We start from the raw sequence: 72,089 nt of genomic DNA on the forward strand, positions 1-72,089 counted from the left end.
TACCTATGATAAAGTTTCATTTACAAATTAGGCACAGTGAAAGATAAAAACAATAATAATATAATTAAACAGTTAGAACAATATACTGTCATAAAAGTTATGTGAATGTGACCTCTCTCTCCAAATAGCTTACTGTACGTTACTGTCCTCACCCTCCTCGTGATGACAGCAAACAATGCGACGCCCCACGTGAGATGGAGTGAGGTGGAGACGCTGGACCAAGTGGGGGTTCAAGGCCTGGCGGGGACAGAGCGGGACCGCACGAGACCTCATCATGCGACTCGGGGGGCACACAATTTAAAACCTATGAGTTGTCTGTCCCTAGAATTCCCTAGAATTCCCCACTCAGTGCCTTTGGAGCACAGTGGACCGTGGGTAACTGGAACAGTGGAAGCCGAACTAGATGAGCTGAATCTGGATCTTTTTTAGCAAGCATGGAGAAAGGACACGAACGGGTACCGAGTGAGCCATTAACATCGACTGCCTCGGTAATGGGGAAAAACCAGAAGATGGCTGGCGTTTTCTTCACACACTGGCAGTTGTTTTATTGTTACGAAAACAGATACTGCTTGTGTAGCTTGAAAGAAAAGTTCAATCAATGGTAGTGGAAATAAAAACAACAAAACAGAAGCCATGGACAATATGGCCTCGGGGTCAAACATCTATTGACAGTCAGAATGTTATACTGCCCAGAGTGACTGCCTCTTAGCAAAACTCCTGAACACCACTACACTAAGAAATCCACTTCTTTTCTATGCCTGGAGGGTGTGATAAATAAAAACAACAAACCTCTGCGATCGAGCTTGGTGCACGGCACTCCCACTCCATCTCCATCCTGTCCCTGAACTGGTATTAACACAGCTTTAGAAGATGTAGGGAATGATGTGTCATGCCCAAAAGGTTAGTGAGGGAATGAGGAAAAATTTCTATGAAAAATATTTAATTTCAGTCTAGCATCAAAGCTCAAACATAACATATTTGCCATGTAGTAATGCATAACGAATTTACCCTAAAACTTATCAGGTTAAAACAACAATAAGCATTTATAATCTCACCTGGTTGCTGTGGGCCAGGGCCCTGGGTGTGGCTGTACTGGGTCATTCCTGTTCAGAGTCTCTTATGAGGTCAAGGTGTTGGCCTGGGCTCATCTGAAGGCTTGACCAGGGTGGGAAGATCTGTTTCCATGTTGTCTGACTCACTGGCTGGTGAGTTAAGCTGGTGGTTAGTGAAAGGCCTCACTTTACCCCACGTGTGCCTCTGCGTAGGGCTGGGTAGTGGCCTCCGGACATGGCAGTTGAAGTCCCCCAGAGCATGTGATCCAAGAAGAAGAGCAACAAGAAGGCCAAAATAAATGTCTTTTATGACTAAGTTTCAGAAGCCACATGCCGTCATTTTTGTATGTCCTAGGTCATTAGAATCAAGTCGCTGAGTATCTGCTACCCTCTAGGGGAGCAGAGTCAACTCTGCCTTTTGAAAGGAGGAATATCAGAAAATGTGCAGACGTAAATTATAATCCCCGCCTACACTGCCACTCTGTTGTTTTCTAGCTTCCAGTATTTAAAAAAATTTCAGATACATTGAAGGCATTCTTTTTCTCCAGAGGTTTATGGATTTTTTTCTTAATAGCTTTTCTTTAGTTTTATGAGATTTTGGTGATCCCTTTTCTGTACTTAACTTCTGTTTGTACAGGCCAGACACCATGTGCTTTTGTAAAGATCTTTCCCTTTCTCTTTCCCCCCAAATTATAGGTTGATCAGTATAACCATCTCAAAAGTCTGTTGGGACTAATTCCATTGTGACCTACATTCCTGTTCACATCAGTCAGCATACTATTAATAATAGCTGACACTTAAACAGCACTTACTCTCAACAAGGCACAGTTTGAAAGTCTCCCCACATAGTCACATCAAGCACACTGAGTCCTCATGCGTGGCTCTACTTTCATTCAGCCTGACTTGCTCCCCACACCTTCAACTCCCCATCGGGAACCCACGGACCATTGATACTGACGGGGAGAGGTCCTTGTCCCCACCTGTTGCTCGTGGGAGTGGAATTCCTGCAATAGCCAGAGAAGAGGCATATTCTGAGACACACACGGGGGAACGAGTGATTTTTATTTGCGTGGGATTAAATCCCTGAGTTTCCAAGGTTCCATTTCCCTTAGTCCAGTCAGAGAAGACGTGTAGCTGGGGTTTTAGTAGGTAAAATCAGAGCCAGTGTCCGGAGTTTCCTTTCACGTTGGAGCGTCAGGCTGGCTTCGCTTGTGTTTCCTGCTGCCGTTCATGAGTCCATTACGTGTGGCGTCTGCATGGCCATGGGCCACAAGAGCAACTACAAGAGAGCCAAGAGCCACACAGGGAGCGAACTCCTCTCTTTAGGGGATTATGTATTCCCACATTTTCTTGGGCTTGCAGTGGGCAAGCCCATTCTGACAACGATCTCTGTTCCCAGGAGTGACTGACAGACACCTTCCCTATCACCCCAACTTCACTGCACATGCACATCTCCCCTTTGTTGGACCCCTTCCCCCAGGTACCTGTGGGAAACGGGCCAGTGGTTCCTTGGGGAATGTGAAATTGCAGCTTCCCGGTGAAGTTGCCCAAATGACATGCCTATAATATCTGGCCTTCCCTTAGCTCATTTTCTATTATTAATAACTAGCTAATTACAAGGGTAACACCATCACTGGCAAAAACCCCAGTATCCTAAATCTCATCTCTTGAATGTTCCCTTTATCTTCTTGCTCACACTGAAATCTGGCTCTCCCTGGAGGGCAGAGCTGCTTTTGTAACTCTACCCTATAGCAAACATTTTCTCTCCTGCTTCCTCTGTATAACTGGGCTTGGGAATGGCATATCCTTTTTTCCTTCCAGGTCATCTTCCCTCCTTCTCCCTTAAAAACCTTTTAGCTTTGAAGCTCCCGATATCAGAATCCACTGCCTGGACCCTTCTTTCTTGTAGTCATTTGTAGATGCCCCTGGTTACTCCCTTTCATTTCTCAAATATTTTAAACTCTGGATTATTATCACTCTCTATAATGCCACTGTCATAATTCTTACCGATTTTGATAACCATATAGTCTATCCTTTCAAAACTCTGGCTCCTAGGTTTTTGTCTTAGCCTTCAGTGATTTTTGTTCTCACCTTGATCTCCTATTTCTACAGCCTTACACTTCCATTCTATGCTTATACACTAGATATTTCTATTATCAGTAACTGTATCCCATCTGTAATCTATAAAACGACCACTGCCTCCCTTTCCAGCTCTCCCTCCAGTACCTAAGGGAACACATCTTCAGTTCACATAAAACTTTGGTTCTGTGATGTTGTAATTTATAATAAGAAATATATATTTGGCCTTTGGCCTTTTCTTGGTATAGAACTCCCCATATCTTTGGAATTTCCTGTGGTGAGAACAATAAAGTTGTCTTTTGTTATGTTACTGAAGCGACTTTTGGAAAGCACCAAAAAATGGGGATTGGTTGTCAGGGAAGCCAACCCGGGCTGGAGATTGAGTTGAACCACCATTGGGTAATGAGTTAACTAATCATGCCTATGTAGTGAAACCTCCATAAAAAAACCAAAAATATTGGGTTCAGAAAGCTTCTGGGTTGGTGAATACCTGGGGGTGCAAGGAGAGGGGCACCCTTAGAGAGCGCATGGAAGCTCCACGCCCTTTCCCCATACCTTGCTCTATGCATCTGTTCCATCTGGCTGTTCCTGAGTTATTTTCTTTTCTAATAAACTGGTAATCTAGTAAATTAAAATTTTCTCTGAATTCTGTGAACCATTTTAACAAATTAATTGACCCAAGAAGGGGGTCATTGGAGCCTCTGACCTATAGATGGGTGGTCAGAGAGACAGGTGACAGCCTAGACTTGCAGTTGGCATTTGAAGTGTAGGGCAACCTTGTGCGACTGAACCACCAACCTGTGGAATCTGATGCTATCTCCAGGTAGATAGTGTCAGAACTGAGTGAATTTGTAGGACACTCAGCTGATGTTGAAGAAGTGCTTGGTGATGTGGTAAAAAAACACAAAAAAAGGTAACTGGAAGCAGAAGTATAAGTTCACTGATCATAACACTGTTCCCTACTCCCCTCCATTCTTAACTCCGCTCCTTACCCCGCTTAGCTTTCTTGGTCGCAGATTATAATCACTAGCTTGCACAGTCTCAACTTTCTTGTTTTACTCTTTCTTCACTGAACTCACCTGGAAAGCTTTCAAATTTAGTTAAATGCAACTTTCAGATTACTTTACGTCAGACTACTTTACACACAGCAAAACTGATCGGAGAAGCTCTGCCCTGTGTTTATGAGCCTCTGTGGGCTAAAGTACTGCTAGGCAACCTCACCACATTTCCATAGTCCAGACATGCTTGCACATTACAATCTCTTGGGCAAGTTTTTAAAAAATCTTGATGTCAGGCCAAGCCCACAGACCAATTAAATCACAGTTTCAAGGGGTGGACAGAGGTATGAGTTTGTTTGTTTTTAAACTCCACAGGTGACTCCAATGTACAGCCAAGTCTGAGGACCACTGCCCGAGTCTATTTTCTTTTCTGTTCTTTGAGGTGACTCCATTTTACCCACACTGGCTTCTTTGCTTTTCCTCCAACATGTCCCCGAGCACAGTTCTTCCACAAAGTCTATGAAATAATTTTCTCTATCTTCTAGAATGCTCTTTCCCCAGGAAGCATGCTTTGCTTCCTCATTGTTTCAAAATTTGCTGCAAATATCTGTTAGTAATGCCTTTCTAAACTATCCCATATAAAATAGGAACCCCCCTCACCTTAGCACTTCCTATCTCCCTTGCCTTACTTTGTTTCCCTCCTAAGCATTTATTACCATCTAACATAGTATGCATTTATTTGCTAATTATTTATTGTCTGTCTCCATCTGCTAAACAAAATAGCAGGGACTTTGTGCATTTTACTCACTTGTTCATAACAAAATATGCATGGCAAATTTATATTGCTAATAGAATCATAGATGCTCAATAAATATTTTCTAAAAGGCTAGGCAGCAGAAACTTCTCAGGACTTTATTGTGTTTAGGCAACTGTTATTTTATGTAATAAATGCATTTTCTAAACCTGACCAAAGAGACTGGCAGCTCTCCAGTGGGACTTCAGTCCGGTGGCCAGGATCTTGGATGTTCTGGAGCCAGTTCCTATGTATTGAGGCCTGTTGGGATGATGGGGAGAGAGTAGCAGGAGCAGCAATAAAGGCAAATAGGACATTTTACACAATCTGCAGGACTGTGTTTTCAGCAACCAGGAGAGAATCAGCAGAACCAACTTTTAATTAAGCTGAGGCCCAGAGAGACTCAGCTGGTGATCCGAGAGCGCCAGTGCTTGCCACGGTAACACACAGAGATGACAGGCTGCTCCGGGGGCGTTTGAGGAGGAGAGCGAGCTAGAAGAGGTTGGGGTGGCAGTGATTACGAGGGTAAAAGCTCAGCTTGGCATGAGTGGTTAGGGTGTCAGTGGGTTTTCTTTACTAATTTGGGGACTAGGAAGTATGGATTACACATGTGTTCTTAGACTTGGAAGATCTAAAGAAAAAAGAATTTACAGACTGATAGCAGATCACATTTTTTAAAGTATGGACAGATCATGTAGAGTTCAATTTTTTCCCCCTGTTAAATATAATGAATAATTCATTACAAGAGATTAAAAGATGTATCTTTGGTCAATATTGTTCAAACTTTGCTCAAATTACCCTGTATTTTGAATAATAGACCTTTCTTAAGCATAGATTCTATACATGCAACATGGGCTTAAATCAATTCACCTATCTCTAGGATAATAAATGTCACATTTCTTTATTTTGTTATAAATCAAATTGTTTGTTATCAAATTCCCACTCATCGTAGCCAATGAAAAGTTGCGTTGTCAGTTCCTTTCCCATCACTGGGACTCAGGTCTTCTGCAGTTCAGGAAAATGTGAACAGGTTAGATGGTGGACAGTGACGAAAAGCTTTCATCCTATAGCTGGGAGTCAATTTGAAGTTGCTCTCTTTCTAGGCCAGCATGGCCATGGGGAACCCTATTGGTAGAAATTATAATACTAAAATATTTCATTTAGTCATGATAAAAAAAAATTTTTAAGTATGACTCACCAAGAAAACCCCCAGGAAGAAATGTTCCTGCTGAGTCACATCATTTGTATTTTCAACATATAGAGCTGGTTGTTTCTCTTCTTTGTAAGGGAAATGAGAAGAGGTGGAACCTCTACAATTCAGCAAACTTTAAGAGCACAAAATACTGAAAGAGCTGGGAATTTAAATGTATGGAGGCTGTGTTTCAGGTTCTATTAGTTAAGAAGAAACAAGATGCTTACTGAGATAGTTGCAGGTTCTTCTGGAGCCATTTGTCACAAATTCCTTCTAGAATATTCTTTCATTAAATACCTAAATTCTATAGAAGTTATGTAAATTCCCCTCAGATGTAACCATCACCCGGGAGCATATAGAACATATATGTTGTTCATTTTATGTATTTAATGCATTACACATTTTATATTATAGAAAACTAAATTTTTCATCAAAACTGAAAATGGACTAATCAGCTGTATGCTAATCTGACTCATTGCTCTGGAAATCATACAGGTTATTCCTTTTTAGTGAAAGAAGAGGAGGGGAAGAAAACCCTTTGTCCCATCACCTGTGCTTTCTCCTCTTAGCAAACAACAAATAAAGAATGCCCTTAGGTATTCAAATGTCAAAATGATATGAAAGCGGTTCTTTTTGGAGACTTTAGTCCCCATGGGTGTTCATACAACTGTTTTCCCTCTGAATTCTGTTTCTGGGATGCTGTTTATGAGGAGCACACAGATTTCCATAACACCAAGCTCTTTCAATCCGCCAAATCCCCTTCCCTTTCTGGAAATTACAGTGCCTGGGAGCTGTGCTACGTGCTCTCCCTTGAAGCCACAGTGTCCATCTGTTCCCATTTGAGGACCAACTGTCCTAGTTTCCTGAGTGGGCTCCATTTTAGAAATGCAAAGACTTCTGGTTCTGAAACTTATGCAAAAAGTACTGTTTTCTTTTATCCTGCATCAAGGAGCTTCCAGAGTAAGGAACATCTTACTGTTTCTTTTTGGGGGTGACTGGGGTGGTGGAAGAACAGATAGTATATATGTTGGTGTTGATCAGGAAGGAAAAAAGACGCTTTATTTTTTCCCTGATAAAGCCATAGCAGGTAAAAGAAAAACATACACTCATTAATCCTTTAAAATAATTTTAAAAAAACACTTTAGAATAATAATTACTTTTTATTAGCCTGGACCTCAAAAGCTCAATTCCAACACAGGCTCACAAGTTGTGAGCTCCTTAAGGCCAAATGCCTTCTCCTAGGCTCTGTATCCTCAACAGGTGCCTCCCACCTGGCACTTAATGGGCATTAAATGAAGGCCGAATGACCAAAACAGAATCAAGGGACTACTTACCCCTAGCCTTTTCATGTGGACATTGTGGTTGAAATATCCAAGACTGTCATAATTTATTCTTATCACTCTTTAATTTCTTTCCATTCTTTATAGTTATCTATACTTTTAATCACTGTATTAGTTTCCTGCTATAACAAATTACAGGCATATCTGGAAATATTGCAGTCCCAGACCACTGCAATAAAGTGCGTATGACAATAAAGTGAGTCATAATCTTTTTGCTGGTGAAGGGTCTTGCCTTTAATGTGTAAAAAAAAAAAAAAAAAGCAACATCTGAGAAGCCCAGTAAAGTGAAGCCCAATAAAATGAGGTGTGCCTGGACAACAAACTTGGTGACTTAAAAAAAACTTAATTTTATTCTTTCACAGTTCTGGAGGCTGGAAGTATGAACTCAAGGCACTCACAGAGTTGGCCCCTTCCATGCCTCTCTGCTGGCTTCGAATGGTGTAGAGGCTGCTGGCAATTCCCAGTGTTTGTTGGCTTGTAGCCCTGTCACTACGATCGCTGGCTTCGCCTTTGCATCAGCTTCTCTGTATGTCGTCTGTCATGTTCTCTTCTTACAAGGTCACTGTCATTGGACTTGAAGCCCACCCTAATCAAGGATGATCTCCTCTCAAGATCCTTAACTTAATTACATCTGCAAAGACTTGTTTCAAATAGTGTCACATATGCTAGTGAGGATATAGAGAAAAGGGAGCCCTCGCGCACTGCTGGTGGGAATGCAGACTGGTGCAGCCACTGTGGAAACCAGGATGAAGGTTCCTCAAAAAATTGAAAGTGGAGCTGCCTTTTAACCCAGTGACCCCACTTCTGGGGATATATACTAAGAATCCCAAAACATCAATCAAAAAGAAATGTATACACAATGTCTGTAGATTATTTTACATTTTGAAAATGAAATGTATTTTAATAAACACTGCTTTTATAATTATTTAGAGTGTGTGTATATTTTTGGGACACTCTATATATGCAGCCCCATGTTCACAGCAGCGCAATTTACAATAGCTAAGATCTGGAAACAGCCCAAGTGTCCATCAACAGATGAGTGGCTAAAAAAGCTGTGGGACATTCACACCATGGAGTACTATGCGGCTGTAAAAAATAAGCTTTTATCCTTTGAGACAGCTTGGATGGACCTGGAGAGTATTCTGCTAATTGAAATAAGCCAGTCAGAGAAAGACAAGTATCACATGATCTCACTCATATGTGAAAGCCAATGAACAAAACAAACTGAGGAACAAAATAGAACCAGAGGACAGACTGACAGGGGCAGAGGGGAGAGGGAGGGGGGGCTGGAGGAAAGAAGGTTGAAGAGATTAGCCAAAGAACATACAGGCATAGCCCACAGACACCGGCAACGGTGTCGTGGTGGCCAGAGGGGCGTGGGAGGTGGTGGCTGGGTGGAGGTGGGTAAAGGCAGAGGGGGGTGGGCATCTGTAATAGTGTCAACAATAAATAAAACAAAAAAGAAATGTAATGAGGGAGGGAGAGGTTCCAGGTGGGCGTATCTTCAGGGGACACCAATCAACCTACTACAGTCATCTTGGCCTTTTCTGTTTTGTGCCGTCTCTCTCCCGAATTTAATGCATGAACTTTCCTATGCTCACGGTCTCTGGATCTAAGCAGATGTCTCCAGGATACACTAGCTCTTCATCATCAACCAGCAGCCGGGAACGTGGACTTTAATTTCGAATTTTTCAACCAATACCTGACAAGGTAATTTTAAATAAATTTAACTATTTTGAATATTATTTCTATGTTGGTTACACATATAGACATCAATTAGGCCTAGCTTAAGGGAAGGGAAAAAAATACTAGAAGTTATAGCAACGTCCCCTAAAGCTCAAGACATGATTACAGCCAGGCCGTAGGGAGAAATTAGATTACGGAATTAAAGTTTTAGCACTTTCTCAATTTTTGTCCTGATTTCTCTCTGAGATCTATGTAATTCTTTCCCGTTTTTAATTTTTATTTTTTTTACCGGATGGCTGTTTTTCCTTACAAAAGCTCTCAAATTCAATGTTCCTCCACCGCAGGACCCCTCCGCCGCCTCTCCCTGGCCGCCTCTCCCTGGCCCGGGCCCCCAGGACTTGGTTTGCGGGCGGAGGCGGGGCTGCGGCCCAGGAGAGCACCACGAGCCGCCTCCCCCCCGTCCTGCTCTGTCCCCGGCCACGAATGGCAACAGCAGGAAGCAGGACATCAGGCGACATTCTCCAGATCTTGACCGTCACCGACCAGCGAGGCACAAACCAAGAAACGTGCCCCAAACTGTCAACAGAATGAAACCCGCGCTCTTCGGCCTCCTGTGTGAGATCAAAGAGAAAATGTTCTGGGGGGACCCCCGACGGACGACCCCCAGAGTTTGTGTTTGATTTTGGAGCCTTTATTAGCTGGCCAGCGGCTACAGTTGCGGTGTCTCACCCATGTGAGAGCCGAATGGCAGCCCCGACCCTCAGTTCTTCTCCCTTTATGCTCAGTGACCACAAAGGCATTGCAGTAAAGGGGTTTCCAATAATTTGTCAGGCTGTCAGCTTTTGGTACAGGAAACAAGGGGGGACCTTTAGCAACACAAAAGGAACGATTTAAACACAATGTCTTACAGTGAGTAATGGGGTTATGTTGGCCGGAGCGTGACTGGTTTGTTCTTTCTGTGGGAACTCAGGGGAGCAGTGGTTATTGGGCTGGCTTGTGGGGCCTTGTCCTGTACAGTAGGGGTCTTGCTCTACCTTTACTGTTAGTTCCTTAGGTATATTCTTCTGGCCACGGTGGCCAGAACAAAAACAGGTCTCGGCATCAGGAGCGCAGGATCCCCAGCCAAGGAGGCTGGACAATACGATTTTGGCGCTTTCTCAATTTTTGTCTGGGGCTTCAGGTCCAGAGAAAGGCGGGAGATCCCGGCAGCAGCTGCAGGCTTGGCAGCCCCGGGAGGTTCTGCAGATGACTCTAAACACTCAGATTACAGAGCCACACTGACCCAGATCAGACCAGTCTATCTCACAGACCGCAGAGAGACCAACAGGCACTAATGAATTCACCGGCGTGAGGAACCTTCTCCCGGAGCAGAGGAGAACAAGCCCTGTTTCCCCACAGCGGTCGAAAGAAGGGTGGTCACCGTCCATCGAAACTTCAGTCCCATTCAGGGGCAGCTCAAATAGAGCCCTTGTGAAGCAGTTGTGATTTTAAGATCAAGATTCCTTGATGCCAGACGAAAAAGGCATAACTTCAGCAACAGGCCACAGAAATCCCGAATGAGTATTTTTACTCACACCTCAGTGAAGAAGCCAAAGAGGCGCTGGCCGGGAGGCGCAGCGTCACAGTGTCACAGCCCTGTGAGGAGCAGGCATCGTCGCCCCATCTCGTACATCAGGAAAGGAGGACATTAGATGACGTGACTTGACCAAGGTATCCAACTGGTTCCACAACTAACAAATCAGGTACGAGAAGAATGTCAGCAAGTTTCAGGAAGAAGCCAACTTCTAGCTGCAAAGGCACCCGTGGCCGCCGTGACCGCCGTGGCCGCCGTGGCCGCCGTGACAGCAATGACAGCCGTGGCCGCCGTGACAGCAATGACAGCCGTGACAGCAATGACAGCCGTGACAGCCGTGGCCGCCGTGACAGCAATGACAGCCGTGGCCGCCGTGACAGCAATGACAGCCGTGACAGCAATGACAGCCGTGGCCGCCGTGACAGCCGTGGCCGCCGTGACAGCAATGACAGCCGTGACAGCAATGACAGCCGTGACAGCCGTGGCCGCCGTGACAGCAATGACAGCCGTGGCAGCCGTGGCAGCCGTGGCAGCCGTGACAGACAGCCGCACTCACAGTGGCCGCAGCTGTGCAGAACCGCCAGACCAATTTGCCAAATTCTGTTTTTTTCTGGCTCTTTTCCTCCCAAATTCTGGGGACATGCTCCTGAACATGCAGAGGCTGAAGGGGGATTCTTACCAGAGGTCCCGAGTTAGAGCCAAGGCGCAGTCGCAGGTGGATACCCTCTGTCGTGTCACCGATCAGAGGCGAGGCCGCAGATGGCCGGGGAGGAAATCCACTGTACAGTCCACATAATTTCAATGCTAATGGGGGCTGGCAGGACACAGCCCCAGCGCCTGTGACTTCTCCAGAAGGCCCAGGGAGCGCACCCTGATGTCTCTAACTCATCTCTGCAGCACTTTCCCTGAGCCGACATCCTTGACAAGCGCAGAGAGCAATGGGAGGAAAAGCAAAGCGCTTTTGTAGCCGACTATCTAGGGCTTTCCTGTAAAACCCTGTCTTGTTAGAGAACTTGGTAATCTGTCTTTTAAGGAATCATAATCATTTGTATTTATACTTAAAAACACACAATGTTATAAAAGCACTTTAACCAATTAGGCCAAGATTTAACATTGTTGACAGTCCTGTGGCTATTTTATAATTTATTATCAATATTTTACATTAATGGTTTCACTCACAGTTGCCAATTACTTGTCCTTAAGGATACAAAAGTACAAAATATGCTAAACCTCAATCATTAAAGCAGATGCAAAGATTCACCTCACCTAAATGGAACTTGCATATTTCCATCGCAGAATTTGTCTTTCTTTCATATCCTTAATGGAAATGGAATAAAGGAGCTGTGTCGCCATCTCTGTTAAAAAAAATTAATGTTATAATTCCATCTACATGGACAGCTTCATTTCATTTCCCCCCACTACTTCTTGTCTCTTTCTCCTATTTCTGCTACACATTTTTTCTCTGCAATCTCTATTTTTGTCCCAATTCTAGATTCTTAATTAAGAAAATAAAAGTAACCCAGTTGGGCTACTTCCTGACTCAGCCAGCCTTGACCAGAGTTGGGGTCATATTACATAAAAAAATGGATTTTGAGGAACAGACCATATAGATTGGGGATAAAGGCAGTTACACTGAAGAGTTTGGAGTTTGGTAGATCTTCCAAAATGTGTACCACACTTCTAGTCTATAAAATGGTGTTTGTATTTCCTGCTCTGCTCACTTCACAAAGCTTTTTAAGGATCAGAGTAGACATTGCACTTACAAACACGTTGCAGATTGTATATTGTTACACACTTGAAGGGATTGCTTTAAAGTTTATAGTGCTTTATCTAGGTTCTGGACAAGTAGCAGACCTGACATTTTTAAAAATGGGCGATAGAAAATAACTCATCCAGTTGTGAAGTAAATGAGATTTCCTAAGAGTTTATAACCACGGCTTCCAAAGTTTTATGATTTCCCAATGGCAGAAAATTATAACTTCAGAAATATGGACAAAGTTGTGTAGGAGAGAGGAAGAAACTGGAGCTGTATTTTTAAGTGGGTAACGTTTGTAAAGTGGAGACAGCCTTTCAAAATTATCCAGACAAAATGGCAAGAGTACTAATATAATTTAAATTCTGATACACTTAGACATAGAATAAGCTGGACTTTATGTAATATTGATTTCTCAATTACTTATTATATGGTTATTTGTATTCTGACAGATCATGAAAAGCAGTGTAAACACCTGATAACAGAAGAAACAATCAGCCTTACAGTAAAACTAAAGACCTTTTTAAGTTTCTTGGGCATCTCTGATTCAGTGTTTATGTTGGAGAGAGAAGAGGGGGCAGAAGCAGGTATCATGTCTTTCAACAGGTGGATCAAACAGGTAAGATATGTTTTGTCAAGAAGGTTGTCAGTGGGATTACTGTACCCCTCTCTCATTTCCAGTGGGGCTGGAGCAGCAGCAATAACATCTATTTCCTCTGGCTTTGGTGCATGCCTGCACCAGGAAAAGCTAACAGTTCAGGATTGGGCACAGGGGAAAGACTAGAGCGAGCTCCTTGAGTCATTTTACTCTGGGCCTTAGGAAGACAGGTTCTTACACTTAAAATCATCTATCTGTCCTTCATTTTCCTATTTCATTAAGAAAAGAACAGTTTGTCAAACTCCTGCAGTAGACCTGATAAAAAAGCCCCGGAGGTCATCCTAAGATTTTAAATTAGACTGGCTGAACGACATTGTAGACAGGACATGTGAACCAGCCCAGGTCATCAAAGACACTGCATTTTATTTGGGGACAAGTATGCATTTCCCTACAGTGTCATCTGTGAAAAACATGCCTGTGTAACAATCTAAAAGAACATGATCTATTATAAATTTTTAATATGCCCTGTTAAGAATAGATAGCAAGACACAGCTGGTCAAAGAACTGGCATCCTGGATATCTTTCTATTATCACTATTAAAGAGGTATTTGAGTTAAGAGGCACATAAGCAGGTGCTCACTAAGTGATGAATTAATGAACACTTCACTGAACGTGTCCTTTTGAAATGTGACACTGAGATCCATCTGTGTTATTTTATAAAGCATCAACTGTTTCAGATTTATACTCTGTGAAAGTGGCAGTGTTTCCTGGAGGCAGAAATGTATAATTTTTTCTTGGCAGCTGAGAACACCACTATACTGCTTCTCTTTAGTTAGAGATGGAGAAGTTAGTGTTGGCCATGGAAGCAGACAGAAGGAAACAGGCAAAGGAAAGAAGACTAAAAATATAAAGAGATTTTTGAGTTAAGAGAAGAGGTTTAGAGGAATCCATGTCAAAATGCCTTAATATTCTTGGTAATGTAGAATACAAGGTCATTAGCTAAAAATGAAATGAACAGGGCTAAGTTGATTTGGAAAATTTACTGTGGTGAAAGTGAGGGAAGCCAAAAACAGTCTCATTTTCTCAATTTATTTGGGTCTGTACCCACATGGTATCTTCTCACAGAAGCCTTAAGAACCCAGTCCATTAATAATAATACTTTTTATTATTCACAATCACTTGTCCAAATTATATAATTAGATATTACATTATAAATGTATATATGTATATATATTATATATATATATAAATGTTCAATTACAATTAACATCTAATATTATTTTTATATTGGTTTCAGATGTATAACATAGCAGCCAGGCAATTATATAAATAACAAAGTAATACAGCTGGTTAATTGTAGTAGTACCCACCTGTGAAGCCATACAGTTCTAGACTTTTGTTTTGATTATTAATTCAATTTTGTTAGTAGTTATCAGTCTGTTCAGACTTTCTGTTTCTTATTCATTCAATGTTGGAAGATTGTATGTTTCTAGGAATTTACCCATTTCTTTCAGGTTGACCAGTTTGTTGCACATTTATTGGCATATAGTATTTTCTTATAATTTTTTGTATTTCTGTGGTGTCAATTGTCCCTCTCCTTCTTGGTTTTTCTGATTGCATTTATTTGGTTCCTCTCTTTTTTTCTTAATTAGTCTAGATAAACATTTATCAACTTTGTTTATCATTTCAAACAACCAGCTTTTGGTTTCCTTGATTTTTTGGTATTTTTATGATTCTATTTCATTTATTTTCGCTCTGATCTTTATTATTTATTTTCTTTTACTCCCTTTGGGTTTAGTGTTCTTTTTCTAGTTATTTTAGGTATGAAGTTAAATTATTTATTTGAAATTTTTCTTGTTTTATGAGGTAGGCTTGTATTGCTATGAATTTCCCTCTTAGGACTGCTTTTGATGTGTTCTGTACATTTTTGGTTGTGTTTTCATTTTCATTTGTCTCAAGGTATCTTGACTTCTTTCTTGATTTTATTGTCAATCCATTCATTGTTTAGTGGCATGTTATTTAGACTCTGTGTTTGTGTGTTTTTAATTTTTTTCTTCTTGTAATTGATTTCTAGTTTCATACCAGTGTGGTCAGAAATGATGCTTGATATGACTTCTATCTTATTAAACTTGCTGAGCCTTGTTTTGTGACCTAGTGTGGTCTATCCTAGAAAATATTCCATGTGTTTTTCAAAAAAATATATGTTCTGCTGCTTTTGGGTGAAATGTCCTAAAAATATCAATTAAATTCATCTGGTCTGGTGTGTTATTTAAGGCTACTATTTTGTTGTTGATTTTCTGTCTGGAAATTCTATTCATTGATGTGAATGGGATATTAAGGTCCCTTACAATGACTGTATTACTATTGATCACTCTATGTTTATCAATATTTGTTCTATATTTTTAGGTGCTCCTATGTTGGTGCATAAATGTTTACAAGGGTTATATCTTATTGTTGGATTGATCTCTTCATCATTATTTAATGTCCTTTTTTGTCTCTTATCATAGACTTTGTTGAAAAGTCTATTTTATCTTATATAAGAATTTTTAACAAGCTCTTTTTGTTCCAATTTGCCTGGAATATCTTTTTTCCATCCCTTTACTTTCTGTCTGTGTGTGTCTTTAACCTGAAGGGGGTCTCTGGTAAATATCGTATGTATAGGCCTTGTTTTCTCATCCATTCAGCTACACTATGTCTTTTGATTGAAAAGTTTAATCCATTTACAATTAAAGTGATTATTGATAGGTGCATAGTAATTGACATTTTATTATTCATATTTTTGTTCCTTTCTTTTTCTTCTTAAAGAAGTCCCTCTAACATATTTTTGTAATATTTGTATAGTGGTGATAAACTCATTTAGCTTTTTCTTGTCTGGGAATTTATTTATCTTTCCTTCAATTTTAAATGATAGCCTTGCTAGGTAGAGTAGTCTTGGTTGTATGTTCTTGGTTTTCATCACTTTCTGTTGAGAAATCAGCTGATAGTTTTATGGGAGCTTCCTTTTAGGTAACTAATCGTTTTTCTCTTGCTACTTTTAATATTTCCTCTTTTTCTTTAACCTTTTGTATTTTAATTTTGACGTGTCTTGGTGTGGGCCTCTTTGGGCTCATCCCTTTTATTTATTTTTATTGATTGATTGATTGATTTTAGAGAGAGAAAGGGAGAGCGTGCAGCAGATTAGATGAAGAATAGATGAAGCAGATAATTGAAATAGTGATTTGTAAAACTAGGTAGCAGAAAACACCAAATTGAAACAACAACAACAACAAATTCTTTTAAATAAGATAGTTTAAGCTTCCTCTGGGACAACATCAAGCATAAAAATATTCACATCATAGGAGTACAGAATGATGAGAGAGAACAAGGGATTGAAAACCAATTTGAAGAAATAATGACTGAAAAATTCCCTAACCTAGTGAAGGAAATAGACATACATTAAAAAAAAACCAAATCCATAGCCCAGCCGGGTGTGGCTCAGCAGTTGAGCATCGACCTAGGATCCTGGAGATCGGGGTTTGATTCCTGGTCAGGGCACATGCCCGGGTTGTGGGCTCAATCCCCAGTCAGGGGTGTGCAGGAGGCAGCCGATCAATGACTCTCTCATCATTGATGTTTCTATCTCTCTCCCTCTCCTTTCCTCTCTCTGAAATCAATAAAGATATATTTAAAAACAAAACAAAACAACCACAGAGAGTTCTAAAGGGGATGAACAGACCTGGATAGCTAGCTCAAGTTTGTGGGTTAGATCTCCTGTCAGGGCACATATGAGAAACAACCAATGAATACACAAATAAGTGGAACAACAAAGCGATTTCCCTCTCCACACACACACACACACACCATGGGAGAGGGATTCACACCAGCAGGGTCTGGTGCCTGCCGAGAATACACTTTTAGTGTGCCACTTGTGGAGCTAATTAGGTGGTATTCTGCTGTGGTGTGAAACCAGCCATTGATATGTTGGTGCTGGGGTCTCTTGGGAGGATCTGGTGCAGGACAATATTCAATGCTGCCTGTGATGGGCCCAGGGCTACCTGTTAGGAACTACGAAGTGGATCATGGTTGCTAACTGCCTATGTTGCGCCTGGATGCATGTGAGAGAGGCCTTGCTGTGAACCTAAGCCATCTGCCACTCATATTGTGCCTGGGGAGGTTCAGGAAAAGGCGCACACAGAACCCACAGGATAAGTATTCCTTGAGTACTGGGCTCAGGTGACAAGGAAGACTGAGCACCTCAGCCCACGGGACACCTACTACATAGGTTGACTGCTGTCTGCCTGTAAGGTTCAGCTGCTGAAAAGATTCTCAAGTGGTACACGAGCTGTGTGTTGCAGGGTCTCAGGGAGTCACCGGGGCAGAATGAGTGGTGTTTACCAGGTTAATGCCGATTCAGATTTGGTGTCAGTATTGAGTATGAGGCCATTCAGCCAAATTCTCAGGGTGCACCATGGTTAGCCACCACCTGCCTGGCACCTGAGCACCTTTTTGGTGGGGCAGGGTCTCAGGGAGTTGTAAGGGTGGAGCTAGTGGAGTTCACCAGGCTAATTCAAATTCAGATCTGGTCATGTTGAGGAGGGCTCAAGTTCTAGAATCAGCCATTTATCTAAGGATTTTTAGTTCCTTTTATTAGAGAATGGTATTAGAAACCAAGATCTGGGCTTCTGTAGTCCATTACCACATAGATCATCCTGGCCTTTTCCTCTTGCTTGTCTGTAATTTCCCACCCTAATGATGAAAAACCTGGTTTCCGCCATCTGCCATCCATTTTCAATTGTTCAGTTCCAGTATACTTTTACAGCACTCTAAGAATTTTTCGTCTGATCCCCTGTGGGAAACAATTATAAAAATGAGAAGACTGCTAATATGTAATCCCTCTTGTCATTAGTCTTACAGAGTCCATGTATTTATTTCCCAAGTTACTTAGGTCAACACCTTTCCTTACTCCCTTAAGTGAGGTTGTTGTGTACAATTGTGATACAGTTAACTTCTTTTGCCTCAGCAAGCATTTCATCTTAATCTCCTAAATTATTTTTCTTTTATTTTCATACATTAAGATTTACTCTACTGCAGAGTTCTACAAATGCATAGTGTCATGTGTCCACCATTATGGTATCACACGGAATAGTTTCACTGCCCTAAAACCTTTCCTGTGCTTCATCTATTCAACCTTTCCTTCTCAAACCCCTGGCAACCACTGATCTATTTACAGTCTATACAGTTTTGCCTTTTCCAGGATGTCATATAAATGGAACCATACAGTATAGAGCCATTTCAGACTGGGTTCTATCATTTAGCAATATACATAGCAATAACTGTTTTCTATTCATTGCATTTGATTTTTGTTTCTTTATTTCCCTTTTTTTGGTGTATTCTATTATTTCAATTGAGCATTTTACATTAGCCAATTTTGTCTCTTTGTGGCAGGGTAGAAAGAAGCTAGGGTAATTCCTGGGCGAGTGGAATGGGGAAACTGAGACAAGAAAATTAAACAATGTCAGTTTGGGCAGCTTGCAGCCAGCTTGTGAATCACAAGACCTTACCTTCCCTAACCACGGACACTTGAGAACAAATGGTTTATACCTCTCCTCCCTAACTAGAAAATACACAGCTTAAATCACCCTGGCCTGGGAAAATAGAGAACAAAGACCTAATTAATGCCACTTGTGCCAGCTAAACCCAAGGACAGGTGAAGCTGGGGAACAAATAACAAAAACCCCATTAAAGCCAGACAGACCTAAAATAAAAGTAAAACAGTACAACACCTCAAAACACTTATGCAAAACTCCCCTATACTCTCATTTTGATACATCAGCATAGTTAAATGCATCTGGAAAGCTGATGAATATTCTACTGAACCCTCAGGACGAAGACTCATTGGACTCGCTCTAGAGCATGCCCAGGCCCCTTACGGGGCAGGAACTTTTTACTGCAGCCAGAGGAGCCGTGGGCAGCGGCAGCTCAACCCGGCTCACCCCCGATCCCGTCTCCAAGGTCCCCCTTTTCTCTGACTCTCCAGTGAGCTAAAGCAGCCCTGCCTTGGCTCACTTCTTTTCTGTAACATTTCTAGAGCGCCAAAGCGGAGCACTGCCTAGGCTCTCCCCTGTTGTTTCCTCTATCCTAATTTCTTCCTTTGTTTCTCTGTCCCTAGCATTAATAAATACACTCTCAAACCTATCTGGACTACTGTTGTGAAATCTTTTCTACACAAAATCAAGGACCCACACACTACAGGCCAGCCGGAGTCAAACCTGCCACTGTGGCCCCTGTCTGCTAACATCTTCTCTTAACATACCAATTTTTCTTCTTAAAAATTTTTTATACCCTGAGGTTTGTAACATACCTTTTAAACAGAACTAAGGCCACTTTTCAGTAACACTGCATTGTTCACATGTAGCGCAAACATCAAGAGCATTTCCAATTCCTCCCTCTGTCCCTTGCAACATTGCTGTCATTCATTTCACTAGCCAAGTACTTTGCTACTATTTTGCTTTAAGTAGTTATCTGTTGGATCAATTAAGAATAAAAAATAAAATATTTTATTTTAGGTATATGTAGCTATTCTCCACTCTCTTTATATTGAATTTTTCCTTTATGTTGACATACAATTTTTCTTCTTTATGAAGAACTTCTTTTAACATTTCTTAAAAGGCAGGGTCTTTGGCAATGAGTTCCATCAGTTTTTGTTTGTCTCAGAAAATATTTCTCTTTCACTTTTGAGGAATACTTTTGCTCTATATAGATTTTTAGGTGAATGCATTTTTTGAACACTTCAAATATTTCACTCCACTTTTTTCTGTCTTGTGTCAACGTAAGAAACATTCAAACCTGTGAAGAATTTTTGTGAGTTTATTTGAGCCAAACTGTCGACAATTGCCAGGAAGCAAAATCTCAACAGATTGAGATAATTCTCTGGAGAATGGCAGTTTTGCACCTTGTTTTATATATCACAATCTAAGGGGGAGAGGTAAGTGGGTTACATGAAATCCACTGATGATAGATTAGGGAGGAGGGAGAAAGCAAAGGGGGAAACCTCTGGGATTGGATAAAAATTAAAATGATACACACACACTTCTTTTACTTAGATGGATGCAGGATAGTTAACAGTCAACAATTAATTCAATAACAATGAAGGGATCTGTGGTCTCTGCAGAGCAGTGCCTGTGTTTTGAGGGATCCAGAAAAAGGAAAATTACTTTGACATTCCAATGATATGTTATCGTAGATGCAAAAAGACAAGAGACAGGCTCAGTTAAGGTAAAGATTGACCTTTGTCAGGGAAGATACCAGCCTAGGACATGATTAACCACCAAAAACTGCTTTTAGTTAAAAAATTTTAATTTCAGACCATCCTTTGTGGTTATTTTAGGTCTCTGGCTTTGCAAGACCACCTGTACGGTGGCCTTCCCTGAGCGTCAGGTTAGCAGGTGACCCCTCTTCGTCCACACTTGCATGGTTTCAACAAGAAAGCTCCAGGACCTCTTAGCCTTCTTCCTTTACAGGCGAGGTGCTTACTTTCCCTCTGGATTTCTTTAAGATTTTTTCTTTGCCCTTGCTTTTCTGCAGTCAGAATATAACATGCCTGAGTGTTTTATTTTTGTTGTTTTTGTGTGGGGTGTTATTTATCATGCTTGGTGTTCTCTAAGATTCCTGGATCTGTGGTCTGATGCCCATCACTAGTTTTATAAAGTCTTCAGTCAACATTAGTTCAAATATATCTTCTGCTCTATGTTTGTCTTTCTTTTCTTTCTGTTATATTCCAATTACACATATGCTATGTCTTTTGTGTTTTGTATCTTTCTCAGTTGTGTGTGTGTTTTTTAAATGTCTTTTCTTTATATGTTCTGCTTGTGTTTCAGTTTGGGAAGTTTTTCTATTCACAGATTTCCAAGCCCCCAAATTCCTTCTTTGGTGGTAAGTTTAATGATATTAGCACATGGAAGGTATTCTTCATTTTTGTTATTTTTTTATTTGTAGCACTTATTTTTTATTCTTTCTTAGAATTTCTCTCTGCTTACATTACCCATCTGTGTTTGTATGTTGTCTACTTTTTGCTTTACAGCCCCTAACATGTATTTTAAATCCTCACAGTTATTTAAAATTCTCTGACTGATAATTCTAACACCTCTGACCTGCGTGAATCTGGTTCTGATGCTTGGTTTCTCTTTTCAGATTGTGTTTTCCTTTCCTTTCAGCTTGACCTGGATTTTTTTGTTGTTGTTGTTAAAAGCCAGACGTGTCGTATAGAATAATAGGAAGTGATATAGATAGGCCTTTAATATTGTAATGTGAGGATTAATGTTAATCTGGCAAGAGACTTCGAATTCCTCTAATGTCCTTGTTTTTGTTTCTCCTCATAGAGCCTGTGTCTTCCAGGCCTCTCGGCTCTAATCTTCTGATATTACACTGCAGCCTTGTTGGTAGAGTGGTAAAGTGTGGGGGGAGAGGGAACTCAAGTATCTTCCTATTAAATCTCAGTCTTTTAGTGGGCCCGTGCCTCAGGGCCATGACCTTCACCTGTGTTTCTCCGGTAGCAGAGTTATTTTCCCCAGGTTCCCACACCCTTGCCTGCCTGCAGAATTCACTACCTACTTCACTCATGTCCTGACCTCTGTTCACTCTTTTTTCCTCCCTTAGTTGAGACAGGAAGGCTGGAGGTGATTGGAGAGGAGAAATTTCCTTCTCCAAAATGAGAGAAAACTCTGACAAAGCAGTTCTCCTGAAATGTAGGTCTTTGTCATGGAGAAGAATCTGAGTATATTTCACAAAGACTACTCTTCCCTTCCCCCTGCGGAGCCATGAGGGCATCATTCTTGAATCATCACTATGAGAATCTGGTCAAGTTCATGGAGGTAAGACCCATGAAAATGTGGGGCTTTCCTAAGACTGAAAACCCCAAAAGTTGCTCACTCTGAAGTCAGTCCAGATTCAGACTCCAGCAATTTATTAAAATTACTATTTAAATATCCCAATCTATGGCTTTAGTGGCTCTTGCTCCAGGTAAGTGGATCTCAGCTGTATCTCTCTGGATGAACTGATCTCTTCAGATATTCCGGCGGCAGTTGGACCTGCAACCTCAGTTCTCTGGTGGTCCAAGACGAGTTGTTGACTGTAAGTTCATCCAGCTTTTTCTTGCTGTAAGGATGGCATGGCAACTTCTAAGTTTCCTTTTCTCTGATTAAATCTTCAAGAAATTTGTACAAAGTGAACACTAACTGCAGCATCCATTCATTCTTAGTTTGATTAGAAATAAGATATTTGCCTGAAATTTCCCAGTAAAAGAAAGCCTAGAGTTTGAATTGTTCTGTGCTATAAGTATACTAAATTACAAAGTTACAAAGCAAGAGAAATGAGCCAGAAAAAATGTTAATATTCTCTCCTGCATTCCCTTCATCCTATCTCATATTTTACTTCTATGCTAAAGGATTTTTCTCTCCCCACACTTTCCTGAACTGGGCTGGTGGCTAATGATTCACTCACAAGGCCTCGTGAAATTGAGAGAAAATTTAAGTGACTCAACCAAGAATACAGGGCTAATAAGTGCGAGTCAGGGCTTGAATTCCGTCTACTGACTTCAAGACTTCTTCTCATGTCGCAGCTGCCGTGTGTGACAGGAAAAATAGGCTTCAGCCAAAGTCTACTATGGGATCCCAGTATTCACAAAAAGAGAAGTAGATTTGGCTAAGTAAATAATATTTCCTCAATAGGGTTGGGGAAAATAAAGAGATAAAGAATATTTCTGAGTTTTTTACCAAATTTGTAGCTTGAGCTGCTGGAGGTTTTCTTCCAAACAAGAGAGTTATGGACCATGATGGAGAACTCAACTCTATTACATGGCCTCACCCTCTACTGCTAATATGGTGTAATATGCGATTGAGGAGAAGTGAACCGCGTGACTGGCCAAGTGAACTGCGTGAACTTGTTTTCTCTTATTTATAACTCAAAACACTAATTAGAACTAAATCTTTCTTATCTCTATGCTTTTATTACCTGTTTGAAGTTCTCATTCAGCACTCATCAGTCTGCGAGATCTATATTTTATATAGATATGAGTTGCTTAATGATGGGGATACAGTCTGGAAAACATGTCTTTAGGTTATTTTATAGTTGTGCAAACATCACAGAGTGCACTTACACTAACCTAGATGGTGTGGCCTAATAATCATCTAGGCCGTATAACAGCCTATTGCTCCTAGGCCACAAACCTTTACAGCCTGTTACTATACAAAACAACATGAGAAACACCAGAGAAAATGATGCAGTCCAGAGACGCTGTAAGTGCAAGATGTATGAGGCTGCTGCCAGTGTGACACAGCACACTGTTCTACAGCAAAGTTCTGAGAAAATCCTCACCTCAGGATATGTTTCTACTGGTTTTTAGAGAGAGAGGAAGAGGGAGATAGAGATAGATAGATGATAGAGAGATAGTTGATAGATAGAGATGATAGATAGATGATGATAGATAGATAGATGATAGATGATAGATAGATAGATAGATAGATAGATAGATAGATAGATAGATAGACAGATAGATGATGATAGATGATAGATAGATGATAGATAGATGATGATAGATGATAGATAGATATAGATAGATGATGATAGATGATAGAGATAGATAGATAGATAGATAGATAGATAGATAGATAGATAGATAGATAGATAGATGATAGATAGATAGATAGATAGATAGATGATAGATATAGATAGATAGATAGATAGATAGATAGATAGATAGATAGATAGATAGATAGATGATAGATTAGATAGATAGATAGATAGATAGATAGATAGATAGATAGATAGATAGATAGATGATAGATAGATGATAGATGATAGATAGATAGATGATAGATGATAGATGATAGATAGATAGATAGATGATAGATAGATGATGATAGATGATAGATAGATAGATGATATAGATAGATAGATGATAGATGATAGATAGATAGATGATAGATAGATAGATAGATGATATAGATAGATAGATGATAGATGATGATAGATGATAGATAGATGATTAGATAGATAGATGATAGATGATAGATGATAGATAGATAGATAGATAGATGATAGATAGATGATGATAGATGATAGATAGATAGATGATATAGATAGATAGATAGATGATAGATGATAGATAGATAGATAGGTGATAGATAGATAGATGATAGATAGATAGATAGATGATAGATAGATAGATAGATAGATAGATAGATAGATAGATAGATAGATAGATAGAGATAGATAGATACATCAAATGGTTGTCTCAGGGATCGAACCTGCAACCTGGGCATGCACCCTGACCGGGAATTGAACCTGCGACCTTTAGATGCCCAGGATGGTGTCCAACCAACTGAGCCACAGTGGCCAGGGAAAACCTCTTTTTTTTTTTCATAAGTAAAGAGTACACTCTAAAATAACAATAAAAAGTATAGTATAATCCAGTACCATAGTCATTTATTGTTATTACCAAGTATTATGTGCTGTACATAATAGTATGTGCCATACTTTCATACACCTGGGTAAGTATATTTACATCAGCATCACCACAAACGCATAAACACACGGTAATGGACGGCACTGCACCCTTAAGACAGCTCTGATGCCACTAGTCAATAGGAATTTTTCAGTTCCATTATAATTTTATGAGACCACAGTCATATATGCAGTTTGCTATTGACTGAAATATCATTTGTGTGGTGCAAGACTGTACACACATTCATATACATGACTGTATGTGTGTGTACATATAGAAATATAATCTGTCCATTTGTCTAGAGGCCAGGAATTTAGCATAATTCATCACTGTAATCTTAAAACACTTAGCAGCAGACTTAACCCCTTTAAGAAAGGATCAGATATGCTTGTGGACCTCTTAATGCCTTTCTCTGATTTGCCTTCATATGGTAGAAGGTGGATCTTCATGTTCCATAAATCTTAGCTGGTTCTATATGACTAGGACTTCACAGCTTGGGCTGCTATGGAGAAACTCTTCCTCTGGAATATCTAGTGGTTAGAGTGAGGCTCCCAGGTGGCCCTTTCATACAGGACACAAATTCTTTTTAGAAATAGGCTTCAGGATGAGGTTTTGTTTTCTTTTGGAAGCCTGAGGCCCTGGGGAATTTGAATTTTGCTCAATTTGATTACTCCAGCATATCACCATCACTGTCCCGACTGTGAGTTGTGCTTGAGTGATGATATACTCTGGGTAAACACAAAGTGCTAGTCAAGTTGTGCAGGTTTAATAATACCTTCACCCTTTTTCTATCTTATCTGTATTTTCTGTACAATGGAGAGCCTTACCCCTGCCTCCCTCCTGGGACTGTTCTGAGAACCTAGTGAGACAACGTTATCAGTGGAAGTGGGGTTCTTAGGGGTACCGCTGGGATAATCAAGTTGTTGAGACTTATTTTCAGGACACAGCGATATAGATGACTTTCATAGGAGGCCTGTATTGTGTGTAATAGCAATCAGGTAAGTAAGGGCCTAGGCATATATTCTATGAAAACAGAACACGAAACACAAAGCATGCAGCAAATCATAAACCAGTTGAGAAGATTTTCAGATGCAAGGCTTCTGCTGGAATGAAATCACACAGTGACAAGCTGGACAACTGTCTGCAGTTAAAGTATCTCTGGTGATGCCATCAGGTGCCGAGGCCTGTTTGGCACACACAGACACAGCCTAAAAACAAAACTTGAAGGCAGCTAACTGCATGGGGTCCGATATCTACAACTGAGCCTTGTGGTTTCCATTGAAACACAATTTTTCTCCCTACTTTACCCTTATTTTCAAAGAGGCTGCATTAAGTTTAGTTTTGGTCAGATTATTTGCACAAACACAATAAGAAATAAGAATAGCAATGGGTCAAATAGATCACAGGGGCTTTTTCAGATCTGCTTTGCTGGAATTTTTATAAGGACTCCTTAGCTTGACCTTTAGTGGGCAGTCAGTCACTCAGGGTGGAGAAGCCAACCCACAGCTGCCATCAGGCTTTGCCCATAATACCTGTTGTTTTGGGTCAAGTCCTCAAGTCCTTGAGGCCCCCAAAAGTGTCATGAGGTTTCTTTTTGCCATCTTTCAGAAAAGCAACCTTTGTTCCCTCCCTGGAAAGATGGTCATGAACCATGTGACCAACCAAGGTATCAGGCCATTTTTGCAAGTGGCTTTCATTGGCTTGGATTCATTTCAAGAGTCCATCCCAATTCCTTAAAACTTTCTGGTAACATCTAGAGTCCAGGCATGTCTCTCCTAGGCGTGGCATTCCAGTCAGAGTCTTGGTTAATAAAACCGCATAGTTTGTAACTGGTCTTATTGGATTTATGCAAAGAAATGTATTGCCATGATTTACTCACTGAGAATTGCCAGAGTCTGGAGGGATCAGATAGGGAGAAAAAACTAAAAGTAGGTAATTAGCATTCCCTAGGTTGGCAAACACATTTCATAACTTTTAGAAACAGGCTTCTTTACTGGCAAACACACTGACACTTTAAAGGACATACTTCCATGGGGACAGGTCTACAGCAAAATGTCCTGATTTAGTAACTCGCAGCTGAGCTTAACTAAACTGACGGGCTTAGATCGATTAGGCTCAGATAAGACCTATTTCTCAGGATCTGCATTCCAACAGATGGCTCACCTAAGATTTCTTCGAGACTAGGTATTAGCATTTTAGAGGCAGAGAGTCCTTTCTTTGACAAACCCAGAATAAAATTCCCTGCCAAAGTAAGTACTCGAGGAACAGAGACTGTATTAGCATTTATCTCGGAGAGTAAAACCTAAAATAAACAACATTTTTGTTCCCTTTTATTTCTTAAAAGAGGGAGATTCGATTGCTGAGGGAGGCATGAAGGTCTCCTCTGCTCCCTGGCTTCCTGCCACCGGGTCATGATGTCCCACCACTGTCCAAGTAAGCCGACTGGGGGATTGCATTCGCCCACACCCGACGGAGACCCTTCCTGAAGCAGCGATGCAATTCTGCCTGGTGTGGAGCTTTACCCGCAGCCAGTATTGATTAGGCACTGCTCGTAGGTTTATTTAATTCCACACAGGTGGTTCTGATGGCCTCTCACCCTCCTGGAGGCGTTTACCCTTTACTGTCTTGGGTCAAAAAAGCCCGGCTTTTTTTAAACTTACCTCTAATAGTTGGGCTAGCAACCTGTCACTGCTATATTTCCAAGAGCCTGGGTCGCTTAAGAGGCGTGGCAGTGAGACAGCTTCCCCTAAGAGGGGGCTGAGCATTCCCTGCTAACTTGGCTGGCCAGAGATTTAGTACCCTGGGCCCTGGGTTTAAACTGTTTCCAGTCCGTTTCCAAGGTTAGGCAACAAAAACCTTTCATTTCTCTGAGCACCTGTGCAGTTGAGGCTTTTCTGTGTTCACTATCCCTGTGGAAGAAGCACTAATGACCAGCAGCAGCCTTTGCATGAATTAAAATCGAGCAGTTATTGCCCGGCGGGCGTGGCTCGGCGGTTGAGCACCGACCTGGGATCCAGGCGATGGGGGTTCAAGTCCCGTGGGGCACCTGCCCGGTTGCGGGCTCGATCCCAGCGGGGGGCGTGCAGGGGGCGGCCGATCAGTGACTCTCTCCTCATTGATGTTCCTCTCGCTCCCTCTGAAATCAGTAAAAATATTAAAAAATATATATATATATGGAAGTTTTGTTTTGTAACAAGCAGGAGAGGAGTTCCGTCCCTTTACCTGGTTCAGCGTCGGTCCCACGCGGTGCGGCGCCCGGGCGGGGCTTCCATCCTCCGGCGAACTCGCTGCGGAGCAGAAGCCTCCGGCCGGCCCGCAACGCCGCGTCCCGCCGCGCGGCCACCAGCGGACGGGGCGCGGCCACCCGCGGACGGGGCGCGGCCACCCGCGGACGGGGCGCTGCGGGCCCGGGCATCGCGGGGCCGGGGCGGGGTCCCTGCGCAGCTCCCCGGGCCGGGAAAGTTAGTCTCCGACGGACCTGCCCCCCGCCCCCAGCCGGCAGGCCGGAGAGCGCGTGGGCCGGGAGCTCGCAGGCGGCAGAATCCGCGGGCAGCAGCTTCAGCGGGCGTCGCCCCTGCACCCCTCCCTCCAGCCCCGCGCGCCCGCGGCATTCCAGAGCGCGGAGCACTGTCGGCGGAAACGGGGGGCGGAGGGGGGGCGGGAGGCGGAGGGACGCGGAGCGGGGGCGGCCCTGAGCTGGGAGCCGCGAGCCGCCGAGGCCCCCTCCGCGCGGGCCGGGGCACCGCCCGTGGCCGCCCCTCCCTCCCACGGAGTCGGCTCGGGCGCGCCCGGGCCACCCACGCGGGGTGGGCGCCGGAGCCGGTGCGGGGCTGAGACGCGGAAGCGGGCCCAGCGGGGGGGGCCGCGCCTCACCAGGCCCCGGGCGGGCGGCGCTGGCGGCATCAGCGGGGCGCCCCGTAGGAAGGAGCGGGATGCTTTCCACGCTTTCCGCGCTCCCGTCCGCCCGGTGTTCTGTCCCGTTCATGGTTTGCCATCTGCTATCAGAGAAGCGTGGGTGGCCTTTCTCCATTGCTAGTGGGAGTGGGGCCTTGGAGCGCCCTGGAATAAGCATTTCCGGAGGCCCCTGGGGGATGGGATGCGGTAGAAAGCTTTATTCCCGTGGAATTACACCCTGTCAGTAAAGCTGGAACCACAGCCGGAGGCCCGTTCCCTTTCCGCGTGGGAGCTGGGGCCAGTGCACCATCAGGCTGCTTACAGTCCAACAGCCCCTCGTGTGCGCGGCAGGAGAGCGCGCCCCAAGCAGCATTTCCTAATAGTAGGTTCTGCAAAAGGCCGTCTTCCCTGAAAGTCAGGAAACTCTTCTACTCAGGGAATAGTGCAGGGCTTATTTTGATATTTCCCATGCCTAGCACAGTATCTGGTACATAGTAATGATTCCATGAATGTCTATGAAATGGCTGTCAGATCTTTTGCCTGCAATACTTTTAATTATTATTATTTTTTTGCCAGTTAACAACTTTGCTTAATTACTTTTAGTCTCCTCATATTCTTAAAGAACTTTAGGTATACTTTGACTTTTGCCATTGTCACTGTTAATCCTGAGAGCCTGGTGGTTCGGTTATGGTCTGGAGAGCAGTGCTGTTTGGGTCTCTGTATCTCCCTTTTTAGGTTTTTCTGAGTAATGGACCAACCCTTTGATTCTAGCGGAAGGTGTGTCCCGGAGCCATGCCTCCCCCCAGCCCGAGGTCCAGCCTGATCACTGACTGGATGGTAAGTCCTCATTCTCCTTCACGGGGTGCTCATTTAACCCCAGACCCCAAATCAACATGATACTCGTTGGTCAGCCTCTGCACCATGCTCTCTGGTAGTTGGAATCAGCTTCGCCATAAGTACATAACTATTTCTGCGTGTTACCTCCAAATGCTCTAGTCGCGTTCTCTTTCCCCCTGTGATTTTCTTGGCTTAGAGTCCACAGATCCATATCAATCCTTAGATGTCTTAGTGGAGGTAAGGAAGGACAATAGGGTGCCAGGAATTCACATAGATGCCTTATAAACTGAATCCTAGTTTTCCTGAGTCTTGGATAATTCCCACTGTCTAAAAGTCAAAGCAAAAATTCTTTAGTTCAACATACAAGGTCTTCACAATCTGACCCGAGCCTCTGCTCTTGTCTCACTCCGTATACCCACCTGGTACCCTGGCGTGAGAATGGTCACTTCCTGAACACTCCTCCTGCTTTCCTACATGTGAGCATAGAGTTCCTTCTCTTTGGAATTCTTTCCCTCAGGCAGTCTCCTGTAGCTGTTTCAAAAGCAGTTTAGATTACAGATCTCCTGTCTGAACACTTCCATGACACCCTCAACAGAGTTTCTCTCTCTCTCTCCCTCCCTGCCATTCTTCCTCAGCTATTTGTATATAACACTTGTCATAAAGAATTCAAACAATACCCTTAAATGTTTGTTTTTGCCACTAGACTTTGAGCTTCTGGAAGCCAAGCAATAGAGTGTTTTCATCTTTCTCTCCCTAAGATTCGGCACACAGCTAGTTCATCACTATTTTCCATCACATGTTTTCTGAAATAGCAACAGCTGACCCAAGAGGATCTTGGAATTTGCCCTAAAAAAATGATCCGGCTGGCTCAGTTGGTTGGAACACTGTCTGGTACAACAAAAATGTTGCGGGTTTGATTCCCGGTTGGGGCACCTATCTAGGTTGTGGGTTCAATCCAGGTCAAGATGTGTATGGGAGGCAAGCAATCCATGTTTCTGCCTCTCTCTCTCTCTCTCCAATAAACATATCCTCAGGTGAGGCTTTAAAAAAAGTGGTCAATATGACCAAGATCAGGAACTGTCTATGGTCACCATCTTTAATAAGCAGTTCTGTTAGAAACTGGGATGGCTTTTTGACGTGGGGTGGTAAACACACAATACAATGTACAGATGATGAATTATAGAATTGCATATCTGAAACCTGTATACTTTTATTAACCAACGTCACCCCAGTAAAGTCAATAATAAAACTGCTGTTGCCCTCTTTGCCTCCTCCTTATGGGGCAGGTCTCTGGGAGCCAAGAGTAGTTGGTTCTACGCCTCACATTCCTATTTAGACTGAATGCTAAGAGCCTTGGGAAAGCTGTCAGGAAGGCTTCCTGCCAGTGGCCCTGAGCAGAGCATCCTTGATTTCTTTGTTCCTCAGCGTGTACAACACAGGGTTCAGTAGGGGGTGATAATGGCATAGGTCACTGAGATCAGCTGATCCTGCTCTTTGGTGTTCTATGATTAGAGCTTGCTGTTGGCAATGGAGGCACAGTCATAGTGGACAATGACCACAGTGAGGTGCAAGGCTCAGATAGAAAAGGCCTTCTTCTCGCCCTTGGGTGAGGCAATCTTGAGGACTGCAGAGATAATGAACACAGGAGATGGAAACCAGACCTATAGGTCCAACAAGCCTCAAAACACTGGTGATCAAAGTCAGGATCTTATTGACGGTGTTGAGGCAGGAGAGCTTTATCACAGAGAAGATGTCACAGAAGAAGTGGGCCACCTTTGTAGCACAGAAAGGTCACCTGAATACAGATGTCACCTATGTCATTGCTACAATCAGACCAATGCTCCCGGCACCAGCTAGATGCATCCTCTCTTGTTTATAATAACTGTGCATATCATAGGGTTGCAGATGGCCACATAGGCTCACATCCCATTTCTGTGAGAAGGAGGCCATTAGTGATGCAGAAGATTATGAAAAAGAACGTCTGTGTGGCACAACCTGACACTGAGATGGACTGGCTCATACCCAAAAGACTGGAGAGCATCCTTGGGATAATGGCAATGGATATACAGTCTCTGAAGTGGATAGAATGCTCAGGAAGAAGTACTTGGTGGTGTGGAGATGACAATTTACGTAATGGTCACAATGATTACATTGCTGGCTAGATTTTAGAAGTATGATGCAAGAAACATCACAAATATGAAAGTGAGTTGCTGCTCATGGAAGCTGGAGAAACCTTGGGATACAGATTCAGTGGTAAAAGTGAGATTCTTTCCCTTGAGTGGTCAGTAAATCTGAAATGTATTATAAATGAAGGTGCTTTGAACATTCTGTAATAAATCTCCAGATACACCTGCACAGGACATTCTATAAGTACAACTGCTACAGTGAAACATCCATCTGAGTAAATGTTAGAAACATAATGTGGAGTTAAAAAATTGAGTGTGATTTCACTTTTATAAAGCTCAAAAGTGAGCAAAACTACAATAAACTGTTTGGTTGGTAAAACTATCCCCCAAAAGGCAATAGTTATAAACAGAAATTTCAAGAGAATCTTTACATCTAAGAGGGAGGTAGGGGATATGGAAGGAGCACCTAGATGATCTAAATCACCAGTGGTGTTCACTGGTGTTTGGACATCTATTACAATTTCCTATGCATTTCAGAATTGTGTGTGTGTGTGTGTGTGTGTGTGTGTATGTATCCATTTCTGCAGTGTATGTATCATCTTCATTTAGAAACAAATAAAATTATAAATAAAAACTGGCTGAGTACTTTACAGGATTATTGTCATTTTGGTCTGTTTTTAATACTAAAAAATCTAGTTTCATGTTCTAGTTGACATTGAATACACATTCAGTCCCTAAACCAAACATGAAATGTCATTTAAAAATGCACTTACTGACATGTTATGTCTTTTTGAAAATGATTTTAAGCTTTCGTTGTTGTTTTTTCTTTTTTTAAAAAATTTATCTTTATTGTTGAAAGTATTACAGATATCTCCCCTTTTTCCCCTGTTGACCTCCTCCACCCGCATCTGCCCCCCTCCCAGCCTTCATCACACTATTGTCTGTGTCCATGGGTTATGCATAGAAGCAGATAAGCTCTTTGATTAATCTCTCCCCACCCACTCCCCCACCCCGCCTTCCTACTGAGATCCCTCAGTCTGTTCCATACTTCTATGTCTCTGGATCTATTTTGTTCCTTGGTTTATTGTGTTTATTAGATTCCACATATGAGTGAGATCATGTAAAACTGGATCAGGAAGAATCAGAAAACCTGAATAGGCCAATAACAACTGATGAAATTGAAGCAGTAACAAAAATACTCCCAGCAAACAAAAGCCCTGGTCTGGACAGCTTCACAGGGGAGCTTTCTAATTCTTTAGGTCAGAGGGTTAGATGGTTTACTAAAAATTTTTCTTGCTTTTTGAGGAAGGCCTGCAGTGCTACGAACTTTCCTCTTAGGACTGCTTTCTCTGTGTCCCATAGATTTGAGGTTGTTGTGTGTTCATTTTCTTTTGTTTCCAGGAAGTTTGTGATTTCTTTCTTGATCTCATTGGTAACCCATTCATTGTTTAATAACATACTATTTAGCCTCCGTGTGTTTGAATGTTTTTGAGTGTTTTTACTGTAGTTGATTTCTAATTTCATGCCATCATGATCTGAGATGCTTCATATGACTTCAGTGTTCTTGAACTTGTAGACACTTGTTTTGTGTCCCAACATGTGGTCTGTCTTTGAGAATGACCTATGTGCACTTGAGAGGAATGTATACTTTGCAGCTTTGGGGTGAAATGTTCTGTAAATATAAATTAAATTCATCTGATCTAGTGTGCCAATTAGAGTCACTGTTTCTGTGTTGACATTTTGTCTGGGAGAGCTATCCAGGGAAGTCAGTGGGGTGTAAAAGTTCATGACTATAACTGTGTTGCTGTTAATCTCTCCCTTGAAGTCCTTAAGGTTATTACTGATGGGCCCTTATTTATTGCCCATTTTAATTCTTTATGCCTATGTTTCTCTCTCCATTTCTTACTATTACAGCAGTCCCTTTACATTTCTTGCAATGCTTCTATTTCTACTTCTAATTATAGCAGTTCCTTTAACATTTCCTGCAATGCTGGTTTGGTGGTGATAAACTCCTTTAGCCTATTTTGTCTTGGAAGCTCTTATTTCACCATCTATTTTGAATGATAGCCTTGCTGGATAGAGTAGTCTTGGTTTCATATCCTTGTTTTGCATTTACCTTGAATACTTCATGCCATTCCCTTCTGGCTTGTAGAGTTTCTGATAAGAAGTCATCTGACAGGGTCTTTCCCCCCCCCCCCCACTCTTTTATTTATTTTATTTATTTTTTAAAATTTTTTTAAATTTATTTTTTAAATTTTATTATTGTTTAAAATATTACAGATGTTATGGGAGCTCCTTTGTAGGTAACAGCTTGCTTTTCTCTTGCTGCCTTTAAGATTCTCTCTTGAGTTTTTGTCATTTTAATTATGATGTGTCTGGGTGTGGGCCTGTTTGGATTCTTCTTGCTTGGGACTCTCTGTGGCTCCTGAACTTGTATGACTTTTTCCTTGACCAGGTTAGGGAAGTTTCCTGCCATTATTTCTTCAAACAGGTTCTCTAACCCTTGCTTACTTTTGACCTCTTCTGGCATTTTTTTTTTAATTGTTTTTTTTAAAATGTATCTTTATTGATTTCAGAGAGAGGAAAGGAGAGGGAGAGAGAGATAGAAACATCAATGATGAGAGAGTCATTGATCGAGCCTGCAACCCAGGCATGTGCCCTGCCCGGGAATCGAACCCCGATCGCCTGGATCCTAGGTCGACGCTCAACCGCTGAGCCACGCCTGGCCGGGCTCTTCTGGCATTTTTATGATGCAAATATTGTTATGTTTCATGTTGTCCCACAGCTCTCTTAGACTGTCCTTTTGTTTTTTAATTATTTTTTCTTTTTGGATATCTGATTGATTTTTTCTACATTGTCTTTTAATTCACTGATCTGATCCTCAGCTTCCTCTAATCTGCTGTTTATTCCTTCTAATATATTCTTTATTTCTGCCATGTCTTTCTTAATTTCCTTCATAGTTTTCATACCTTTTTTTATGCTGTTGAGTATCCTTACAATCAGTTTTCTGAACTCTACATCTGATAGATTGCTAATCTGTTTCATTTAGCTCTTTTTCTGGAGATTTCTCTTGCTCTTTAATTTGGAGTTTGCTTTTTGTCTCCCCAATTTGGCTGCCTGTTTTGATTTGTTTCTATGTATTAGGTAGATCTGCTAGGACTCTCAGTCCTTTTGGGTGGTCTCTGGAGCAGGTCAATGTCAGACACGGTTTGTGACTGGCCTTGAGTACTCTGTTTGGAGCTATGAACAACCCACGGCTTGAGGTCCCCTCTGTTGGGGTTGGGTGCATTTGGACAGGACCAAGATGCACACCAAAGTATGCTTTTCTAAGGCCTGAGTCCAGAAGCAGATCAGGCAAAGACTCAAAGCACTCTGAAATCTGCCTCTGCCTGCAGGTTGATTAATCTGATTCTCTTAATGGACCTTAGGCTGTAGAAACTCCACAGGGTAGGGTGAGAGGTTTTCCAGCAGGGTGGGGCAATTGCTTCCCCCTCAGGCAAAAGCTGCTTGGAGGTAAATGTCTGCTTCTGTAGTATGGGGGAATGACTCAGCAGAGCAATCCAGAGGGATGCCCTTTGAGCTCAATCTACAGAGCCCACACTCTAGATTCTCCTCACACAGCTCCAGTCTACTCTGACCTCCCTTTGCTGGAGACCAAGGTGAGTGGTTGCACACAAAACTTTGTGTGTTGGCCCTTTAAGAGGGTGCCTGCTTTTCTAGCTATCTCTCCCTGGCAGACAGAACCCCAGCTGCTTTTCACAGCCAGATGTTATGTGGGTACCTTTCTCAGTTCTGGTGCTCTGGGCTGGGAAGCCCTGTGTGGGGTTTAGGCCCCAGAGTCCTCAGTGGGAACCCCCCACAGCTGAGATATCGCTCTGGACCTTCAGCGGCTGCCTGTGGGAGCCCAGTCAGTGCTCTCTTGCCTCCGCCCTTCCTGCCAGTCTCTATGCAGGTTCCACTTTTCCTCCTTGGTTATAAGGGTGCTTTCCCAGTTGCAGTTGATTATTCAGGATGTTTTTTCTATATTTCAGTTGTAATTCCAGTTTGGTCCCAGGAGAATGTCAGTGTAGCTTCCACTTACTCCACTGCCAGCTTTAATCAGAATTGTATGTATATTTTTTATGACCATATACATTCCCACTACTTCCTCCTCCTCTTTGACATCTGGAGTCTCCTTCATTCTTTTCTCCTCTTAGGTTTTTCTTATTCTTCAAAGACTAATGCAAGTTTTCAGTACACCATCAATGCATATTTTTAGTATTTTATTTTATTTTTCAATAACAGTTGACATACAATATTACATTAGTTTCAGGTGTAAAACAGTGATTAGATATTTATAAAACTTAGAAAGTGATCACCCAGATAAGTCTAGTACCCACCTAACAGCATCCATTAATGCATATTGTACTCTGATGTTTTCACGTTTATCTGAATTATTTTCTACCTCCATCCGAGCGGCACTTTTCTCACACAAACACTCTGTGGCTTTATGCCTTTTACATCTGTGTATTTTACTAGCTCAGGATCACACATGAATTTGATACTTGGAAACAATTTGGTTAGGGATTGACTGGAGACTTCTTTTCTTTTGAGACTATGACTTATCCCCTCACACAATTTTTTGGAAGCAGAAGCAAAACAGACTCAGAAAGGGTCATCTTGTTTTCAAGAAGAAAAAGTAGAATCTTAACCACCACCATTGTCTCCCCACTGCTGCCTGAATGATGGAAGCCTGATGGGAGTTCACAGCACTGACTCATGTATATTGTAAACTGTGCTACATCCTCACCGTCCCTAAATTGGAAGGCAAATTTATAGCAATACAACTTGTGAGTAGATGTGGAGAGAGGTGAGCCTGGAAGCTGGCCAGGACTCAGGCAGGAGCAAGGCTGTGCCCTGAGGACCCTGAGGGGCCTTGTCCGGGGCAGAGGCAAAGCCGTGCCTGGATACAGGTTTCCCGTCGGTTGTGTAGGCTGACACGCTGGCCTGAGCAGAGCTATGCTCACGTGGAACGTGTCCTGCCAGAGGCTAGGAGATGTGATCAGCTGGGCAGCGGTCAGGGGCCAGCTTCCATGTACAGCGTATAACAATAGAAAACCCCCAAGATGGTCTGGGGGCAGCGAAGCAGTATGTTCTGAGAAAGCTTGCCAAGGGATTGTTCTTGTCCCTTTCAGCTGCCTGCAGTTTCCTTGAAGAATTGTTACCTTGATGTATATAATAAAGACTCCGAGCTTGCTTGGGGTCACTCTCTCCATCCGAGGGCAGTGTCCCACCTGGCGCCAGCTTTAACTGTCATATGTTTCTGTGTGTTTCTTAATTTCCCATCGCTCCATCTCAGGATCCCCCACTTCCCCGCGCAGGTCGTGGCAAGTAGGTATACACCTGTGTTGCAGAGGTCAACGATTGTCCCAGGGAATCCGTAGCAAATTCAAGTGTCCCTCATCTAAAACAAAAGTGGGCTCTATATATAAAAAAGAATTACACTAAAGATACATCATTTTTAACATTTTTAACAAAAATAAAATTTAAAAATAAAAAAAATACAAACAGTACATCAGAAAATAAAGGGGTGTCTCAAGAATAAAAAATAAATAAATAAATAAATAAATAAATAAATAAATAAAAAATAGAAAGAAAGAAAGGAAGGAAGAAAGAAGAAAGAACACAAAAAACAGTTTAAAAAATACATCATTTTGATGAAGGATGGGGCTCAGTCCAATTTATATAATATTTTATAATTTTTCCTGTTAGGCAGCTAGGTCCTGTAGGGTATTAAAGTTATATTCTTATTTGTTTATGCATATTCAGAAAAAGACTTTTTGCATAAAGTAAATCACATCAGTGGTGAAGGTTAGTAGGCATGGAGACCTTCTTCAAGTTTATAAATTTATTTAAAAGAAGCTGGTGATCAGCTACTGATCATTTACCCTAATGCTAAGAAAAGACTAAAGCTGCAACAGAAAATGTTTCCCAGTGAGAAAAATCATTTGACCCTAAAATATGTGGCTAAAGACATTCATCTTCTGTGAGATCTCTGGGCATATAAACCAGGCAGTGTGGTCCAGCCGTGGAGTGGTATGGCATCTCTACTATGAAATCATAAACACGTGTCAGAGCTTTTGACTCTTACCATAATGGGAATGGGGGGAATGGGTGCTGTTAGCATTTAATGATGCTACATGTCCTGCAATGCATGTAACTGTCCCACCAAGGAATTGTCCTATTACAAATACCAATAGGGGTTCTACTGAAAAACCCTGGGCTAAAGAGTTGTCTGATCTGGCTGAAGTCTGTTTGTCTTGACATAGAAGAGTGTCTGCTGTGACCTAGTTGGCATTCTCCATCCTTGGGAACCTATCATTCTTCTAAGGAAATCAAGGGAAGGAAGAACACCAGCTGTGATAAGAGCTGTTATGTAACAATAAAATAAAGCCAGCCCATGACCAATACAGAATATTTCATTTCCTTTGCTAAGAAATACATATGTCTGTCTAGTGCTGTGGAAGAGCAGGAGAGCTGGCTGGGGGAGTCTGAGAAGTGAAGCTTGAAACGGTGGGCACCCCTGGCCACATGTGCAGGCGCAGGGAAGAGCAAGGTGACCAAAAGAGTCTGTAACAGGGGCAGAGGCTCAGCAGCCAGCAGATACACACCTTCAGCAGGAAGGTGGCCAGGCGTGGGAGTTGCAGGCATCCTTGACAGCCTTTCTGTTTGGAAAAGTCTTTGAAGCCAGAGAAGATGCTCTCTCAGGGGTAGCCAGTGGGGATCCTGGTTGTCACTCTCTGAAGGCAACCTGAGAGACACCCTGGGGCTGGAAGGATGCAGACAGCAGATACCTGAGGGCCTCATTATGTGTGGGCTCATTTACCCAATCCCAGGTGTAGCATTTTGGGAGCCCTGGGGAAGTTTGTACTTCAAAAAGAAACAACATTAGAGGCTCTCAGATGGTTTATTTAGCCGAATTTTGCCTGTTTGAATAAGCACCATCTTGTTGTTGTTTTCCAGCTGTGCCTTGAAAATTCATAGTTTACAAATCTAGGGAGCTTAAGCATAGAGCCATATAATCTTGGATCTTAGCAAGTTTAGGCCCTTTTTCTTAAATAGGCAGGAACTCTACCCAGTTTAAAAATCTGATTTTCTGTTTGGAATAAAAGTAGTGAGACATGGCCAGGCTGTGCAGGGGCCAGTTTATGCTGCCTGTGTTTCTGCCCCGTGGCATTCAGAATCAGGAGTACACAGTCTTTAGACGCAGGGACCTCTTTGGGGGGCTAGGAAACAGAGAGGAGCCTCTGATCACTCCGTCTTGTTTACCCAGAATTACCTCCTCTTCTTTACTTGAGGATTTTCTACACTTCCCTTGAGGCTTTTCATGTGTTAGTTTATTTCATGAGCTGGTGCTTCCTTAGCCTCACATGCAGCGCTTACCTGGGCCCGTTCACTCTCCAAGCACTCAGCATATGATGGGCCTGCGCTAGGTGCTAGGAATGCAGAAATGATGAGATGCTTCATTAGCCTTTGAGGAGATCACTGTTTGGTGGCAGGTGATAGAAATAATAAATTTAAATAAATACTATGTGTCAGTGGTGGTGGTGGTGGGGATAGCCCCTGATTAGACTCTGATTCCAGAAAATAATTCTGAAGGTAAAGTAAGATTGAGCTATAAAAGTATTTAGAGTGTTTAGACTTTACCACTTTTATCCCCTCCTGTTCATGGTCTTCAAAGTCCCTTAGCCACTGACCTCACAAGGACCACCAGCCGCCCTGCACCCTCTTCCTGGCTACCTGGTGATTTTGCTTCTCTGTGGGAAAAAGACATACTTCAGCACCATACTTCAGCACCGGGACTTGGTAGATTGATCAGGCCGCAGTGTGAAGATGAATTTGAGGTTGGTGAGAAGAGGCAGGGAGACCAGCTAGACTGCTGCTGTAACAAATCAGGCCAGAGAGCAATTGGAATTAACCTAGAGGAATGGCAATGGCCCAGAGAGGAGAGACAAATGTTAGAGACATTTCAGGTAAATCAATAGGGCTTGTAACTGAATCAATGTGTGGATCAAGGGAGAGGAAACCAATTATTTTTATAAACTACTCTCATCAGGCCCAACTCCCTAATTGTTCACAAGTATGTATAACTTCCTATTGTAACAGATAAGTCAAACAAAATGATCTCTGTATTAGTCTATCATTAGATATGATTGGTGGCTATGGGATCTCAATAAGAAAGGAATGGAGCTGAGCAAAATAGCTCAATGTTTTATGATGCCATTTCTTTGGAACAAGTTAGATTTTGGCACTGGGGCACTGGGTAGGTGGTATAAAAATGAGGTACCTGGGGGAAAAGAGAAGGCATTCAGCTTCAGAGTCAGCTAATATTTATTGAACACTTAAACAAGTTTGGTTTTTTACTTAATCCCCCCCAATGATGTTGTTAAATCAGTGGTCCCTTAGCCATTGATATTATCCCCATTTTATAGATGAGAGATTACAAAGAGTGCATTTGCCATCACACTAAATTTATTGGCGTTTTGTGCTAGACAGAAATGAGCATATGAGGTGGCTATAGAAACAAAGCTGCCAAAACAACCAGGAGGACCTACGACAAACTCCCCTAGCTCTGCAGACTGCTTTACTCGGGGCCCAGATTCAAGTAGCTCATACTATAGTTAATTTATGGCATTCACTAGTTTAGGATCCCAGGTCTAGACCTCCTAATGACTCTTTAGAATTGTCAATGGGAGACTTTCAGAGCTCTAAATGGATTTAATTGAGGTCAACATTGTATCTGAATGTCTTACTTAGCTTGGCTGCAATAAGAAGATACCATAGACTGAGTGGCTTAACTATCAGACATTTATTTCTTATAGTTATGAAGTCTGGGAACTCAAGATCAAGGTGCTGAAAAATTTAGTTTCTGGTGAGATGTCTCTGGATTGCAGATGGCTGCTTTCTCTCTATGTCCTCATATGGTGGCTAGAGAACAAGGGAGAACTCTCTGGTGTCTCTTCTTAAAGGGTCTTCCTCCCATCATGAGAATCCTGCCCTCATAACCTCATTCAAACCCAATTATTTCCCAAAGGCTCCATCTCCAAATACCATCACATTGGGGGTTAGGGCTTCAAGATATGAATTTGGGTGCGGGGGGCACAATTTAATCCATAACACTGAATTTATATCCACTCTCACACTGCCCCCATTTTATTCTTGTCAACTAGAGCTGGAGTCTTTTTTTTTTTTTTTTTTTTGCATGTGAAAACTTTTTACTTTCCAAATATTTCATGGCTCTCCAACTTCATAATAGTTGGATGATAATAATTGTGCTATTTGTACCCACTGATAGAAATATTATATGGCTGTAAAAATAAAAGATCTCTTAGCCTTTGTGACAGCATGGATAGACCTGGAGATTATTATGCTAAGTGAAATAAGCCAGTCAGAGAAAGACAAATATCACGTGACCTCTCACTTATATGTGGAATCTAATGAACAAAATAAACTGACCAACAAAATAGGTCCAGAGGCATAGAAGCATGCAACAGACTCTCAGATCCCAGTGGGGAGGGAGATGGGGGGGAACAGGAAGAGATTAACCAAAGAACACATATGCATACATGCACACCCAGTGGACACAAGCAATAGTGTGGGGAAGGCCCGGGGTTGGGTGGGGGTGAAGGGGACCACCTGGGGAATAATGAGGGACATCTGTAATACTGTCAATAATAAATACTTTTTTTTAAAAAAAGAGTGTTTAAGATTTATAAGTTCTGGAGTTATTACAAGTTCCGGAGAACACGGGATCCTGGACTGAGCTAGCCTCTCTGGGTCCTGTGAACCAGGTCCATCCCAAATTCTACCAAGTGCTAGAGGCACACATTTGCATGCAGTGGGGTAGGGACCATGGTTGCTACCCTACCATCTCCCTAGGCTGTCTCCCTAATTAGAGGTCACACCTAAAGTGGCTGCGATGTGCAATTCCCAGTTCTGAGCTTAGTGGTTCTAGTTCTGGTGTCAAGGGAGGAAACACTCATGCACTAGGTATTTATTGTGTAACGAGAACTGTGTCTGAAATTTTATACACGTTATCTAATTCAAACTATACTTGTATCCCTCAAAACCTGGTATATCCATTCTTTTATTCACTCGTTTGTTCACATAATGTTTTTGTTTGTTTTATTTTTAACCCTCACCCAGACTGGGTGCCCTGACTGGGGATCAGGCCTGCATGAGCCCAGACCAAGAATCGAACTCACCACCTTTCAGCATGTGGGATGACCCTCAGCCAAATGAGCCACACCTCCCAGGGCTTCATGGCCTGTTTATGTTGATGTGATGAGGCTCACTCTTAGAGAGTTAGTGCCATCCCAAACTTTTTGATCATGGGAACCTTTAACTCTTAAAAATTATTACGAATATGAAAAGCTTTTGCTTATATTATTTTACCATTGTAGAAATTAAAATAAAAAATTTTGAAAATGTTTATTAATTTATTTAAAAAATAATAAACCTATTATATGTTGACATAACATTTTTATGAAAAATAACTATTACTAGAAGAAAACATTTTAAAGTGGTACTGGTTTATGTTTTTGCAAATTTCTTTCCTATCTGACTTAATAGGAGATACTTGGATTCTCATGTGTATATAATCTGTTGCCATATCACCTGTTATGTAGCCTCTGGTAAATCCCTATATCCAGAAAGAATGAGTTGGAAAGGTAAATGAAATATTAGCATGCAAATAGTTTTGACTTGACAGACCATCTGAAAGGGATCTCCTGGCCACTCTTTGAGCACATTTGATCTACCCTATAGGACTGTCTGCCTATTGTGAGCTGCATTTGCTAAAGTCCCTCCTCTCCACACTGCTCACATTGGCTTTAGAATAAAAAAAGAACTACACATGGGAGCTGGGAAGCATCACTTTTTGGGAATAGTGAGCAAAGTAACCAGTGAGAAGCTCCCAGGGCCCTGTTACCTTTGCATTTCTTTGATCTATTGGAAGGGGCATCAGAGAGAATCCCTGAATAGGGGAGGGAGGAAGGAGATGTATAGCTGGGATTCAGAGATTCTAATGTGGGCTCATCACCCACTACTGTGGGTGAGAGATGGGATTTCCAAAACATTTTTTCCTGTTGGTTTTCTCTTGTTTCTGGATCACAATGAGCAAATTAGAGCCCATGTTATGCTTCATAGCTGACATCTGTTGTCATGGCTACAATGAGACCAGTGGTGCAGGCCCCCCACACCAACCAAATAAACATCCTCTGTTCATGATGACAGAGAAACTCAAAGGTTGTAAATAGCCACACAATGGTTGTAACCTATCACTGTGTGCAGGAAGCAGTTGCTGTTGGCCAAATGGTGATGATGGACACCTGAGTGGCACAGCCAACCGAGGAGATGGGCTGACTCAGGCCTATGAGGTTGCAGAGCATCCTGGGTGTACTGACAAGTGTGTACACAGTCCCTAAAGCTGACAGCAAGCTGAGAAAGAAGTACGTGGGGGCGTGGATGGGACGATCAAGGCTAATGATTGTCACAATGATGATAATGCCTGCTAGGGCTAATACATACAGTGCAAGAAACATGACACAGAGGGTGAGCTGGCGCCCACAACAACTGGAAAAAAACCTTGAAAAGTAAATTCACTCACCAAAAAGTGGTTCTCTTTCTTTATTAAATCGTATATAGTATCTAAGAAAGAAGAAATTATACAAGGGACTTAGATGATTTTTGTCAAGTAGCAGGCTGGGAAAATTATTTTTGTCAACCTACCTTGGGTTTCTGCTTATTTATATTTATATTCATGCTGATTTCTTTTGGGAATAGAGAGTACAGGAACATTTCTGCTCACTAATAAGTACATGGCCTTTAGAGTCAAATGCTATAAACTTATATCCTAGTTCTATTATTACTAGCTTATCTTGAGCAGGAATTTTAACATCTCTAAGACCAGTCTCTTCATTTTTATATGAATGCATGGTAATAACACAATAGAATTGTTGATAGAAACATTCTAAACTGTTAAGTAACATACTTTACATTAGAATATTTTTTAAATGTTTTTATTGATTTCAGAGAAAGGAAGGGAGAGGGAGAGAGAGACAGAAACATCAATGATGAGAGAGAGTCATCGATCGGCTGCCTCTTGCATTCCCCCCGCTGGGGATTGAGCCCAAAACCCAGGCCTGTGCCCTGACTGGGAATCAAACTGTGATCTATATCCTGGTTCATAGGTCTACACTCAACCACTGAGCCATGCCAGCCGGACAATATTAGAATATTTTTTTAAAAAATATTGAATACATTCAAGTTCAGTGGTGTCATACAGAGCTCTAGGTTCAGTAGCTACCTACTAACTCCTGAGCTTCTAGGGTTTGGGTAGAGCTCTTGTCACTGTGGTTTACACAGTGCAATCTGACTCAGTCTCTCAACTCTGATGATGGTATTGCCCCTCTCAACCTCTGTCCTTTATTTCTCTTCCCTAGTACTACTCATTTTTCAAAGCTACACAAAGCCCATGGCCTCCGTAAAATCATTTCTCTCTCTCCCTCTCTCCCTCCCATGTGTAGGTAACATAGAACTGTTTACCGGATCTTTTGTATTGAAAGCACCTTGTAGTGCAGTTGTGATTACAAAACACGCTCACATACATTATTTAACTGTATTATCATGCAGCAAAGCGAGGAAGACAAGGGTTACTGCTTCTCTTCAGGTGCAGAAACTGAGGGTCGGTGTTTAGGGAATTGTCCACGGACACGCAAATGTTGAAGGACAAAAGTCAAGACCTGAACCCATTTCTTCCCATCCTGTGCCCATTGTTACTCTCACTACACCAAACTGTATCACAGAACAGTCCCCACCATGGCTAGTTTATGTAGCCTTTGAGAATAGGGACCATGCATCCCAACTCTTTATGACCCCAGCGTGACCAGTGCAATGTTTGGCGCGGGTATTTGCTGCAGAATCATTACAGGTCATTGCTCCATCAATCAACCTGCCCATTAGGAAGCAGTGCTCTGCGGCACCAGAGTGCAGTTTCTTCAACGGAGAGGACTGGTAAATGTCTTTAATCTCAGCCTCCTCTTTGCCAGCTATCCATGCCTGTGAGAGCAACAAACTGAAGAATTGGGCTAAATTTTAACACTGGAATTTTTTAGCCCTAGAAAAAAACATGACACTACTCACATGTAATTGGAAAATATACTGGCAGTGCAAGTTTTCTAGCAGCCTTTACCCTGTTAGTGACCAACATATAGTTATGTAACAGATTAGTTATAAGAACAATAGATTCAGTCATAGACTAGATGGAGTTACCTAAAAAGTAAAGTTTGCTAGAAGTAAAGCAAGTTAGCCGCATTACAAAATGATTTACTATTGGGTAAACTTCACAGAAAACTTTTTTAGTACTTTTTAAATGAAATTAATCTATTTTTCAGAAATAAACTATTTTTAATAAAGGAAATCTACTAAAAGGTGCACAGGTATGCGTCAACTCTGCAGAGCACGATATGAAAGGATATGTAAGGTTGCAAAAAATACAAATTTTATGTTAAATGTCAAGGACCATTTCTGAAGAGGAAAAGTTGTTTGGCTTTGCAACAGGGTGAGTAATTGTACAAACGCTCCATGAGGCATAAGCAGTGTCTCTGCGAATTATGATTTGTCTGAAGACAAAAATACAGACCAAAAAACATAGATGATTCTAGAACTCAAATGGTCAAATCTAGCCATAGTTTTTGTGCTATGGGATTCAGAAATGGGGAGCAAACACCAATAGACAATAGAGAACTCTCTAGGAGGTGAAAAAGACCAAGGAAACTTGCGCCAGTATTTCACCCTTAGGGACCCATCAGACAAATGGCTAAGAACACTGGGCTTCATAAACCCAGTCTGGGGTTCTCTCCACACTGGTGTCCCTGCCACAACCCAAAGCACCTTTTTTTTTTTTTTTTTTTAACCTAAGAGCATCTTATTGTATTTTCTATTTCTTGTATAATGTTACAAGGTAAACTGAGGCATATTAAAATTTTTTAAGAGTTTATTTTTTTAAAAAATCTATTCAAATCAGGCAGCACCAAACTGGAAGGGATTGGAAGCTTCACTGACAGGAGCTCATGAAGAGACTCTCATGTGAAAGGAGGAAAGCAAAGTAAGGGAAGCGCTGACTGGCTACAGCCTAAAGCCTAGTTGACTGTGATTAATTGTTCTTAACATTTTGACTTTGTGACCCTGAGGCCTTTACAGGTTTAGGTTTGGATTTGCTTACCCAGCCACCATGGCATTGGAGCTACCTTGGTCCAATGGCCTCCTTTAATTAATTTAACAATCTGATTGCCAAATCCTGGTAATTTTTTCACACTTAGCAAAAGATGAAGTGCTTGCATTCATGTCTTGATAAACTTAACCCTTGGCCCTAGCTGGTTTTGCTCAGTGGTTAGAGCGTCGGCCCGCAGACTAAAGGGTCATGGGTTCGATTCTGGTCAAGGGCACGTACCTCGATTGCAGGCTTGATCCTGGACCGGGTCCTGGAGCATGTGGGAGGCAACCAATCGATGTGTCTCTCACATCGATGTTTCTCTTTTTCCCCTCCCTTACACTCTAAAAAAAAATCAATGGAAAAAAATATTCTCGAGTGAGGATTAACAAAACACACACAAAACAAACAAAAACAATAACAAAAAAACCCCTTAACCCTTATATTTGTGTGTGCGTATATATAGGGTGTCCCCAAAAATGTATACACACCCTTTGAAGAATTATAAAGGCAGTGTTTATTAAAATACATTTCATTTTCATCTAACAGCTGTCAGCTGTTAAAGTGTGTATACATTTTTTTGGGACACCCTGTATATATGTATGTATACTCTCATTCTTTATTAAATTTGTGGTAATGAAAACTGTAAAAAGAAAATTTTATAGAAAATGTAATAATGTTAATAATATTTGCTCATGTCCTTGCCAATTTCAGAGACACAAGGAGAGGAAATATTAGCCAAATTAGAGTTTCTTAAAAAAACTCAAAAATTTTCATTAAATTATTATTAATAAACTTAGTGTCTCAACTTCCTTCCTTGTTTAGAGCTGACGAATATCTTCATAGCATTGTAGCCTTCAATATTTTGGAGTAAATGTGTGATTGGATAGTTCCTCATTTTTTGTCACCCTGCTGATTAAACTTGTGATTTTCTGTCTCTGCTCTACTGAGAGATGAGCCAGTTTGTCACCCTGGTTGTCACTGGACACACAAAGCGTTGAGGCTTAAAGAGGTTCCCTCCTCCAGGCGCAAACTGGATATAATTTTTTCCCCCCAGAGACAAGAGGGACAGCTCCACCACCCACGAGTCGGGCAGGAGAACTTTGCGCTGTAACAATTTGTGCTCTCTGTTCAAAATTAGGGGACCATGTTGGAGGACGGTGCACTAGTAACCTCACCCCGTGGTAGATTAAGTATCTATATATTTCAAAGGTTGAACAGGAAAGTGTAGCAGAATCCTACCTTTGAGCAGTGCCCCAGGGAAGGTGGGACAGTGGTTAGGGATGCCTTAGGGAGCTGACGGCCAGCAGCCCCTGACTCCTGGCCAGCAGGCCTCTCAAGGGGCGGCCGTGTAAGCAGCTGGGCCGGCTGAGCCCTGGGAAGTGCTACGTCCCTGGGAGCTGTGCCTGGGGCCTTTACATCAGCCTCGCACCGGGTAGGTAGGACTGTCACCTGCGTAACTGTCATTGTCTATATTCATAGGTGCTTGGATGTTACAACAAACTGAACCCAGCGGCATGAAGCCACAACGGCGCTTCATCCTTCACCTCGGGCGGGTTTCGGTTAGGCTGTTCCCATGACGGTCTCTCGTGTGCTTGTGGTCAGTCGCACGTGCCAGTCAGGTGAAGCTGTCCGTCGACTGAAATACGTACATGTAGCCTCTGCGTGTGGCCTGGGCTTCCTCAGGGACAGGTGCTCTGGGTTCCAAGAGCAAGCAGCCCAGGAGAGCTCAGCAAAGGCTGTGTGATCGCTTGTGACCCAGTCTCAGAGGTCACACAGCGTCCTCCTCATCACATCGCATTTGTCCAGGGAGTCCTAAAGGCCCTCCCAGCCATAAAGTGAAGGAGCTCACACTTCACTTCTCACTGGGGCAATGGCGCACTATGTAAAGGACATGTGGAATGGGAACTATCGTGTCCGTTTTTTGAAAATACAGTAAATTAGCAGATGCCTAATATCTTCTCAGGAATATTTTAGGCTAGTTGTCCTTAAAAGAAAACAAAAAAACAAAATAAAATTAAACTCACCAAACTTAAGACTCTCCTTACTAAAGTGTTTATACAACCCTAATCACTCATTTTGAAGTGCTTAATTTCTGTGGATTCTTGGAAAGAAGGGAAAATATGAACTCTAAAAAAGAAAGATTTTAGATCTCCCGCTATTCTAGTATTAGACCATTAAGATGATGTTATGTGAGTTAGGAATTAAAGGAGATAAACATTTAGTGCATTAGATGGTAACTATAAAAGGCAAACAAAAGTTCTAAACAATTTCAAAATGAACAAGCTTCGCCCGGCCGGGCGTGGCTCAGCGGTTGAGCATCGACGTAGGATCCAGGCGATAGGGGTTCGATTCCCAGTCAGGGCACATGCCCGGGTTGCAGGCTCGATCCCCAATGACTCTCTCGTCATTGATGTTTCTGTCTGTCTCTCTCCTTTCCTCTCTCTGAAATCAATAAAAATCTTAAAAAAAAAAAAAATGAACAAGCTTCTGTCTAGGCTGATAAAAAGAGTCTGAAGCCACTAGTGATTTGCCTATAGTTTTTTTTGTGATCACATGTAGGCTTGGCATACGTTACAATTTTTCTTCACTTAAAAAATATGTTTTTTCTTTATAATATCTAATATAACACTTTGTACGTACAAAACACTGTTTAAAATATGTAAGTTGTGAAGCATAACAATAAAATAAACATTTGGGAACCCATCATTCAACTCAAGAGCTACACTCAGTTCTCTCTCATATTTTACACCTATCTCTTTGCACTGTGACCCCCACCAACAGTTACTGCTATCCTGATTCTATGTTTATCTTACTTATTTTATACCTTTATGACATATGTATGTTTAAATAATGCATTTTTTAGTTATATCTATTTTTGAATTTATAAAAATGATGGGCCGTGTGTAGTTTTCTGAGACTTGCTTTTTAAAATATTCAATTTTACATTCCTAAGCTCCAGAAAGGAGCTGCAGTTTGTTCATTTAACTGCCTTGTACCAGTCCTAATGTGAATATACCACAAGGTTATTTGACCCAAATGAGGCATACTGGGCCAGTTTTCAGACTTCTGTTATCTTAAATTGTAATATTTCAAGTATTCTAATACATGCTCTCTTGCGCAAATGTTTAAAAGTGCCTCTAAGGTTTATACCTTTTAGGGGAATTATTAACACATGAGATATGAAAACTTTCAACTTCACAAGATAATACCAAATTGAATTTTAAAGCGGTTAGACCATTTTACACTATAAAAGCAAAGAATAAGAAAGGTTTCAGTTGATCTACATCTTCTTAAACATTCATTATCAGACTTTCTAATTTCTGTCAAACCAGTGGGTATGAAATGGATGTGGTTTCGATTTGCATTTTCCAGAATACTAAAGAGGTCGAACATCTTTTTCAAGTTTATTGATCACGAATGTGTTGTCTTCTTCAAAGCGATTGCTCATGCCTTTGCTCACTTTTCTCCGGTTTTTCTTGCTCAGCTGCAGCAGCTTTTTCTGTGCAGCTCTGTGATTGCTCGGTGGCGAAGACACAAGCTGAGAGCGCAGCATCAGGCAGTCCCGGGGCGGTGCGAGGCTGCGGGCAGAGCCTGCTGCACAGCCCGGGAATGGCAGGACCTGCGCCCCTGGGCCACACGCCTGGCGGCATGCCACTGTGCTGACCTCGCAGGCAACTGTAATACAATGGCAAGCATTTGTGCATCTAAACACAGAAAAGGTGCAGTAAAAATACAGTACAAAAAATATTTTAAATGGTGCACCCGCACAGGGCGCTGACCATGGAGACTGCAGGACTGGAAGTTTCTCCGAGTGCGTCGGAGAGTGAGCGGTGAGCGAACGTGAAGGCTGGGAGGCCACTGTGCACTGCTGCAGGCTTCGCAAACACTGTGCCCTGAGGCTGCACTAGATTTAGGAACGAATAGTTTTCTTTCCTCGAGAATAAATTAACTTGAGCTTACCGCACCTTACAAACTTTTAATTTTTTTAACTTTGTGTCTCTTTTGTAATAACACTTAGCTTAAAACACAAACACGTTGCATAGCTGTACATAATGAACCATGAGCTTTTCTCTCTATTACTGAAAACCTTTTGATATTGGGGTATATGTGTTGAAATATTTCTTCCTTTTTTTTTCACTTTTTAATTGAATTTATGGGGGTGACATCTGTTTAATAAAATTATATAGATTTCAGGGGTACAATCCTATAATCCATCATCTGTGTATTGTATTGTTTGTTTGTCACCCCAAGTCAACTTTCCTTCCATCACCATTTACCCACCTATACCCTCTTCTACCCCCTACCTCCCACCGTTTCCTCTGGCTATCACCATTCTATTGTCCGAGTCAATGAGTTTGTTTATTTGTTTGTTTGTTTATTTATTTTGCTTAACCTCTTCACCATTTTCATCCAGCCCAGCAAACCCCGTCCCCTCTTACAGACGTCAGTCTGTTATCTTTGAGTGCGTTTCTATTTTGTTTGTTAGAGTATTTTGTTCATTAGATTCCGCATATGAGTGAAATCATATGGTACTTGTCTCTCTCTCACTGGCTTATTTCACTCAGCATAATGCTCTCCAGGTCCATCCATGCTGCCGCAAAGGGTAAGATTTCCTTCTTTTATGTGGCCAAGTAGCATTCCATTGTGTAAATGAATAACTATTTTATCCACTCATCTACTAATGGACACCTGGGCTGTTTTCCAAATCTTGGCTCTTGTAAATAACACGGCAATGAACACAGAGGTGCATATATTCTTTTGCATTAGTGTTTTGGGTTTCTTCAGATAAATTCCCAGAAGTGGAATCACTGGGTCATAAGGCAGCTCCGTTTTTAATTTTTTGAGGTAACTCCATGCTGCTTTCCGCAGATTGCCTGTGCCAATCCGCATTTGAACCAACAGTGCAGGAGGGTTCTCTTTTCTCCGCAGCCTCGCCAGCACTTGTTTGTTGATTTATTGATGGCAGCCATTCTGGCAGGTGTTAGGTGGTATCTCATTGTAGTTTTAATTGGCATCTCTCTGATGACTAATGAGAGCATCTTTTCATATGTCTATTGACTATCTGTATGTCCTCTTTGGAGAACTGTCTATTCAGGTTCTTTGCCCATTTTTTAATTGGGTTGTTTGGGGTTTTCTTATGTTCAGTCTTATAAGTTTTTTTATAAATTTTGGATATTAAACCCTTATCAGATGTATTGTTGGCAAATATGTTCTCCCATACAGTAAGTTGTCTTTTCATTTTGTTGATGTTTTTCTTTTCTGTGCAAAATTTTTTTTAGTTTGATGCAGACCCATTTGTTTATTTTCTCTTTTGTTTCCCTAGCCCAGTGAAATATATCAGCAAAAATATTGGTATGAGAAATGTCTGAGATTTTACTGCCTATGTTTTCTAGGATTTTTATGGTTTTGAGTCTAACATTTAAGTCTTTAATCCACTCTGAGTTTATTCTTGTGTATGGTGCAAGATGACGGTTTACTTTCATTTTTTCACAACTATCTGCCCAATTTCCCCAACACTATATATTGAATAGATTATCTTTAACCCATTGTATGTTTTTGCCTTCTTTTTCAAACACTAATTGACTATAAAGGCCTGGGTTTATTTCTGGGCTCTCTATTCTGTTCCATTGATTTATATGTCTGTTATTTTGCCAGCACCATGCTGTTTTGATTACTATGGCCTTGTAGTATAGTTTGATATCAGGTACAGTGATTCCTCCAACATCGTCCTTCTTTCTCAAAACTGCTGTGGCTATTCTAGGTCTTTTGTGGTTGCATAAAAATTTTTGGAATATTTGTTCTAGTTCTGTGAAATAAGCCATTGGTATCTTGATAGGAATTGCACTGAAACTATAGATCGCTTAGGGTAGTATGGACATTTTAATGATGTGAATTCTCCCTATGCATGAACACAGTATATGCTTCCACTTATTTGTATCTTCTTTCATTTATTTCTTCAGTGTCTTATAATTTTTCAAGTACAGGTCTTTTACATCCTTGGTTAAATTTATTCCTAGTTATTATTTTTTATGCAGTTGTAAATGGGATTGCTTTCTTTTTTTTCTTTTCTGATACTTCATTATCAGTGTATAAACATGCAACTGATTTCTGGATATTTATTTTATCCCGCTACTTTACTAAATTCAGTTATTAGTTTCTGGTAGTTTTTTAGAGGAATCTTTAGAGTTCTCTATATAGAATATCATGTAATCTGCGAATAATGAGTTTTACTTCTTCCTTTATAATTTGAATGCCTTTTGTTTCTTCATCTTCTCTAATTATTGTGACTAGAGCTTCTACTACTATGCTAAATATGAATAAGGAAAGCAGACATTGCCATTATGTTCCTGATTTTAAGGGAAATGCTTGTAGTTTTTGCCAATTGAAAATGATGTTGGCTGTGGATTTGTCATATATGGTCTTTATTGTACTGAGATATGTTCCCTCTGTTCCCACTTTGCTAAAGTTTTTATCATCATTGGTGCTGGATTTTATCAAATGTTTTTTCTGCATTTATTGATATGACCATGTGATCTTCATTCTTCATTTTGTTTAGGTGGTGTATCATGTTTATTGATTTCTGGATATTGTACTAACCTTGCACACATGGAATAAATCCCACTTGACCCTGGTGTATGATCTTTTTAATGTATTGCTGAATCCAGGTTGCTACTATTTTGTGAAAAGTTTAGCATCTATATTCATCACGGATATTGGCCTATAATTTTCTTTCTTTGTAGTGTTTTTACCTGGTTTTGGAAATAGGATAAATCTGGCCTTGTAAAATGAGTTTGGGAGTTTTCCCTCCTCTTGAAATTTTTAGAATACTTTGAGTTGAATAGGTGTTAGTTCTTCATTGAATTTTTGTTAAAATTCACTTGTGACCCGACTGGTGTGGCTCAGTTGGATGAGCATCATCCCATGCACCAAAAGGTTGATGGTTCAATTCCTGGTCAGGGCACATGCCTGGGTTGTGGGTCCAACCCCAAGTAGGGGACAAGCAGAAGACAGCTGATGGATGGTTCTCTCACACTGATGTTTTTATCTCTTTCCCTCCCTCTCCCTTCATCTCTCTCTAAAATCAATAAAAGCATATATATATATTTTTTTAAATTTATCTTTACTGTTGAAAGTATTACAGGTGTCCCATTTTTCCCCCCCAACTGACCCCCTCTACCTTGTTCCCACCCCCTCCCCAGACCCCCACCTCATTATTAACTGTGTCCATGGGCTATGCATACATGCATACAACTTCCCCTTCCTCTCCCCTCCCCTTGCCCTTTTTAAAAAAATCATAAGAACCTCTGAGACCAAGGTGAAGGGAGTTAGAGAGACAACACAAGAGCAAAACATAAAGTATAGCTACAGCTTAATTTTTTATTTTTTGTGATTTCTTTCAGATTTTATTATTATTATTTTTTTTAATTTATCTTTATTGTTGAGAGTATTACAGGTGTCCCCTTCCCCCCCCCCCCATTGATTCCCTCCACTTCGCTCCCACCCCCTCCCCAGGCCTTCACCCCGTTATTGGCTGTGTCCATGGGTTATGCATAGATGCATATAACTTCTTTGGTTAATCTCTTCCCACCCTCCACCCCCCTTCCCTCTTTGCTCTGACATATGACCGTCTGTTGCATGCGTCAGTGTCTCTGAATCTATTTAGTTCATCAGATTCTTTTGCTCATTAGCTTCTTCTTAAAGAAGACCCTTCAACATTTCCTGTAGTGCTGGTCTGGTGGTGATGAACTCCTTTAGCTTTTCCTTGTCTGAGAAGCTCTTTATCTGATCTTCAATTCTAAATGATAGCTTTGCTGGGTAGAGCAATCTTGGTTGTAGTTCCATGTTTTTCATCACTTTGAATATTTCTTGCCACTACCTTCTGGCCTGCAAAGTTTCTGTTGAGAAATCAGCTGGCAGTCGTATGGGTGCTGCCTTGCAGGTAACTAATTGCTTTTCTCTTGCTGCTTTTAAGAGTCTCTCTTTATCTTTAACCTTTGGCATTTTAATTATGATGTGTCTTGCTGTGGGCCTCTTTGAGTTCCTCTTGTTTGGGACCTTCTTCCCAGACTTATAAGTTTATTTCTTTCCCCAATAGAAGTTTTCTGTAATTATTTTTTCAAATACGTTTTCAATTTCTTGCTCTTTCCTCTCCTTCTGGCACCCCAATAATATGAATGTTGTGCCTCTTGAAATTGTCCCAGAGGCTCCTTATGCTATCTTCATATTTCTGGATTCTTTTTTCTTTTTGCTCTTCTGGTTGGGTGTTTTTTGTTTCTTCATGTTCCAAATTGCTGATTTGATTCTCAGCGTCCTCTACTCTACTGTTGATTCCCTGTAAATTATTCTTCATTTCAGTTCATGTAGCCTTCGTTTCAAATTGGTACTTTATTATGTCATCGATTTTCTCACTTATTTTCATCATACTCCTACTAATATCCTTGAGCATCCTTATAACCATTATTCTGAACTCTGTATCTGTTAGCTTGCTTGGATCTATTTCATTTAGTTTCTTTTCTAGAGATTTCTTCTCTTCTTTCCTTCATGACATGTTTCTTTGCCTCCGTATTTTGGCTGCTTCCAGGTGTTTGTTTCTATGTATTAGGTAGAGCTGCTATGTCTCCTGGAATTTGTAGAGTGGCTTTATGTAGTAGGTGTCCTGTAGGGTCCAGTGGCTCAGCCTCCCCAGTCACCTGAGCTGGGCCTTCTAGGTGCTCCCCTGTGTGGGCTATGTGCACTGTCCTGTTGTAGTTGAGCCTTGGTTGCTGTTGGCGTCACTGGGAGGAACTGACCCCCAGACCAATCAGCTGTGAGGACCAGCTGCAACCACAGCCAAAGAGCTGCTGTGCTGGAGACACCCCTATGGAGCAGTATTTACTTCAGTGGAGCTTTGGTGTTCACCGAGTGCGCCCCTTGAGTGTGTCACTCGTGGATGTGGTAGGGTTGTAATCCAGCATAGTCGAATCTGACCACCAGGTGCACTGTCTCTGGGGCCTCCTGGGAGGTGCAAAGTCGGTCTGTGCCAGTGCCTTGCCCAGGGCCACCCAGCATGAGCTATGCTGCAAACCATAGTTGGCTGCTACTTGTGCTGGGCTTGGAGGTGTCCAGGAGAGGCCAAGTTATGAACCAATGCAGGCTGCCGCTAGTGCCAGGCCTGGGGCCACTTATCAAGCCGTAGGGGGCCCGCTGCTGCTTGTCTGAGAGATTTTAGGAAAGTCCTAAGCATGAGGCTGGAGAGGCCACTTGCACAGAAAAGCCCCTGGAAATGGCCTGGATGAGCTGCAGGTGGGGTGGGGCGGGGCCTCCGGGAACCACGGGGCGGGGCCAAAGGCGTGAGTCAGGTGCTGGGGATTCAAATGTGGTGCCTCCTGCCTGTGGTGTGTGGGGAGGACTCACCAAAGGAGCCATGGCCTCTGCCAGCTCTTCTCTCTGGGAGGAAGCCACCCGTCCAGCTCTTGCTCGATTCCAGGCAGGTTAGTCCCTCCCCGAGTGTCCCAGGTCCTTTCAGGCTGCTGCCCGGCGCTGGGCTCAGAGGGAGCGTCCTAGTGAATCCATGTGGTGGCCCTTTGAGAGGAGCTGCTGGGGTTCCCGCAGCCTCTGAGACCCTCAGCCACAGTCCCCGCTGGTTTCAGAGCCCGGAGTTGTGGGGACGTCTCTTCCTAGCCCTGGAGCCCTGGGCTGGGGGCCTGCTGTGGGGCTGGGACCCCTCGCTCCTCCAGGAAACCTCCCCGGCTGAGATTTCCTCCCGGGTTTAAACTTCGGCACCGGGTGTGGCCCGCGGCCAGTCTCTGGGATCCATCCCCCATCACCTGTGTCCCCGCCCCTCCTACCTTCTCGGTGCTGCTTCAGCTCCCTGGTTGTGGGGCTTCTGTTCAGCTGGATTTCAGGAGGCTCTGAGTGGTGGTGGTTCTGTATTTTAGTTGTAATTTTGATGTGGTTGCGGGAGGTGGCGGGTGCAGCTGCTACCTACGGCACCATCTTGTTTCCTCTCCAGAACATATATCTTTAAAAATTCACTGTAAAGCCATCTGGTCCTGGACTTTTGTTTACTGGGATTTTTTTTTTTATTACTGATTCAGTTTCACTAGTTGTAAAATGTCTGTCCACATTTTCTAATTCTCCCTGATTTGATTTTAGGAGATTGTATATTTTTAGGAATGTATACATTTCAAGATTGTCCAATTTGTTGGCATATAGTTTTTTGTAACATTTTCTTACAATCCTTTGTATATCTTTGGTATTAGTTGTTAGTTCTCCTATTTCATTTCTGGTTTTGTTTATTTGGGTCCTCTCTTTTTTTAAGTTAAAGGTTTGTCAATCATGTTTCTTTCCAAAGAACAATCTCTTGGTTTTATTGGCCTTTTGTATTGTTTTATTAGACTCCATTTTGTTTATTTCTACTATGATCTTTATGATTTCCACTCTTCTACTCACTCTGGGCTTTATTTGTTGTTCTTGTTCTAGTTCCGTTGAGTATAAAGTTAGATTTTTTATTTGAAATTTTTCTTGTTTCTTGAGGTAGGCCTGTAATGTTATGAATTTCCCTCTTAGGACTGTTTTTTCCGTGTCCAATAGATTTTGGGTTGTTGTGTTCTCATTTTCATTTATTTCAAAGTATCTATTTATTCCTTCCTTGATGTCATTGTTAACCCATTCACTGTTTAGTATCATGTTATTTAGCCTCCATGTCTTTGTGTGTCTTTCAGTTTTTTTTCTTGTGATTGATTTCTAGTTTCATACTATTATGATTAGAGAAGATGCTCGATATGAGTCCCATCTTTCAAGATGTACTGTGACTTGTTTTGTGGCCTAACATGTGGTCTATCCTGGAAAATGTTCCATGTGCACTTGAAAAGAATGTATTCTTCTTCTGTGGGATAAAATGCTCTGAAGTTATCAATTCAATCCGTCTGGTCTTGTGTATCGTTTAAGGTCACTGTTTCCTTATCAATTGTCTGTCTGTAAAATCTTTCTATTGGTGTCAGTACAGTGTTAAAATCCCCTACTATGACTGTATAATTGTTGATCTCTCCCTTTAGGCTCATCAAGATTTACTTTACATATTTAGGTGCCCCTATGTTGTGCGCTTAAATGTTCCAAGAGTTATGTCCTTTTGTTAAATTGCTCCCTTTATGATGATGGTATCCCTTTTTGTCTCTTGATATAGCTTTTGTTTTAAGTCTATTTTGTCAGATGTAAGTATTGCAACTCCAGATTTTCTTTTTTTCCCCCATTTGCATGAAGTATCTTTTCTTATCTCTTTACTTATAGTCTGTGTGTATCTTTTGTTCTGAGGAGGGTCCCTTGTTGATAACATGTATATGGTTCTTGTTTCTATTCATTCATCTATCTTACATTTTTTGATTCAAGCATTTAAGCCATTTACATTTAACTTGATTATTGATATGTATTTATCACCATTTTATTGTTTTTACTATTTCCTCAGTTTTTTCTCCTCCTCCTCCTCTTCCTCTTCCTCCTTCAAAAAGATCCTTCAGCATTTTATGTAACGCTAGTTTGATGGTAATCAACTCTTTTAACTTTTTCTTGTCTGGGAAGCTCTTTATTTCTCATTCAATTTTAAATTTTATCCTTGCTGGGTAAAGTAGTCTTGGTTGTAGGTCCTTGTTTTTCATCACTTTGAATATTTCATGTCAATCACTCTTGGCCTGAAATGTTGAGAAATTAGGGGACAGTTATATGGGAGCTTCCTTGTAGGTAACTATCTTACTCTTGCTGCTTTTAAGATTCTCTTTGTCTTTAACCTTTGTCATTTTAATTATGATGTGTCTTGGTGTGGGCCTCTTTAGGTTCATCTTCTTTGGGACTTTCTGTGCTTCCTGGACCTGTGTGTCTATTTCCTTCACCAAGTTAGGAAAGTTTTCAGTCATTATTCCTTCAAATACGTTCTCTATCCCTTTCTCTCTCTTTTCTACCTCTGGTACCCCTTTGATACTGATGTTATGCTTCATGTTGTTCCAACAGTTCCTTAAAAAACCACCATTTTTAAAATTCTTTTTTCATATTGAAGCTCTGATTGGGTGTTTTTTTCTCCCTTGTCTTGAAAATTGCTGATTAGATCCATTGCTTCATCCAACCTATTGTTTATCCTTTCCAGTGTATTCTTCATTTCTGTCTATTTCTTTTGTGTGTGTGTGTGGTTTCTATATTGTTGTTTTTTTATGTTGCTGAGCATCCTTAGAATTATTGCCTTGAACTCTATATCTGATAAATTACTTGCCTCCATTTCATTTAGCTCTTTTTCTATAGATTTCTCCTGTTCTTTCATTTGGGACCTGTTTCTTTGTCTCACCATTTTGGCTGCCTCTTCATGCGTGTTTTTATAATGTATAAGGTAGATATGCTATATCTCCCAGCCTTGGTAGGGTGACTTTATTCAGTAGTCCTATGGGACCCTGTGGTGCTATCTACTTGATCACCTAAGCTGGGTGCTTCAAAATTCTTTTGGGGTGGGTTATGTGGGCCTTCCTGTTGTAATTGTGTCTTAATTGTTATGGGTCCTTTCATACATGGGATTGACCACCAGGATAGTTGACTGTGAGGTTCTACCCTGGTCTTGGCATATGAGCTGCTGTACAGGAGGTGACCACATAAAACAAAATTCACATCACCAGAGTCAGGTGCCTTCCCAAATCTCTTTTTGGATATGCCACTTTTGAAGCTTATTGGATCCTGCTCTGGTGTTTTTCAAAGGTGTCCACTGGGCATGTTGGTTCTGGGCCATTTGGAAGGTACTCTGGTGGAAGGTACTCACAGTATCTGCCTGAGTGGCCCTGGGCAAACTGTTAGGAGCTGCAGGGGATCCACAGTTTGTGTCTGCCTCTGCTTGGCCTGGATTTGCATAGGAAAAACCAAGCTGCACACCAAGGCTGGTTTTTACCAGCACCGAGCCTGGGGTCAGGTTAGCAAAAGTACCAAGGCAACCCAAGATCAGCCTCCACCTATCTCTGCCAGCTACCTATTAGGCTCAGTTACTTAAAGAGACTCTGGAGGTACTAAAGTTGTATGAGGCAGGTTCTCAGTAAGTCACCAGGTAGAAGCGAGTGGTGTTCACCAGATTGATACAAGTTCACACTTGGTGCCAGTGCTGGGTCTGAGGCCACTCAGCAAATTTTCCTGGGTATAACAAATCTAGCTGCCACCCACTGGGTGCTTCCATACCTTTTTGTTAAATCAGCGTCTCAAGGAGTCATAAAACTGAGGCCGGCAGTGTTTATTAGGCCCAAACAGATCAAGATTTGGGTGTGTGAAAGGAGGGCTCTGCTCTTGTCAGGCGTGTGAAGAAAAACTATCCCCTGTCATAAAGCAACAAAACCCAGTCTGTCCTAGATTCTGCTGGGAGGAGATAAAGCTCAGCAGGGTGGGGCCAGTGCGAGTTGCAGGATCAGGCTAGTGGATCTCTTGTGAGGGGAAGGATCCAGTCAGGCTTCAGGAAAGGTGGGGTGTGTAGCTCCTGTCTTAGACTCACACAACTCACTCTGTCCCATAATTTGCCCAGACCTCAGCAGGGCAAAGCTACTAGGTGCTTGGCAGATCAGGCAGCCAGGAGCCCAGAGGGTGGGTCTGCCAAAAGCCTGGAGGGTGGTTCTAAGGGATCTCCTTTCAGGGGGAAGTGCCAGTTATGTTCACAGGAAAATGGCAAGAATGGCCCCTGCCCCAAAGTCACACAACTCAATCACTGACACCCCCTGAGACTGCCCACACCTCTACACCTAGCCAAGGCAGCTATCTCCTCAGCAGGGTTTAAACTCCACCAGGTGGGGCAAGAAGGAGTCTAGAGTGTGGGGCTATTGCTTTTCCCAGGCTGATGCCACAGGAAGGGGTGTGCTTTACCCAAGAATGTTGATGTCTGAGGTATGGGAGAATTACTCAGCACAGGGTTCTTGGTGGCTGTACCTCTAGCTCTCTCCCCAGAGCCACAAACACCAGATTCTCCTCACTCAACTCCAGTCCACTCCGCCCTCCCTCCACCAGAGCCCAGGGTGAATGGCTGAAAATGCGATTTTATGCAATGACTCTTTAACAGGGTGCCTGTATCTCTAGCAGACTCTTGTGTTTCCCTGATGGACAGAAACCCCTGCTGCTTTTCACAAGATATTATGTGAGTGCCTCTTCTTTGCTCTTGTGCTCTGGGCTGGGGAGTTCTGCTTGGGGTCAAGATGCCACACTTCTCAGCTAAGATATCTTTCTGGAACCTCAGCTGCCACCCAGGCTTAGTTAAGGTGAACATTGACCTTTGTTAGGGAAAAGTACTGCCTTTTGACATGACTACCCTCCATGAACCACCTTTAGTTAAAACATTTTAATTTCAAACCATTCTATGTGGTTACTTTAGGTCTCTGAGTTTGTAAGGCCACCACACAGTCTTCCCCTGAACTTGACAGGTTTAATGTGTGGCTCCATTTTGTCCACAGTTCTTATTATTCAAGATCATAGGTATAGTGTAATGGGACATGCCTGATTGCTGAGCAATAAGCATTACCAATTTTTTACATTTGTAGACCTTAATCACTTTTAATTTTGTTTCTAGGTTAACCACTTATTGGCAATATTAGCAATGGATTTTATGCAGTTAGGAGCCATGATGAACAGATCAATATAAGATTAAATCAAGCACAAGAAAAAATGATGCAATCAAGATTTGTAAACACAATATATATGAGTCTGCTGCTAGCACAACAGCATATTGTTTTATAGCAAACTTTTTTATAGGTAAAAAAAGTACACTTTAAAATAATAAAAGTATAGTATAATAAACATTAACCAATAATGTAGGCATTTATTATCATTAGCAAGTATTATGTACTATACATAATTGTATTGCTACACTTTTAGTAGGTTTTTTTACACCAGCAATGTGCTATGATGTTACAACAGCTCTAACATCACTAGGCAATAAAAATTTTTCAGCTCCCTTATAATCTTACGAAACCGATGTTTTTTTGTGGCCTGATGTTGACCAAAATGTCATTATAGATGCCTGACGATACTCTGGGCACCAACTCCTATCCTTATTTAATGGAGAGGTAGAACATTCAACAAAGGGAGGGAACATTTAAGATTTTTGCAGGAAAGGATTGGAGACTTCTCAGAAGAGCCTCTTTGCCCACTTTGTATCTGTAAATGGGCTTTCTGTTTCAGGTCAGGGTGGCACATGTGTGCTACTTAGTATGCTAACGTTTACAATAAGCTTATATTGAGGCTAAGGGTTACCTTTGTTGTGTTGGATCAAAGTGATCTCTACCAGTTTTAAGCCATAAATCAAGGGGAGGTGTGGTCTTCCTTTTTGACAGCTCCTGCAGCTTTTATCAATTACAGCTGTTCTGCCACATACCCTATCTCAAAATTATTCTTAATACATTTGCACATTTGCTCAGGTCTAAAATACACAAAAAGTTGTTTCTAAATTGCTAATTCCTGCTGCATCAAAACCCAGACCTAAAAAGTAGAATTTAGTAATGTTTTCCCAGTATACCTGTGTGTATGTCCTTTTATGGAATTCTGATGGGACTGCATTGTAGGCACTATTATACAACTTGCTTTCTACACAAAAATACATTTGAGATAGCTTTACAAATCAATACATAAAGATTCATCACATTTAATGAACAATTGCATATGGTAGGATAAGAATGTAGCATAATTTACTTATCTTAACTATCATTGAATATTTAGGCTGTTTGCAGTTTTGGGCATTTTTAAAGAGTAATATAAAAAGAATTACTGTTTATATATAATTACACCCTTCTAGGAGCATATCTATAGGATACAGTCCTGAAAGTAAAACTTCTTGGACAGTGAAATATATGTGCATTTAAAAACTTAATAACTATTGACAAACTGAAACAAAATTATGATGTATTAATTTACACATTTAGAATAATTGAGAATGCTTTCTTAATTTTTTCAATGACAAGCTGATAGGTAAAAATGGTGTATTACTTTTTTGACTCTTTCTGTAATTATGAATGAAGCTGAATATCTTTTTATATGTTTTTTATTCATTTGTACTTCATTTGCTGTGAATGTCCCTTTACATATCTTATTTATTTTTATGTTGTGCTGTCATTTTCTTATGAGTCTATAATAACCAAATATGCTTTTTACATGTTACAAAAAGTCTTCTTTTGCTTATAATTTTTACTGAGTTTTGTGAGCTTAAAATCATATTAGTATTATATTTATGCATTTATAGGGTCTTCCTAACTCTGAGATTTTTTTAAAGTACCCATTGCTTTCTTCTATACTTTTCATATTTCTATATTTCCTTCACTGGGAATTTAATTGATTGTAAAAAACAAAGTTAAATATAATTAAAACCAAATTGAATGTACTCAATAACTAGGTCGTTGTGACAGCATCATATATTGAATAATAAATACACCTCATATTGCTAATACATTATGCTACTGAAATATTGTGATTTATAAGATCCTTGGTTTTTATCCACAATTCCCGATTCACAGCTTTCCAAATCCTTGGACTTCTCTAAGTGCTGAGAGTGATAAAAAGTATCTTTTGTTATGTTAAAGAGGAGGCTTTTGAAAAGCACCTAAGGATGGAGACTTGTTGGCAGGAGAACCAACTCTTAGTCTTGTACCCCACCTCTAAGGGGGAGAGAGAGGCTGGAGATTAAGTTCAGTTGCTAGTGGCCAATGACTTAGTTAATAGTGACTATGTAATGAAGCCTCTGTGAAAATCCTGGAGGACAGCTTCTTGGTCCTTTTTGGAGAGCTTTCACATTAGAGAACCAGAACACTTCCATGTGCCACCTTGCCAGGCCCCAAGCTCCATCGGCACAGAAACTCCTTTGTTTGGGACCTCTCCCTATGAACTTCTTTCTTTATCTGACTGTTGATTCATATCTTTTATACCCTTTGTAATAAATTAGTAATCTGTTTTGTTGAGTTCTGTGAGCCATTATAGCAAATTAATAGAATTCAAGGAAGAGGTTGTGGAAACCTCAGTTTTATAATCAGTCAGGCAGAAGTAACAACCTGGGCTTGTGACTTGGGTCTGAAGTGGAGGACAGTCTTATGGGACTGAGCCCTTTACCTGTGGAATCTTATATAAAATAAGATGGTGTCAGAACTGAGTTGAATTCTCAGAAACCCTGATGTTTGAGAATTCTTTGTGGGTGTGAGGGGAAGTCTCCACACACACTGAAGTTGGAATTTGGTCCAGGAACTCCTTTTAGCTATCAAATGTTAAATATTCCCACCCACCCCTAATTATTTTTCTTTGAAACTTTCCTAGTGTGAGGACAGAAAAAGGCCCTTCCTTTTCTTTGCTGTGACCTTCCATAAGCTATGAGAAGCACCTGGTAATTGAATCCCAAGATTGTTGGATTCTCTGATTCAAACGACTCCTCTGTTAAAACTGCAGGACTAGATAAACTACTCTCAAGGCTACATTCTTACTTCAGGCTGTTTTCACAACTCAGGGATAATTCCACCAAGGAGTCCCTATTAGTAGAAAGTTCCCTTCCCCAACCCCCTTCAAACAAGCCTCTTTTGAATACTTCATAACTTTTGTTCTAAGCTTGTTGTACAGGCTTGGGGAAAATACTGATAAGACACCTCCCTAGGACATGTGCTGGACTGTCTCCTGGAAAGCAAACAAACTGTAACTTTTCAAGACAACCCTTGGTATCAACACAATCTACTTCCCTTCCTCATCACCTAGCAACAGCAACTGATTGCTCTTTAAATGTAGAAACCACTCTTTGTTCCCTGCCCTGTTATTGACTAGCAATACTTGGCCCTATCCTCCCTTGGGAAGTAAAATAAACTTCCTCTCTGCATCTCTTCTTTTAGTTGTTAATTCTTTCACAGTCCTGTCACCAGACAAACCCCAACACCTTATTCTCACAATGAATAATTAATGGTATTTTAATTGATTTTTCTTTTTTTTAAAAAAAATGTATCTTTATTGATTTCAGAGAGAGGAAAGGAATGGGAGAGAGAGAGATAGAAACATCAATGATGAGAGAATCTTTATTGAGCCCAAAACCCAGGCATGTGCCCTGACCGGGAATCAATCCTCGATCGCCTGGATCCCAGGTCGACGCTCAACCACTGAGCCAGGCCCGACCGGGCTTAATTGATTTTTCTTATTCATAGAAATTTAAGGAGAATAAACATCATTAATCTTTACAACACTGAGGCTTTCTATCCAAACTAAAAAGCTTATCTCTAGTAAAAGGGCCTTGAACAAGCCCTGTCCATTGTTTCTGTGCATCTACGTTAACACACGTTTAAAAAACAAAAACCTCTTTTAAACCTTTTCTTCTAAAACTACCTTTTCAGACTCCTCCTTCTAAACAGGAGTGGGGAACAGTCAACCTGAGGGCCCTATATATACGGCCTGTGAAATCATTTGGTCTGGCCCTGCCAAGGCCTCACCAAAGAGAAGCAGTGCCAACCATCACATTAGGGGTGAATTAATTAAATATTTGACCAAATATAGCAGGTTAATTTTTAAGTTGATAATTTTGTATAGCCCTCAAATGATGTTATAAATATCCAAATGGCCCTTGGTGGAAAAAAGGCTCCTGACCCCTCACCCCTGTTCTAAAACATGCAAGAGAATACAAAACCTTAACTATTCTGTAATCTGGTTAGCATCTTGCTTAACCTACCCTCATGTAATTTTTGTGGGCCACAGGAATGGCACCAGGTGTTAAACTGGTGGGGTCAGACCAGACCTGGGTTCCGCAGCTTTGGCATTAGTTCTGGCTAGGAAAGAATTCAGAGCTAAGACTTATACTATAAGAGAACATTTATTTATAAAATCACAGAGGTGGAAGAAGTAATTTGTAGAAGAAATGGGTGTAGGAAACAAGTTATAGAGGCAAAGGAAGGGCTCCTGGAGCTTGGGAGTGAGGAAGGTAAATGCAATGCACCTGGGTGGAGGGGGTGGGAGAAGGGGATGGGAAAGGGAAAGGGAAAAGGAAAAGGAAAAGGAAAAGGAAAAGGAAAGGGAAAGGTGAGGGCATGCTCCCTGGAGGGAGAGCTTGCTGGGTCCTCCAACCTAAGGGTTTTAAGGGTGGAAACTTTAGGGGAGGTCCCAGGGGAAGATCTCAATAAAATATTCAGCAGCTTTCCAGGTGTGTCATTTCCGGGTCTAGGTCTCCACTGATTGATTAGTCGACACCAGGTCAGGGGATCATTATTCAATGCATCTGGTCCTGAGGTCTGCTGTGGCTGGTTTTGTTGATTATCTGTGCCTGGAACTGAAATACAACTGAGGACTAGATGCTGTCTCTGGGGAGGAAAAATCAGGGGGTCTAAACTGCTTGACCAGCCATATGCTAGGGGAGGAATGGTCACCCTGGGGGCAAGGGCCCACCCTACAATTGCACCTGGAGCTTCCCACCTTTTCATGTCTAACAGCCTACCACACAATCTTCCTTATGTTTCCTCCTTAATTTCAAATGCATTTTTAAAAGCTATAAACCTGTTATATCTGAAGCATTTGAGATCTTGCTTCACGGCATGTCATCAGTTTAGCTCAAATAAACTCTTATATTCTCTAAAGGTTTGGATACTTCTTATCTTGACAATATATTTCTTGTGTATATTTGATCATTACACAGGCTTCCTCTCTCATAGCTTTAAAAACCCTTGGATTTCCTTAGTGATCAGAGCAATGGGAGCATTTTTGTTTTAATATTTGGTCTCTTGTCCTTAGGCTTCAGAGCCACAGGGGTAAAATGGGTGTCTTTTTATTTATAACAAGCTCCTTTCAATCACAACTGAGTTTATGTTAATGGGGTAACTTTTAAAAAACACTTAAGGATGGGGGCTAGTTGCCATAAGAACAAACCTTGTGATTAGATGGTTGGAGTTTTCAGTTCCACCTCCTTGACCACTGGGGAGGGGAGAGGGGCTGAAGGTTGAATCAATCACCAGTGACAAATGATTTAATCAATCGTGCCTGTGTAATGAAACCTCTATAAGTACCCAAAGAATAAAGATCAGAGCTTTTAAGTTGGGGAACCAGTACACATTCACATGCTGCCATGATCCCAACTCCACCAGGACAGAAGATCCTGTGTTTGGGCCCTTCACCTGTGTATTCCTTTTTCTGGCTGTTTATTTATATTCTTTAATATACTTTGTAATAAATGTATGTTTTACGGACTAAATGGGTTTTCTGAGTTCTATGAGTCACTCTAGCAAATTAACCAAACCCAAGAAGTGGGTGGTGGAAGTCTCTGATTTATAGCTCATTGGTTAGAAGCACAGGTGACACCCTGGGCTCAAGATTAGCATCCAAAATTGAGAGGGGCAGTCTTATGGGACTGAACCCTCAACCTATGGTATCTGATGTTCTGTCTGGGTAAGTAGTGTTAGAATTGGATTGAATGGAAGGACACCCAGATGGTGTCAGAGGATTGCTTGGTGGTGTAGGGAAAACCACCTCCACAAATATCAGAAATGGTGACCAGAACCTCTTTACTGGTCTTACTTAAAATTCATAATATTTAACATTAATTGGGGTATTGATGTTTCTGAACAACCCCCTGCTATATTTCCTGCATATCATTCTTGTCTCTTAATAATCCTCACTTGAGGACATGCTTAGAGAGAAGGGAGCAAGAGACAATGAGAGAGAAACATCCATTGGTTGTGTTCCATATATGCCCCAACTGGACATGGACCCACAACCCAGGTATTTGCCTTGACTGGGAATAGAACCAGCAGCCCTTCAATGCACAGGAAGATGCTCAACCAACTGAGCCATTCCAGCCTGACCTGCCTACCTACCATTCTTTCTTTCACCCTTTTTGGGGACATTATTTCACACATTGTCTTTTATACTACAAGTTCCAGAGGTGTTTCCTTATCCTTATTTCATAGCAGATGACTTTATTTTCTTTTTTCGTTAAAAATTCAAAGCAATGAGAAGTTATTTTAATTAATTAATTTATTAATTAATTTATTTTTTAAAGTTTCTTTATCTTTATTGTTGAAAATATTACAGATGTCCCCTTTTTATCCCCATTGATCCCCTCCACTCTGTATCCATCCCACCCCCAGACTTTCCCCATACCAATGTCTGTGTCCAAGGGTTATGCTTATAAACATTAAGTTCTTTGATTAATCTCTCCCCACCCACTCCCCTCTCCCTGCCTTCCCTCTGAGATCCCTCAGTCTGTTCTGTGCTTCTGTGTCTCTGGATCCACTTTGTTCATCAGTTTATTTTGTTTACTATATTCCACATATAAGTGAGATCATGTGGTACTTGTCTTTCTCTGACTGGCTTATTTTGTTGCAGAACCGGAGACGGTCACCTTGGAGAAAGACCAAGTGGCACTCGGAGGCTCTGGGTTCAGGAGGTTTATTTTACGCCTGTGGGCCCAGAGGAGTCCAACTCCAAAGTCTGAGCCCCGAGCACAGTCAGGCATGGCGTTACATACCGTGCATGCTTCCACCTACATGGCAGCTATACCTTGCTTAGGGCAGGGAAAAGCTCTTTCTGGTTTGGCACGCAGGGACATAGCAGGATGGCAATAGGGGAAAGGGGGGGGGGACAACTGTCGGCCATTTTAGACCAAATTTTCCCTTATCAATTTCACTTAGCACAATACTTTCTAGTTCCCTCCATGTTGTGTCACAGGATAAAAGACCCTTCTTTTTTACAGCTGCATAGTATTCCATGGTGTAAATGTACCACAGCTTTTTTATCCACTCATCTACTGATGGGCACTTGGGCTCTTCCCAGGTCTTAGCTATTGGAAATTGCCCTGCTATGAACATAGGGGTGGATAAGTTCTTTGTGATTAGTGTTTTGGGTTCATTAGGATATATTCCTAGAAGTGGGGTCACTGGGTCAAATAGCAGGTAAATTTTTAATCTTTTGAGGAAACTCCATACTGTTTTCCACAGTGGCTGCACCAGTCTGCATTCCCACCAGCAGTGTACTAGGGTGCCCTTTTTCCACACCTTTGTCAGCACTTGTAGTTCATTGATTTGTTGATGGTAGCCATTCTGAGAGGTGTGAAATGACATCTCATTGTGGTTTTAATTTGCATCTCTTTGATGATTAGCAATGTTGAGCATTTTTTCATGTCTCTTGGCCATCTGTATGTCCTCTTTGCAGAAGTGCCTATTTAGGTCCTTTGCCCATTTTTTAATTGGATTGTTTGTCTTCATTTTGTTAAGTTGTATGAGTTTCTTATGTATTTTGGATATTCACCCTTTATCAGATGTGTCATTGGCAAATATGTTCTCCTATACAGGGGGCTCCCTTTTCATTTTGTTGATGATTCCTTTTGCTGTGCAGAAGCTTTTTATTTTGAGGCAGTCCCATTTGTTTATTTTCTCCTTAGTTTCTCTTGCCCTAGGAGATGTATCAGCAAACATATTGCTATGAGAGATGTCTGAGATTTTGCTGCCTATGTTTTCCTCTAGGATTTTTATGGTTTCATGTCTTACATTTAAGTCTTTTATCCATTTTGAATTTACTTTGTGTATGGTGTAAGTTGGTGGTCTAGTTTCATTTTTTTGCGTGTACTTGTCCAATTTTCCCAGCACCATTTATTGAAAAGACTGTCTTTACTCCATTGTATGCTCTTGCCTCCTTTGTCAAATATTAATTGACCATAATGGCATGGATCAATTTCTGGGTTCTCTGTTTTGTTCCACTGATCTATGTCTGTTCTTGTGCCAGCACCAGGCTATTTTGATTACAGTAACTTTGTAGTATAACTTGATATCTGATATTGTGATCCCTCCAACTTTGTTCTTTCTCAAGATTGCCGTGGCTATTCAGGGTGTTTTTGGTGCCATATAAATTTTCAAAGTGTTTCTTCTAAATCTGTGAAATATGCTGTTGGTATTTTAATAGAGATTGCATTGAACTTATAGATTGCTTTGGGTAGTATGGACATTTTAATGATAATTCTTCCAATCCATGAACATGGTATATTTTCCTATTTGTTTATATCTTCCTCTATTTCTTTTTTAGTGTCCCGTAGTTTTCTGAGTACAGGTCTTTTACATCCTTGGTTCAGTTTAGTCCTAGGTTAAGTTTATTCCTAGCTATCTTATTTTTTTAGTTGCAATGGTAAATTGAATTGGGTTTTTTGTTTCTCTTTCTGATACTTCATTAATGGTGTATAAAAATGCCATGGATTTCTGAGTGTTAACTTTGTATCCTTCCTGCTCCCTTTCTGAATTCATTTATTAAATCTAGTAGTTTTTTGGTGAACTCTTTGGGGTTCTCTATGAGAGAATCTCTTTTTCTCCAGAAAAAGAGCCAAGTGAAATGGCGATAAGCAATCTCTCAGATATAGAGTTCAGAATACTGATTGTAATGATGCTCAACAGCATGAAACAAGATATGGAAACTATGAAAAATGACCAGTCAGAAATGAAGAATGACATAGCAGAAACAAGGAATACATTGGAAGGAGTAAACAGCAGATTGGAGGAAGCTGAGGATCGGATCAGTGAATTAGAAGACAGGGTAGAAAAAATTCACTAAATCAGAGACCCAAAACAAAAAACAGTTAAAAAACACAACAGTCTAAGGGTGTAGTGGGACAGCATGAAATATAACAATATTCGTATTATAGCAGTGCCAGAGGAGGTCGAAAGTAAGCAGGGGTTAGAGAACCTGTTTTATGAAATAATGGCAGAAAACTCCCCTAACCTGGTCAAGGAAAAAGTCACACAAGTTCAGGAGCCACAGAGAGTCCCAAGCAAGAAGAGGCCCATGCCCACACACATCAGAGTTAAAATGCCAAGAATCCAAGATAAAGAGAGAATCTTAAAGGAAGCTAGAGAAAAGCAACCTCTTACCTACAAAGGAGTCCCCATAAGGCTGTCATTTGACTTCTCATCAGAAATTCTACAGGCCAGAAGGAAATGGCATGAAGTATTCAAGGTAATGCAAAACAAGGGTCTGAAACCAAGACTACGCTATCCAGCAAGATTATCAATCAAGCTGGTTGGTGAAATAAAGAGCTTCCCTGACAAAAAAGGCTAAAAGACTTTATCACTACAAAACCAGCAGTACAGGAAATGTTAAAGGGACTGCTCTAATTAGAAGTTGAAATAAAGAGAATGAGAAACATTGGTATAAAGAAACAAAATGGCAGTAAATAAGTATCTTTCCATAATAAACTTAAATGTAAATGGATTAAATGCCCCAATTAAAAAACATAGTGTGGCTGAATGGATAAGAGAACATGACCCAAATATATGCAGTCTACAAGAGACTCACCTCAGAACAAAAGACTCACACAGGATGAGAGTGAAGGGATGGAAAACATTTTCCATGCAAATGGAAATGAAAACAAAAGCAAGGGTAGCAATACTCATACCAGAAAAAATAGATTTCAAAATGAAGACCATAATGGAGACAAGAAAGGTCATTACATAATACTAGAAGGATCAATCCAACAAGAGGATATAACCCTGATAAACATATATGCACCCAATATTGGAGCACCTAAATTTATTTAAAAAACTTCTAGAGGACTTTAAGGGAGAGATTGACAGCAATAGAGTCATATTAGGGGATTTTACCACCCCTCTGACTTCACTGGATAGGTCTTCCAACAAAAAAATCAACAAGGAAACAGTGACCCTAAATGACACACTAGATCAAATGGATTTAATTGACATTTAGAGAACATTCTACCGAAAAGCTGCAGAATATACAATCTTCTCAAGTGCACACAGGATGTTCTCAAAGATAGACCACATGTTAGGACACAAAACAAGTTTCTACAAGTTCAAGAAGATTGAAATCATATCAAGCATCTTCTCAGACCACAGTGGCATGAAATTAGAAATCAACTACAATAAAAACACTAAAAGATACTTAAACACATGGAGGTTGAAAAGGATGTTTTTAAACAATGAATGGGTTACCAAAGAGATCAAGAAATAAAAACTTCCTGGAAACAAATGAAAATGAACACACAACAATCCCAAATCTATGGGACACAGTGAAAGCAGTCCCGAGAGGGAAGTTCATAGCACTACAAGCCTACCTCAGAAAACAAGAAAAACTTCTAATAGACTCTCTAACCCTACAACTTAAAAACTTAGAAAGAAAGGAACAAGAAAAGCCCCGAGTAAGTAGAAGGAAAGACATAATAAAGATCTGAGAAGAAATAAATGACATAGAGACTAAAAAAAACAATCCAAAAGATCAATGAAACCAAGAGGTGGTTCTTTGAAAAGATAAACAAGACTGATGAACCTTTAGCCAGACTCATCAAAAAGCCAAGAGTGAGGACCCAAATAAACAAAATCAGAAACAAAAGAGGTGGAATAACAACTGACCCAACAGAAATACAAAGGACTGTAAGAAAATACTATGAACATCTATATGCCATCAAGCTGGACAACCTGGATGAAATGGATAAATTCCTAGAAAAATAAAACCTTCCAAAACTCAATCAGGAAGAGTCAGAAAGTCTAAATAGACTGATAACTGCTAATGAAGTTGAAGCAACAATCAAAGGGTTCCCAGCACACAAAAGCCCTGGCCCAGATGGCATCACAGGGGAGTTTTACCAAACATTCAAAGAAGAATTAACACCTATCCTCCTCAAACTATTTCAAAAAATCCAAGAGGAAAGAACACTTCCAAACTCTTTTTTACGAGGCCAGCATCATCCTAATCCTCAAACAGATAAGGACACTATGAAGAAAGAGAATTACAGGCCAATATCCCTGATGAACATCGATGCTAAAATCCTCAACAAAATATTAGCAAGTCAGATCCAGCAATATATTAAAAAGATCATACACCATGACCAAGTGGGATTTATTCCAGGGATGCAAGGCTGGTACCATATTTGCAAATCAATAAACGTGATATATCACATAAACAAACTGAAAGACAAAAATCACATGATCATATTAATAGATGCAGAAAAAGCATTTGCTAAAATCCAATTCCCATTTTTGATAAAAACTCTCAGCAAAGTGGGACTAGAGGGAACATACCTCAACATAATAAAGGCCACATGATAAACCTACAGACAACATCATACTCAATGAGCAAAAACTAAAACCATTTCCCCTAAGAACAGGAACAAGACGGGGTGTCCACTTTCACCAGTCTTATTCCTCCTAGCCACAGTGATCAGACAAGAAGAAAACATAAGAGGCATCCAAATTGGAAAGGAGGAAACAAAACTGTCATTATTTGCAGATGACATGATATTGTACATAGAGAAGTTATTTTAAAGAACAATTTAACCAAGTCAATTTGAAGGTCCTATTGGCTTTATTAAGCAATTCATGAATCAGGCAGCATCCCATCTACCAAGAAGAGAAATGCCCTAAGGTGTTGTGCAAAAGGAAAGTTTTTATAGGTAGGAAGAGGTTGGGGCAAGAAAGTTATTAGCAAAAGAAAAGAAATACTTTTTTTTTCTTCTTCTTCTTCAT

The 72,089-nt window shown here is 41.2% G+C and overlaps 1 long non-coding RNA gene and 1 pseudogene across 2 annotated transcripts; both read right to left on the minus strand.

Annotated features, from left to right (window-relative positions):
- Positions 1–7,263: 7,263 nt before the first annotated feature.
- Positions 7,264–27,930, minus strand: LOC308549195. Its single transcript, XR_013997726.1, has 4 exons — positions 27,766–27,930; positions 27,550–27,679; positions 11,980–12,068; positions 7,264–9,156 (listed from the first exon to the last, which is right to left on the minus strand). It is a non-coding gene; the product is annotated as an uncharacterized lncRNA (long non-coding RNA).
- A 2,709-nt stretch (positions 27,931–30,639) lies between these two features.
- LOC308549374 (olfactory receptor 10J1-like) lies at positions 30,640–31,224 on the minus strand (annotated as a pseudogene). The gene has a single exon. The product of its transcript is annotated as an olfactory receptor 10J1-like (transcript).
- Positions 31,225–72,089: the final 40,865 nt, after the last annotated feature.

This window comes from Miniopterus schreibersii (assembly GCF_964146895.1).
Source record: "Miniopterus schreibersii genome assembly, chromosome: 19".
NCBI classification, from domain to species: domain Eukaryota; kingdom Metazoa; phylum Chordata; class Mammalia; order Chiroptera; family Miniopteridae; genus Miniopterus; species Miniopterus schreibersii.